The sequence below is a fragment of the Schistocerca nitens genome, chromosome 11 (assembly GCF_023898315.1).
Source record: "Schistocerca nitens isolate TAMUIC-IGC-003100 chromosome 11, iqSchNite1.1, whole genome shotgun sequence".
Classification (NCBI taxonomy): Eukaryota; Metazoa; Arthropoda; class Insecta; order Orthoptera; family Acrididae; genus Schistocerca; species Schistocerca nitens.
Genome location: NC_064624.1, coordinates 190725825 through 190797913, shown reverse-complemented (window position 1 = coordinate 190797913; position 72089 = coordinate 190725825).

Below are 72089 nucleotides of genomic sequence, written 5' to 3'. Positions count from 1 at the left end.
CTACTCCCATAATCAGGCCAATTTCACCTTCTCCCATCTCGACACCCTCGTTTAATTCCCTGTCATGGAGTGACAACACCGTATCTTGTTCAATAACATCCGTTCCCTTCCCACCAACAAGAACCTTTTCCTGCACACCCTTGCAACCCACCGCATGGATGCCTTCCTCCTCAACAAAACCTTTCTTCAGCCCCAACACACTGTACACACCTTGCACTACCTCCTTCACCACTCCGATAATCCCCTCCCGATAGCGCGTGGCAGAGTAGCCATTGGTCACCACCGCCAGATCCCTGTTGGGATTCAATTTCTCCTTCCCGACCCCACAGAACACCTGATCCTTAGTCTCTTCCTCACTGGCCTTACCATCACCTGCGCCACCATCTACGTCCGTCCGAACGCCCCTGTTCCTTTTGACTTCCTCTCCCACATTGACCGTACCTTCTCCTCCTATGTGATCGCCGCCGACCTTAACATCCATAGTCCTTCTGCATCCCAGTTATGGCGGTGGCATCGGTTCCTCTCCTCCCTCCAAGGCGACCTCGTCCCCATTCCCCAGCACACCCGCCCTGAATCCAACTCCACTCCCGATGTCATCCTCTCCTCCCCTAACCTCCTTGGCCGCATAGCGGTGGATGTCCTGGACCCCTCTGGCAGGTACCATCTCTCTGTCCTCCTCACTGTTTCAGACGGTCGTCGACCCCGTCCCGACCCTCGTAATGACCCTCCCCCGAAATATGTCCATGATTATTCCCATGCTGACTGGAATGCCTACCGGGATACCCTCTCTACCCAGGTCGATACCCACCCTCTCACCTACCACCACCCTGATGATATTACCCATGCTGCCTCCTTTCTCCAGCAGACCTTGTCTGAGGCCGTGGAGGCCAACGTCCCTTCCATCACCATCCACCCCCACCATCCTACTTTACAACCAACTGCTGTCCTCCTTCTCCGTGAATCCCGCCATCTCTACCATGCCTTCCTACACACACGTGACCCAGACACACTACGACACCACCAGCAACTATGACGACACATCAGAAACTTGCTCACAGCTAAGAAACTGCAGGACTGGCGACAGACATGCACCTGTCTTAATGCTACACTTCCTATCAACTCGTCCAAGTACTGGTAAGCCTTCCACCGCCTTACCGGGTTAAGCCCCCTCCCTACTACCCCCTCCTTCATGATGATCATCCCTTCCCTGATAAGCTTAGTAAGGCCAGTCACTTTGCCTCGTACCTTTTCAATGTCTTTACCATCCCCGACGATCCCCAGTTCGATTACTCCCTCTTCCCGGATGTCCACAATCGAACTGACACCTCTGTCCCTCCCCTCGCACCTGGTTTCCAGTACTTGGACAACATTGCACATACCGAACTCAAGGCCCCCATCACTACTCAGGATCCCATCACTACACTCTGCACGAAACGCAACACCACTCCTGGTCACAATCGTGTCACCTATCGCCACCTTTGTGGAGCTCCTGCCGCCTTCCTCTCCAGTCTGGCCAGGCTCTATAATGTGGTCCTGTCCACCGGCTACTACCCTGACCTGTGGAAAACCTCCCACATCCCAATGTTCCTTAAACCCGACAAACCGCCGTCCGCTGTCTCCTCCTACCATCCCATCAACCTTACCTCGGTCTTCAGCAAGATCCTGGAATGCATCCTTACCCGACGCATCCACCAGCAACTGCCAGCACTGCCTCCTTCCCATTACCCAGTGTGGCTTTCGGCCGTCCTTCTCTAACGATGACCTTCTCCTTCACCTCACTCATCTCCTTTCCGAACAGATTAATTCCCATCGCTCCGCTATCTTCATCTCCCTCGACCTCGAACGCGCCTATGATCGTGTGTGGCATTTCGGTCTCCTCTTCAAGCTCCAAACCTTCGCCCTTCCTATTAACTACATCCATCTGATCGGGTCCTTTCTCTCCCAAAGTCCTTCCTACATCACCATCCATAACACAGATTCCTACACCTTCTTCCCCTCCGCTGGTGTGCCCCAAAGTTCCGTCCTCCCCCCTCTTGTGTACCTTTTTATACGGCGGACATGCTGCCGCCTCCACCCCTCATCCACCCTCTCCAGTACGCCGATGACACCGTCTTCCTTGCCCTCGCCTCCACCCTGCAGCGCTCCCAACACCTTATCCAGTCCCATCTTGACCGATTCACCACTTGGTGCAACCAGTGGTTGCTTAAGGTCAATCCTTCCAAAACCCAGGCGACCATTGTAGGCAAAACCACCTCTTCCTTCTGCCTCCTCGACTTTTATGTCACCATCTATGGCCGTCCTATCGCCCTCACCCCCACCCTTAAGTACCTTGGCGTCACCCTAGACTGTCGCCTCTCCTGGACCCCCCACCTGTGGACAATCCAAGCCAAGGCATGCTCCCGACTCCATCTCCTCGAGATCCTTTCTGGCCGTACATGGGGTCTGGACCCCTCCACCATCCTCCACTCCTATAAATCCCTCATCTGCCCTATCCTCTGCTACACCCACCCTGCCTGGATCGCCACTCCTCCTACCTTTTACAAATTCCTTCAGATCCTTGAACGCCATGCTCTTCGCCTCCCCTATCGCATCCGTCTCCCCTCCCCCAAGCGGATCCTGTACGACCTTATTTCATTCCCCCACCTCCTCCTTTTACTCGATCAGATACAGATCCTCTACACCTCCTGTAAACTCGATCGCCCTCACCTGCTTGTCTCTCCCGGCCCCGCCCGCCTGTATCTCCACGTCCCGCCTGCTCTCCATCTCTCCACTCTCCTTACCCTCTCCCAAGGTGGCTTCCACCAGCTCCCCCTCCCTGATGATGCCCTCCTCCCCTCCATCTACCCCTCCTTCCAACTTTGATACTCCCCTCCCACTTCCTGTGTTTGTTCCTATGGGCACCCTCTCTCCCTTCTCTCCCCCTTCCCACCCTCCTCCCTTTTTCCCCCTCCTCCCCCGGGCTTCCCTTACCCCCATACTTTCATTCCTCCCACCATCTCCTCTGCCATTGGCATCTTTGCTCACCCATCTCCCCCCCTACCACCACCTTCTTCCCCTCTCAGCAGGTCCCCGGACTCACACACGTTTAAGTGGACATTCGCGTGTGAATGACTACGTGTTATTTGTTTCTCTGTGTCTACTGTTTTTTTCCTCACAATTTGTTCTGTATACTCTGTGTCTCCTTTGTATTTTCTTTGTAAAACTTGTAGCTGAAGATCAGCGTAGTGTGCTGCTGCCAGCCCACCTTCCTGTAAGGTGTTAAATAACGATAAAGAAAAAAATTCAGATTTTCTACATTGTTATTAGCCCAATAATTTATTTATTTCTTGATAAACTTCCACTATTGTGATTTCTTGTTTCTCAATACATTTAATTGTTGTGGAGAAAGGTTTTAGCTGGCTAACAAGAAAATGCAAAAGAACAATAGACACAGGGTTATCAAAGAGTTGTTTATGGATAACAGCACACTTATCAAGGGGAATGAAATATGATTTCAAAGCAGGAAATATCTTTACAATTCTTTCCAATGCTGGTAGCAGAGATAGCCACCTTTTCTTGCTGTGGCCAAGTACAGTTTTGTATTCAGTTTCAGAAAACTTACAGAATGGCTTCAGAGATTCAACCCTTACTGTATATATGTGGAAATGCCGGTAGATTTTGTTCACAATTAATTGGCAGTCGATGGGTAGGCAATCTGAGTCAGTTTGTAAGGAATTGTGCACCACATGTGCTGGACAGCCAACACCTACTATATTATTCACTGTGTTCTGTTGCAGTTTATAGAACAAATTGTTTTATTTTCCTTTCCTCTGCTTCCCACCAAAATTGGTGTTAGTGTTGTCTGCAGAAACTGCAATCACCTTTCCCTCAAGATCATATTTCTTTAAAACCTCCAGCACATATTTCTGAAGTAAATCTGAAGATTCTCCAGGTAAATTAACCAATTCGAGCACTTTCACCGTGATGTCATTTTCAGGGTGAAAATACCCGATAAGAAGAGGAACCAACTTCAAATCCAGATGCCACCATGTATCAATCATTACTGAAATGAATCGAGCACTTTTCAGTTCATTTAAAATCTGCTGACATGCATACGGTGCAATACCATTTGAAATGATTGCATTACATTTTGTGTGTCCACATATGAATTTAGGATTGAAAAGTTTTTAACAACTGCTGTAGTACAGTCCATTGACTTAAAGCTACGGTTATGCATTGCACTGTGCTATGCAAACGTAGCTTCTTGTGCTGCCAACTGCCTATCCATTTCTGTTACTGATTTTAAGTTTACATAGTAGTCACTCACACATTTATTTGCTCTTTTCGTTTGATCACTCATGCAATGTTTCTTCTTCTTAACGTGATTCACAATGTCAGACCTTCCACCATGACCAATAGCAAATTTTGATCTGCACAACGTACATTCTACAGTTTCTCCACCACCAGTGATAAAAGGAAACTCGCTTTTTATATTGCTGTTTAAATTGCACTTTCGTTTTGGCATAATGAAACAGTGATTGCACAGTGCAAAGCATTAACAGTGTGGTGACGAAAGCCAGAGAGCATGTGTCAGTGGTGTAGAGTATCTCTGGACCGAAAGGACGGATTCAGTGGATCGATTTAGAAAAGAAGAAACTTCGTTGTTATTTGTAACCTATAGTGCGTTTAAAATTACTTGCGATTTTTGACAGTTCGGAACATGTTTGGGGTATGATGAAAGTTATCACATGCTTCCTAGCGTAAATAATTTCGCAGTTAATAGGAAGTCAAACAACCAGTAGCGTAAAATACTCTCGCCAAGCGGAATCAAAAAAAAACGGGGCATTTGAGCGTCCCCAAAAAAACTTTCGGGACAGCGGGACATTTTGGTAAAAAACGGGACTGTCCCGGGAAAACCGGGACGAATGGACACCCTACTGTACCCCGGAGCAAACACTAAAGGTTCAAATGGTTCTAAGCATTATGGGACTTAACATCTGAGGTCATCAATACCCCAGACTTAGAACTACACTACTGGCCATTAAAATTGCTACACCACGAAGATGACGTGCTACAGACGCGAAATTTAACCGACAGGAACAAGATGCTGTGATATGTAAATGATTAGCTTTTCAGAGCATTCGCACAAGGTTGGCGCCGGTGGCGACACCTACAACGTGCTGACATGAGGAAAGTTTCCAACCGATTTCTCATACACAAACACCAGTTGACCGGCATTGCCTGGTGAAACGTTGTTGTGATGCCTCGTGTAAGGAGGAGAAATGCTTACCATCACGTTTCCGACTTTGATAAAGGTCGGATTGTAGCCTATCGCGACATTGCTGCTCGCATTGGTCGAGATCCAAAGACTGTTAGCAGAATATGGAATCGGTGCGTTCAGGAGGGTAATATGGAACGCCGTGCTGGATCCCGACGGCCTTGTATCAGTAGCAGTTGAGAAGACAGGCATCTTATCCGCATGGCTCTAACGGATCGTGCAGCCACGTCTCGGTCCCTGAGTCAACAGATGGGGGCGTTTGCATGACAACAACCATCTGCACCAACAGTTCGACGACGTTTGCAGCAGCACGGACTATCAGCTCGGAGACTGTGGATGCGGTTAACCTTGACACTGCATCAGAGACAGGAGCGCCTGCGATGGTGTACTCGACGACGAACCTGGGTGCACGAATGGCAAAACTTCATTTTTTCGGATGAATCCAGGTTCTATTTACAGCATCACGATGGTCGCATCCGTGTTTGGCGACATCGCGGTGAACACACATTGAAAGCGTGTATTTGTCATCACCATTCTGGCGTACCACCCAGCGTGATGGTATGGGGTGCCATTGGTTACACGTCTCGGTCCCCTCTTGTTCGTATTGACGGATGTTACATTTCAGATGTGTTATGACCCGTGGCTCTACCCTTCATTCGATCCCTGCAAAATCCTACATTACAGCAGGATAATGCACAACCGCATGTTGCAGGTCCTCTACGGGCCTTTCTGCATAAAGAAAATGTTCGACTGCTGCCCTGGCCAGCACGTTCTCCAGATCTCTCACCAATTGAAAACGTCTGGTCAATGGTGGCCGAGCAACTGGCTCATCACAATACGCCAGTCACTACTCTTGATGAACTATGGTATCGTGTTGAAGCTGCATGGGCAGCTGTGCCTGTACACGCTATCCAAGTTCTGTTAAACTGAATGCCCAGGCATATATAGGCCGTTATTACGGCCAGAGGTGGTTGTACTGGTACTGATTTCTCAGGATCTGTGCACCCAAATTGCGTGGAAATGTAATCATATGTCAGTTCTAATATAATATATTTGTCCAATGAATACCGGTTTATCATCTGCATTTCTTCTTGGTGTAGCAATTTTAATGGCCAGTACTGTATGTACCAGTTTGTTGCCCTTCATAACAAGCCATCCTCGGCTTACATTTCAGCAAGGTAATCTGCCCGTACATCTTGAGATTTTCTACTGCTTGTCTTCATGGTTGCCAATCCGTACCTTGGCCACCAATGTCGCTGGATATTTTCCCAATTGAGAATGTTTGGAGCATTATGGGTAGACCAGGGCCATCCAACCAGCTCAGGATTTTGATGATGTAGGTTGCCAGTTTAGCAGAATTTGGCATGGGTCCCTCCAACAACTATATCAATTGATGCCAAGCCACATAACTGCTTGCATAAATGGCAGAGGTGGACTAACGTGTTATTGACTTGCTCAATTTGTGAAGCCGCTTCTCTTGAAAAAATCATCAAGTTTTTTCTGAAACTGTAATCATTTGCATGTGCGTACACGTATAATATGCATTATGCTTACTGCCTGAGCCCCCATCTTACTCTGTTACTCGCTCCTGCGAACGGGAATGCGTTATGCAGATCTTGGTGCCTCTCACGTCCATCTAGAAAAGATAACCTGAATATGCCTAAATAAGGCGAAACGCGTCGTTGAAAAATAAAAAACTAAAATTGTAACCAGAACTGTTTTTAACCAATACTGTTAAGCACTGGTTTGCTGTATGCCACATATGGATTGGAAGAATTTCTATAATACATCTATTGATTTCTGTCTCATTTGAGTAATCCAAGCATAGTATTTCTTTCAGGGTTTGTTATACCGTCATTTTTGCCAGTTGAGGAATAGATACATCATTGATTTTTCCAATTTGTGTTTATACAGTGTCTGTAGCATCACAGTACATTCCTTCAGACATCCATACATCTCTGAGAGAGCAGGCACATCACTGGCCATTACAGCAGTTCTAAACATTACAAAACAGGTTTGCATACTGCAACTATACATTGATGTCAGCTGTTTGCGACACGTGAAAATTTGTTCTTGTCAGGGTCTTAAACCCGTAATGTTCACCTCTGCTATAATTGTCAGTGACAGTGCCTGTTCCTTCTTATATGGATGCAGTTCGAAGGACATAGTATTGTGAAGATACAGATAATGTATAAACACTTTTGAAGTGCCTTATTTTAGTGCCATAAATGGCTTTGGGAATTTGTGCCCATTTTTACATGGTTGAATTTCCAGCTACATTTATGTTTTCATCAACAGCATGTTGTCAACTACCGTGCAATGTTCCAGTAGACTATGCTTTGTCTTCTTTGAGTCCATATGCTTTTGTGGGACCTTAGCAAGACAAAGTGTTGTATGCATTGGAACATATAAGACAATTGACATCATCAGAGTTGGGTTCCCAAGTGGAGTACAAGTTAAAAAAAGAAAGTGCAAGAATAAATGCATTACATAAGCAAAGGGTTCGATAGCATAAAAAGTGGCAGGTAATGCGTCATCTAAAAATACATTGAACAATCTGCAGCAAAAAGCGACTCAAATGCAGAATAACGAAACTAAAAAGTTTTAAAAACTGACATCAGGATGTCAAAATAATTCCGATTCTTTCTAAACAGCCGATCGTTAAGGAGATGGTAATTAACTGTTCAGGCACGCTTGTGAGTTTCCAATTCAACCAGAAGGTCACGTTTCTTGCCTGTTTTTGGCATAATGCAGAGTCTGGAGACCATCCAGCACGGGTGGTCGATGCCCTGTTCTCTTAAAATGCTCGAAAGTGACTGAATGATGCTTCATCTGGCCATTCTTGGTTAACAGGTCTTCACTGAATTAAGCCTTAAAGCTTCCTACCAGTCGGGTGTACTTAAAATGTTTGGCAGACATTACACTGCAGTTTATGGGCCGGGGGGAGGGGGGGAGGGGGAGGGGGTGTAGCACTTCTATCTTTATGAGGCTATTCATTAGGAATATAATTATACTCGATTTGGTTTTGGGCTTCTGGAAGAATTGTAAATTCTCAATCATGCATGTGCAGTTAATGATCATCTGCTTAATGATCAGCCGATTAGTAAGCATCACAACTACCTTGACACCACGATGTCAATTATTAAAATATTTATTTACCTAACTGTGTGTAAATTGATTTTTTTTTTTTTTTTTTTTTTTTGCCGAGTATTAGTTTACGTATTTTAGATGATGCATTTGCAGCCACATTTTATGCTGCAGCTACCTCCATTTATGTTAATTGTTTGATCATATATTTTGGGTATTTAAGTGTAACTCCCCTTAGATATCCGTTTTCTATAAGTGTCAATTCTTTTATGTTTTTATCCAGTAGATATATACATGCAATATTTGTATTTTTCTAAATTTACAAATGTACTTTTTAAAGTTTAAGTGCCACACAGGGTTTTTGTCTTCGTAATTCACGTTTAGGTGGTAATGCTTGCATATGTTGCTACACTTTCTCCTCGTTGTGGATCGTGTCGCTTGCAATCTTGTGCACTACACATGTGGCGTTATTAATTTGTAATGTGTATCCTGTCACACTCATTTTTTCACTATTGTTGTTTGTTTTTCCCTAGTGTTTCTGCTAGTGACAGCTTCCCAACATTTTGACAACTTCTGAATACCGGATAGAGCGCCTTCATTGTTGAGCTGTCTTTACATTCGGGTTACCTCACTGAAACCCTTCGTATTCTTACGGCTTTATGGAGAGCTCAGCAGGATTCCTGGTGTCAATTACTTTGAGAACTACTTCACACATGAGTTGAGTCCATGCTACGTCGTATTACGGCACTTCTGCATGTTCTCGAGGGCCCCGCACGGTATTAAGGAGCTACACCAGTTTCTTTGCCTCTTCAATGTGTAACAGTAACATGTACTTTCATAACGTAAATTAAATATTATCTACTCATAACCTCATAGGAAAAACTTTACAGACCGAAGTCGTACATTCTGGCACTGTAGCATAATAAATCACATTCTGAACAATGCGTTTTGGAGAGATCATTAGGACAGTGTATCACTGAAACTACATATTTTCGTAAGACGCGCATATAAAAATCGAAAAAAAAATCATTAACGGCCTGTTCTTTTCTAAGACGGTGGTCCCTTCTGACGGTAACCCCTGGTGAGAATAGACAAGTGGCTTCACAAAGTAAAAGCGCATTATAACTTCTATGGTACAGTGTTTATTTTTCATCCCGTATGTATGTGAAACTTGTCTGGCAATTACAGTAACTGAAGACAGAGTGTTCTGCATTCGACACGTACGTTTCGACACAGATACATCTCATTTATGAGCATGTTATGACAGCAAAAGCCGCGCTGCAACTCTCGTCTTCAAGCACAGAGGCGTCGTCGTATCCACGCCATCCTAGGAGGTTAGAATATAGCCCACTTCATACGTAAAACAGGTTCTAACCTAACCTAACCTAACCTCCTCGATCTCGTAAATAACTTCCAGTGCATCAGAAGTGGTATCAAGAACTCCTCATCAGGAGTGCCTGTTTCAAACTTAATACTGAACAAGCTGAATTCAGTAATCGTGCACAGACATACACGTAAAATTTCGACACAGGCCTCATAAAGTCGGGAGCTGTTAATTCAATGACTCGTGCACTACCGCCACATATTTGTGAGCTTGTGCAAAAATTCAGACGCCCTTATTTTTCTTTTCCTTCGCTGCGTTGCTTTCTGCATCACCAACAGCAGAGCTGAGATACACTACAATTCTCTCTGGGTATCACTGCTTTTCATTGCAACTACACTCCTGGAAATGGAAAAAAGAACACATTGACACCGGTGTGTCAGACCCACCATACTTGCTCCGGACACTGCGAGAGGGCTGTACAAGCAATGATCACACGCACGGCACAGCGGACACACCAGGAACCGCGGTGTTGGCCGTCGAATGGCCCAAGCTGCGCAGCATTTGTGCACCGCCGCCGTCAGTGTCAGCCAGTTTGCCGTGGCATACGGAGCTCCGTCGCAGTCTTTAACACTGGTAGCATGCCGCGACAGCGTGGACGTGAACCGTATGTGCAGTTGACGGACTTTGAGCGAGGGCGTATAGTGGGCATGCGGGAGGCCGGGTGGACGTACCGCCGAATTGCTCAACACGTGGGGCGTGAGGTCTCCACAGTACATCGATGTTGTCGCCAGTGGTCGGCGGAAGGTGCACGTGCCCGTCGACCTGGGACCGGACCGCAGCGACGCACGGATGCACGCCAAGACCGTAGGATCCTACGCAGTGCCGTAGGGGACCGCACCGCCACTTCCCAGCAAATTAGGGACACTGTTGCTCCTGGGGTATCGGCGAGGACCATTCGCAACCGTCTCCATGAAGCTGGGCTATGGTCCCGCACACCGTTAGGCCGTCTTCCGCTCACGCCCCAACATCGTGCAGCCCGCCTCCAGTGGTGTCGCGACAGGCGTGAATGGATGGACGAATGGAGACGTGTCGTCTTCAGCGATGAGAGTCGCTTCTGCCTCGGTGCCAATGATGGTCGTATGCGTGTTTGGCGCCGTGCAGGTGAGCGCCACAATCAGGACTGCATACGACCGAGGCACACAGGGCCAACACCCGGCATCATGGTGTGGGGAACGATCTCCTACACTGGCCGTACACCACTGGTGATCGTCGAGGGGACACTGAATAGTGCACGGTACATCCAAACCGTCATCGAACCCATCCTTCTACCATTCCTAGACCGGCAAGGGAACTTGCTGTTCCAACAGGACAATGCACGTCCGCATGTATCCCGTGCCACCCAAAGTGCTCTAGAAGGTGTAAGTCAACTACCCTGGCCAGCAAGATCTCCGGATCTGTCCCCCATTGAGCATGTTTGGGACTGGATGAAGCGTCGTCTCACGCGGTCTGCACGTCCAGCACGAACGCTGGTCCAACGGAGGCGCCAAGTGGAAATGGCATGGCAAGCCGTTCCACAGGACTACATCCAGCATCTCTACGATCGTCTCCATGGGAGAATAGCAGCCTGCATTGCTGCGAAAGGTGGATATACACTGTACTAGTGCCGACATTGTGCATGCTCTGTTGCCTGTGTCTATGTGCCTGTGGTTCTGTCAGTGTGATCATGTGATGTATCTGACCCCAGGAATGTGTCAATAAAGTTTCCCCTTCCTGGGACAATGAATTCACGGTCTTCTTATTTCAATTTCCAGGAGTGTATTTGTGAGCTTGTGCAAAAATTCAGACGCCCATATTTTTCTTTTCCTTCGCTGCGTTGCTTTCTGCATCACCAACAGCAGAGCTGAGACACACTACAATTCTGTCTGGGTATCACTGCTTTTCATTGCTACTATTTCGCTACAGTAGTGTACTATAGTATATATGTGTTTGTGAATTAAGCGCCAAAGAAACAGATTCGCTTGTGTTCACTCGCGCATTACTCGTTCGACAGTGCTGTGCTGTCTTTTACTCGTATTGCGTAACAGCTCGTTCGTAAGTACAGGCAAATTGCAGAGAACGCTATCGTTGTGGACTGATCGTTCGCCTGTGTTTGCTCCACGCCTGCCGCTGTGTCCGAACGGTTCTAGGCGCTTCAGGCCGGAACCGCGCTGCAGCTACGGTCGCAGGTTCGAATCCTGCCTCGGTCATGGATGTGTGTAATGTCCTTAGGTTAGTTATATTTACGTACACTACTCGACCCGTACCATCACGCCGGGTAGCGCTGCGTCGAATGAAGGGAGATGAATGGTCTTACGTGTTTCGCTTTGTAAACAATTCCGTATTGTTGACATAACAAAACAATTGACCCCACACTGTCACCACAATCAATGTTTCTAATTTTTTTTTATACTGCTCAGTTAACCCCTACCTGACCATCAGTAACAATTAACTACTAGTTTTACCGGTAATTCCCAACAGTCACGTGACATGTCCAAAAGTGACGGGTGGTATCCACATCTGCAGTTGAACCGTTTGATGTGTTCTCTTTTTCCATATTTTGTCCTCCTTTTTGAAGCTGTTTGTCCTCCTTTCTAAACAATTGCATCTGGTCACCCTAAGCATGTGGAGACTCTGAACCCCATTGTGCCTATTTACCATTCCACTGACATGAAAGGTGGATTCATCGGTAAAGCATATGCGATTTCAGTAATCGTTAGCGCCATCAATCCTGATGAGAATCGCAGTTGCAAATTCAGCACGTGTCAGCAAATCATTCGGTTGCAAGGCCTGCACGACTTGCACTTTGCACGCGTGCAACCTAAACCTTTCACGAAGAAGCTTCACAACACTTGCTTGCGGTAGTTGAAGTTCACGTGATGCTTGACGAGTTGATTTAGACAGACTCCGCTGAAACGACTGGCGAACACGATCAACAGTTGCATCAGTCATACCAGGCCTGCCTCTTCGATGACGATCTTCAACGCTGCCTGTTTCGTTAAGCTTTGCATCCTATCGCTTTTTTTATTTAACTTCAGGAGGGCTGCGTCAATAAGAAGCCCGAAATTTACGCTGAACGCTGATGAGCGATTTCGTATCGTGAAAACAAAGCAAACATTGCACTTTCACCTGCTTCGACGCCATTTCGCCAGCAACTAACGTGATCTAACAGCCCGCGTCGGTGTTGTGGAGCACTAGCGCCATCTATTGGTCACACAACTAGTAACACTAACTTATGGCCGCGCGGGATTAGCCGAGCGGTCTCAGGCGCTGCAGTCATGGACTGTGCGGCTGGTCCCGGCGGAGGTTCGAGTCCTCCCTCGGGCATGGGTGTGTGTATTTGTCCGTCGGATAATTTAGGTTAAGTAGTGTGTAAGCTTAGGGACTTTAGCAGTTAAGACGCATAAGATTTCACACACATTTGAACTAACTTATGTAACGGCATCAAATGAAACTTGTAATCAGGGCATGACTTTGTGCTCACCCGGTACAATTTCATGGCATTCATCTGGAACTTGACATCGTAACGCAAAAGTCACAGAAGCTCTGCAGTTTGATATTTATGGTGAATGAGGTTGACGATAGGATGGACAGGGAAAGAAATGAACAGTATAGTAAAAGTTATCTGGCCTACTGTTCTGTAAACTCGATAGGGCTTAGAAAACTACGCAGAAACGTCCGATCTTTCCGAATGGGAAAATTTGGAAATACTACAGCTCGCGACTATCATTTTTTGTTGCGAGAACTGTTCAGGAATGAGGTTTGGTCTAAGAGGAATGAGGAGCTGCGCTTGTGAATTACTGGAGGAGACAGCAAAATACATACTGTTAAATGGGCCAGGGAGCAGACCGTAGTGGCAGGCGCTGCTATGACCGTAAAGGAACTGAACTGTAAGTGGTCGAGACACGTAGCAAGGCGAATGCAAGGTCCATGGTAGCTAAGGGAATGGAGAAATTCTCTAGTGCATTCGATTAAATAAGAAAAGAAAGCGAAGTACCCCGTTACTTGTACCTAACGTCGTACAATTGGCGACTCGTGGATATGTAATTGGCGACTCGTGGATATGTAATAACCCACAACACATTCACGTTCATAATTCACTGTGTGGTAGACTTGGCCACTGTTTCTACGTTTCGATACAGTGTATCGATACGCAGAACTGTTTCACTGTTTCGGAACGGCTATGGTTTAGCCGGCCGCTGGTGGCCGAGCGGTTCTGGCGCTACAGTCTGGAACCGCGCGACCGCTACGGTCGCAGGTTCGAATCCTGCCTCGGGCATGGATGTGTGTGTTGTCCTTAGGTTAGTTAGGTTTAAGTAGTTCTAAGTTCTAGGGGACTTATGACCTCAGCAGTTGAGTCCCATAGTGCTCAGAGCCATTTGAACCATTTTTGAACGGCTATGGTTTATTGTTTCGAAACAATGGTGTTTCATTCCGCCCCTGTCTCGGATAACCGGACCAGATTCGATCTCGAGCCAGACACGGAAACTGTATCGTTGTTTCAAAATAAGGCTGCTTCAGTCCACCTGCGCTTGGAACGGACTAATTGTATCGAAACAGTGATGTTTCATTCCGCTCTGTGTCGGACGAGATTCGGGCTTGTCACAGGTACTGAAACACATTTAACATACCACTTCATGAAACACTTTCAAGAGTGTCGAAATCTTTTTGACAAGCAATAGCATGAAGCTTAAGATTTCCAAAAATAAAGCTTCGTTTCTAGCTGCCTGCCCTATTCCGAAATGGCGTAACATCCGCTTTATAAACATTAACCAAACAATAAAATAACGCATTCACATTCAAAATAATAAATGTGTGAAAATCATTCAGTTAAATTTCACATTTTTTTAACATACGATTCTCTGTTCATGAACAGTAATCATATTAAGAAACGCAAGTAAGCCTACAACATTTTGAATAAAAAAAGGCGTAGAGTGACAGTTATTAGACATATACATAAATTTAATGTAAATGAATTGCTAGCAGTCTGTTTGGCACATCACTGATAGTGTAATGGTGAACGGGAAGGGCTGGCAGGCATGCTGAATTTATAGCAATGGTTCGAAACACCTTGAAAGACAAAAATTTTATCTGTTATATTTTGTTATTTATTCGAATTACTTGGCGTTATTTGTGAGTCTATAGTCACTGTGCCTATTATCCACAATGATTCCTTTTGTGTGCATGGAAATAGGCAGGATGGGTGTATTCCCCATACTAATGGAATGTGGGAATCGCAGTGGCGTATCTGTTGTTTCTGCAGTTTGCTCCCACCACCAGTTCCTTTCGTGGTGGTTCTTCTGTCTTCAGCTATGGCGTTACGAAGAACGGTGTGGGATTATTTTATGAAGGTGAATCCTGAGGAAATTAAGTGTAACTTGTGTTCGGCAGCGTTGTCGACTAAAATTAGTTCAACCTCTTGCTTAAACAGACATTTGCGACATAAGCATCCAACAGTTAATTTAAGTGAAACTCGTTCGAAACCAGTTTTTTATGAATCTGGGCAGTGACGAAGTCAGTTCAACTTCCACAGCACCTGTTCAGGAATCTGCCAGTTCAGTTCTGGATAGGTGTGGTAGACAAACAAAGATTACTGGATTTGCACCAAGACTGGTGCCTTCATCCAAGCGAGCCATAATAGACGAACAGATTTTAAGACTTGTTGTTAAAGAATATCTTCCGTTTAATGTAGTTGAGAGTGCAAAGTTTAGAAAAATGACTTATTTATTAAATGAAAACTGTGTACCCCCAGTAGCAAAACCGTCTCCAAAAGCTTACTCTCTCAAGTGTTCGACAACACACTAATGTGAGTAAGACCTGCAGTGCAAGCTGCACCCCCCATCTGCATTACGACTGCTTGATGGACATCTGTGAAAAATGAGAATTATATTTCAGTGACTGCTCACTTCAATGACGAAAACTGCAATCTGAAGTCATATTTGTTACCTATTTTTAAATTCGATAACAAGCATACAGCTGAAAACATTTCCAGTGAATTACAAAATGTGGCTTCCACTTGGGGTATCACCAATAAAATTGTAGCTTGCACTACAGATAATACTCCTAATATGGTGAAGGCAGTGATGATGTGCAAATGGTGGCATATACCTTGTTTTGCACATACACTGAATTTAACTGTGCAAGTGAGCCTTGAACCAATTACACAGACAAGGACAAAAGTGAAGTCAGTAGTGGAATTTTGAGCAAGTCACAACAGAAATTAGCAGCAAAAGAAATGGAACCTCGTCAAAAGTTGTCTTATTAAGCAAAGGTTTACAAAAGCAATGTCTGAGACTGAAAAACTCAGATTACAGCAATGAAGCCATTAATACAGTAATTACTAAACTTTAGGATGGAATCTGTACCCATCCCGTTCAAAAGTTTGCAGATAAAGCAATTTCTTGGGGAGCAACATTACTGGATCCTCGCTTCATGGAGCATGGATGTCCAAAAACTGGGCATCGATTAAAGCGAACAAAAGATTCCATAATTAACAAGTGCTGTTTAATACGACAGAAACCCACAAGGTGTTCTACAGACAATCCACAACCATCCAAGCCATTTGAGGTGAGGACATTCAACTCTAGTAGTGGCAATATTTGGCAAGATTTTGACCAAGCTGTAGGACAGTAGATCCAAAGTGTAGAAAATCCACGTGCTGCAAGTATAGTCGAGCTTGATAAATATATGAAGATGCCAGATCACAATATCCACTGCTGTGGTAGAAAGAAAATCATGTGTTGTTTCCTCCACTGTTTGAAATAATTAAACGACGTCTTGGTATTATGGCCACCTCTGTTCTATGTGAGCGCATATTTTCAAAGCAGGAGCAAACAATAACAGATAGACGATCCCATCCTTCAAGCGAAAAAGTATCAAAAATGATATTTCTAAACTAATAATAGGTACAGTAGATCTACTCAGAAATGAAACAGTAAAATTTCAATTTATTTTGTTCTTTTCTGGACAATGTGCACTGAATTTGTATCCGACTGTATTTCTCAAATTTGTTGCACACAGAAGACCTGTTTTTGTTCACCAGTACGTTTATTTATGTGTTTGAGAATAATTATCTGATTTATGTATGTATATGTTTGTGTGTTTATTTTTGTAAATGTGCTGTGTTTGGTTATTACACAATATAAGCGTCTTAATACTTGTGTATCATAAATAATTCTCAGGCAGTTCAACACTGGCACTTTGATACTTTTGTTTTAGTCGTCGGATACTGTGATAAAATTTGCATTCCAACAGCAACTTAACTTCATCTCTGATTTCCTAGGGACGTTTACAATAAAATGAAAATACATATGCTTGCTGTAAGTACTTGAGTGATCTCGACATGACTTTACATCAAACAAACTTCTTTAGCAAGAATTATAAGTGGTGTACAGCCAGATCTGCCATAATGTAGGTATCAAAGGCGCATTGCACTGTATGAATTGTTTTAAATTTTAGTCTGGATTCTATACTTCAAGGAAACATACCGACCTCTGCATTTCAGTTACCTTGAAGTATTTTAACATGTTTTCCAGTTCTATCAAGTGTACATATTAAGAGCTGTATCCAACTGACTTGTAAATGTTTGATGAAAAACTGTCATACTTGACCATTGCGTTATATGCTCCAGTCTCTAATGGTAATTTTTTGATCTGCATGCATGAGTCACTTTGAGGGCCCCTGTGTGACAAACAACAAAAAATTTAACTGTAAGGAAAGTCTGAGTGGCACACTCATAAATGCTAATTCACTGCCTCGCTTCCCAGAATGCTATCTCAATAAATTATGATATTCCTTTTCAAGAGCACATACAGACTTTCACTCATAAAACCTATCAAAATTAGGAGCTAGAATACAGGGAAACGAGTTTGGCAAAATCTATTATGTCAAACATACCAACTCTGTTCTCAGCCAATTGAAAAGAATGAAAATCACACGACATGAAAGCAGCGCATTTGCTGCAGGAAATACGAAACTACCAAGACACCTAAAAGAAAGTTTCATACTTTCTGCGATATTATTCGCGCTCTCGCACCTCACTTGTGTTTATATGGACATACTTATACAGTAGACATTCAAGATGATAAAATCTATAGGTATATTCGATTACAAAACACGAACTGTTTCGTAACAGCGTAACAAAACATTACATCATAGATGAAATTGTTTCGAAACAGTAACATGTACAAATTTAGCTTCTCTACAGTATGACGGCTCGCATCATATGATGCAAGCCTTGCAAATATTTACGTAATTATTAAGTTTAAATACTCAGGATACTGTACAGATTTTTTTTTTTTTTTCTTTATTGTGATTTCATTCCCCTGCCCCATGCGGGCAGGGGAGGGCTGTCAGCAGCACAATCCGCCGCTCTTCAGCCGAGTGATATGACAATTAAAACAAGAATAAAATAATACATACATAAGGAGGTAAAAAGGGGGAACATAAAACAGAGTAAGGGGAGAAAATGGAGGGAAAAATACACTGATATGTAGACGTTCATTGGGGACAGTTAAAAAAGTCACCAGAAAGTTAAAAAACACAATTGGTGATTCTTAAAACACATGTAAGTCACTAGATGCACAGGCACAGGTGAAAAGTCGGCCACAGTATTAAAAACACTCCGAAACAACACACTTAAAACCCACTCGGAGCACACACGACGAAGAATAAAACTACCAGGTGGGACCTGCCGAGGGAAAGGGCAGAGAGGATGGAAAAGGAGGGGAGAGCATGGGGCAGCTGGGGAAGCGGCGGGAGGAAGGGAGGAGGGGAACCGTGGGTTCACGAAGAGGCAGGAGACACATGGGGCGGGAGAGGAAAAGGGAAGACAGGGCAGGAGGGAGCGCAGAGACACTGAAAGAAGGCACAAGAGAAGGAGGGGGAGGGGAAATCCGCTCAGAATGAGGGAGGGGGAGGAGAGGGAGCCCTGAGGAGGAGGCAGGAAGAGGGGGTTAGAGTTGGTAGGAAGGGTAGATGTCAGGGCGAAGCTCATCATCCGGGAGCGGTAGACGGTGGAAGTTGTGGTGGGAAAGGAGATGGAGGGTGTGGAGATGGAGAGAGGGAGGGACACAACGGTAAAGGCGCGGCAACTGGTCGGGAGTGGAGAGGAAGGGAGACACCAGGGGGTGGGGGGGATCAAGGCGACGGACAACATAGAGTGTGCGGATGTGTTCAAGGAAAAGGAGAAGGTGGGGGAAGGGGATGAGGTCATAGAGGATGCGCGTGGGGGACGGAAGGCGGATGCGGAAGGCGAGGCGGAGCGCATGGCGTTCGAGGATTTGGAGGGCGTTATAGAACCGGGGAGGGGCGGAAATCCAAGCGATGCTGGCATAACAAAGGATGGGGCGGATCATGGATTTGTAGGTGTGGAGGATGGTAGAAGGATGCAGACCCCATGTCCGGCCGGACAGGAGTTTCAGGAGGCGGAGGCGGTTGTGAGCTTTGTTTTGGATGGTAAGGAGATGGGGAGTCCAGGTGAGGTGGCGGTCGAGGGTGAGGCCAAGGTATTTGAGGGTAGGAGTGAGGTGGATAGGACGGCCATAAATGGTGAGGTAGAAATCATGGAGGCGGAAGGAACGGGTGGTGCGGCCTATGATGATCGCCTGGGTCTTGGAGGGATTAACACGGAGGAACCACTGGTTGCACCAAGCGGTGAATTGGTCAAGGTGGGTTTGGAGAGTACGTTGGGACCGTTGAAGAGTAGGATAAAGGGCTAGGAAGGCGGTGTCATCAGCGAACTGGAGAAGATGAACAGGAGGGGGAGGTTTGGGCATAGCAGCAGTGTACAGGAGATAGAGGAGAGGGGAAAGGACAGAACCTTGGGGCACGCCGGCAGAGGGGTAGAAAGTACGGGAGTTGGAATTGTGGATAGTCACATAGGAGGGACGATGGGAGAGGAAGGAAGCAACGAGACGGACGAAGTTGATGGGGAGAGCATAGGTCTGGAGTTTGAAAAGGAGCCCGGGATGCCAGACACGGTCATAGGCGTTCTGGAGGTCAAGGGAAACAAAGATAGCAGAGCGACGGGAGTTAAGTTGGAGGGAAAGAAGATGGGTAAGGTTAAGGAGCTGGTCATCAGCAGAGAAGGAAGGCCGGAAGCCACATTGGGTAAGAGGAAGGAGGCGGTGCTGGTTAAGGTGGCAGTGGATACGGCGAGAGAGGATGGCCTCAAAGACCTTACTGAACACGGAGGTGAGGCAGATGGGACGATAGGAAGAGGTAGCAGAGGGGGGTTTGTTAGGCTTAGGGAACAGCAGGACACGGGAAGTCTTCCACAGGTCAGGGTAAAAGCCAGTGGAGAGGAGGACATTGTACAGGGTAGCAAGGACAGACAGGAAGGATGGAGGGGATTCCTTGAGGTGACGGTAGGTGACGCCATCATGACCAGGGGCGGTGTTGCGTTTGGAGCGGAGGACGAGTGTGATGTCTTGCATGGTGATGGGAGTGTTGATGTCGGAGGGGGGTAGCCGATCCAAGTACTGGAAGCTAGGGGCGAGCGGGGGGACCGAGGTGTCAGTGCGGTCAAGGACAGTGGGGAAGAGGGAGTAATCAAAATGGGGATCGTCAGGAATGGAGAAGACCTCGGATAGGTGGGAAGCAAAATGGTTAGCCTTACTGAGGTTGTCAGGAAAAGGGCGATCGTCATGGAGGATGGGGTAATGCGGGGTGGGATGGCTACCAGTAAGGCGGTGGAAGGCTGACCAGTACTTGGAGGAGTTGACAGGGAGGGTGGAGTTGAGGCGTGTGCATGTCTGACGCCAGTCCCGGCGTTTCTTTGCTGTAAGGAGGTTCCGGATATGTCGCTGTAATTGCCGGTGGCGGGTGAGAGTATCCCGGTCACGAGTGCGGAGGAAGGAGCGGTAGAGCCTGCGGGATTCACGCAGAAGAAGGACGGCCTGCGGAGGAAGCGTAGGGCGGTGAGGGTGGATGAGTTTGGTAGGGACATGAGCCTCCACAGCGTCAGTGATGGTCTTCTGGAGGAAGGAAGAGGCATGGGTGATGTCATCAGGGTGGTGGAAAGTGAGGGGGTGGCTGTCGACCTGTAAGGCAATGGATTCCCGGTAGGCATCCCAATTGGCACGGTGGTAGTCATGGACAGACTTTGGAGGGGCAGGGGGGCGGGTGGCTGCAGTGGCAGGACGGGTAGAGGAGATGGTGAGAAGGACAGGGAGATGGTCACTACCGATGGGATCGAGGACATCAACGGCAATGCGACCAAGGAGGTTGGGGGAAGCGAGGATAACATCGGGGGTGGAGTTACTTTCAGGACGGGTGCGCTGTGGGAGAGGAACAAGGTCACCATGGAGGGTGGCAAGGAACTGATGCCACCGCCGAAGGGTGGCAGGGTCACGGCTGTGGATGTTGAGGTCAGCGGCGATCACATAGGTGGAGAAGGTACGGTCAACATGGGAAATGAAGTCAAAGGGGAGAGGAGCGGCGGGGCGAATATAGATAGTGGCACAGGTGACGGTGAGGGAGGGAAAAAAGAGGCTGAGGAGAAGGTGTTCGGTTGGGTCATTGAGGAGGGGTTGTGGCTGGACAGGGAGATGCCGGAGGTGGCCGATAGCGACCCCGCCTCGAGCTAGGGGAAGGGGATTGTCAGTGCGGTGAAGGAGATAAGGGGAGATGCGGACCACATGGTGGGGTCGGAGGAAGGTTTCATTAAGGATGAAGGAGTCAACCTGGTGCTGGGAGAGGGTATGCATGAAGAGGTATTTGTTTGCAAGGAGGGAGCGAATGTTGAGGTAGAGGAGACGATACTGTTGACGAGCCATGAGAGTGGGTGCGGGAAGGGTGCGGGAAGGGGAGAGGGGCTTAAACGAGGGTGTCTAGACGGGTGAAGGTAAAGTGGGCCTGGTTGTGGGAGTATGTGGCGTAGGTGTTTAAGTGGAAAACAGAGCGGGCAGCGAGGGAAATCTGCTGGAGTGTGTGGGGGCGCTGGAAGGGGTGGATGTTCTGCAGGACGACGGTGAGGAACCGGATGATGTCTTCTGCCGTAGGGGGAGGGCGGAGGGAATTGTTACGGTGGATAGGTGGGTCAATGGGGCGAAGGGGGACAGTGAGTTCAGGGTTGGTGGGAGGGGGCTTGGCTTTGCATTTGGAGGAATAGGTGGGGTGAGGTTCATTGCAGGTGTTGCAGGATGGGGGGGAGGCGAGGTTGGGACACTGTTTGAGGAAGTGGGAGGCTTTACAATGGGGGCAGGTGGGTGGGTTCTTGCAGTTCTGGGTGAGGTGGTCATTGTACAGAAGACAACGCTGGCAGCGGTAAGATTGAGGAGGGGAACGGGACGGGTCAACAGGGTGGCGGCGGTTGAAAATCAGGGCTCCCTGCGTGAGGAGGTGGTCGATGGAGGAGGCGGACTCTGTAAAGATACGCATGAGGAAAGTAGGGCCAGAGGAGTTGTAAATACGGCGGGCAGAGCGGATTTCCAGGGAGGGGTGGGCATTCAGTTCTGCCAACACCTCAGCCTCCGTGACCACAGGGCTGAGTTTTGTGATGACGGCAGTGAGGGTCGGCGGACGACGAGGCGGTTGGGGTTGGCGAGGAGAGGAGGATGTAAGGAATGGGGTGAGGGATGCGTGGGGCCCAAAGGTGATGCGGGGAAGGCGCCGGAGGAGATCAGTATGGAAGGATGGAGAGGGAGACTTGATGAGAACAGAGTCTCTGCGAGGGATAAGTTGGGTGATGGGTGCACTGGGGATGTACTTCCGGATTTCAAGGGTGAGGGTGCGGGCATCCAGGAATTTCGGATCAGGGTTTGCTAGGACAAAGGTATACAGGGAGGGGGCTGGAGAGGAGGGAGGTGGGGTGGTATCCATAGTGGGGTCAGTGGGAGGTGGGGGAGGCGGGGCGGGCAGTGGCCTTTTGGAGGAAGGAGTAGAGGAGAGGTCGCCACTGGGCCGTTTGGAAGATTTTTTGGCGGGTGTTGCCTGGGAGGAGGGATGAGGGACGGGATGGATGGGGAGGTGGTGGGAGGCAGGGCCCTCCTGTGAGGCAGGAGCACCGGATGAGAGGGTAGGGCGCTCTGTGGCGGCGACTGTGGCGCGGCGGGCGGAGACTCCGGTAGGGGAAGCAGCGGTAGTCGCAGGGGGTAGAGGGGGGAAGTCGTCTCGGCGGGTGACAGGAGTGGGAGAGGGGTTGGGAGCAGGGGCAGAGGCAGTAGCAGGGGCAGTAACAGGGGTAGGAGCAGGAGTGACGTACAGGTGGGGATACATCGATGGAGAGGAGATAGATGGGGAGGAGACTGTGAGTAGGGGAGGTGCATGAGACGGGTGAATCCCAGAGGAAGCACTCCATGACGTTACAGTGGGGGCAGGTGAAGGAGAGGTGTAGATGATGGTGGTAGTTGGGGCGTCCATGATCGCAGGCGGCAGCGAACACCGAGAGACGGCGGCAGAAGAAGCGGCGAGCACCAAGAGACGGCGGCAGAAGAAGCGGCGAGCACCAAGAGACGGCGGCAGAAGAAGCGGCGAGCACCAAGAGACGGCGGCAGAAGAAGCGGCGAGCACCAAGAGACGGCGACAGCGGCGGCGGCGGCTGAAGAAGCGGCGACCAGGTGGCGGCGGCAGAAGTGGAAGCGGCGAGCACCGACAGACGGCGACCAAGCGGCGGCGGCGGCGGCGGCGGCGGCGGCGGCGGCGGCAAGCACCGGGCGGCGGCGAACAGAGGACGGCGGCGGCGAGCACCGACAGACGGCGACCAAGCGGCGGCGGCGGCAGCGGCGACGGGCAACAACGCGACAAGCACGAGTCGGGCTCTTCCACGTCGAAGGTACACCCTGAGAGTAGCCCAGGCAGTGCGAGTCCTCGATGAGGAAGTGAGGGAATCCAACCCTCGAATCTCACTGTACAGAGCTTCTTTCGATTTCTTAACGAACACATCACCACAAGTGCTGCCGAGTATGAAGAATTCTCTTCGCAAATAATCAAACATAGGCGGTTATACCAACTTGTTACCAAACTAGAAATACTCAATAGATGCAGATAAGGAGACTTTTGTGTCTTCTACTCGTTTCCTACTAAGCTTTTTATGGCCACACCGAATAAACGGTACTCGTTTGCTGGCACTGTTGCTTGGCGTCGCCGACAGATGTCAGTATGGTACGCTGCCGGGAAAAACATGGCGATTCTTTCACCTCCGTCTCTTGTAGCAGTCTGCTCTGCTGTGCCTTTACATCGGAGCAAAAACACAGGCGAAGGACCAGTTCACAGAATAATGATAGCGTTCACTGCAATTCGCCTGTACTTACGAACAAGCTTTTACGCAAGACGAGTGAAAGACAGCACTGTCGAACAAGTAATGAGCGAGCGAACACAAGCAAACCGCACATTTCTGTTTCTTTGGGGCTAAATTCGCATACACAACATCCGACAGAACGCTACCGTAGTGAAATAGTCGCGTTGAAGAACAGTGATATCCAGCTGTGTACGTCAGGTGCGCTGCGAGTAATGCAGAAAGCAAAGCAGCGAAGGAAGAGAGAAATACGGGTGTCTGAATTTTTGCGGAAGCCTCAAATACGTGGCGGCAGTGCACAAGTCGCTGACTTCCAATCCCCTGCTTCATAAGGCCTGTGACGAAATTTTACGCGTATGCTGGAAGACGATTTTCGATGGTTGCTTACACATATTGAGCGTATAATTAAAACCAGGAACCGACTACAGAGGAGCAATCTCAGCTGAAGAAAGAGTCGTACTTACGCTTCGGTTCTCAGCAACTAGAGACAGTTACACCAGTCTAACAGACTTATTTCGAATTTCAACAACAGCTGTATCAGAGATAGTTCCCCAAGATAATAAACCTCCCCGGATCTCAGCGCACCAAATGGAATTACTCTATTCCAATCCCAAAGAAAGCAGGTGTTGACAGATGTGAAAATTACCGACCTATCAGTTTAGTAAGTCACAGCTGGAAAATACTAACACGAATTCTTTACAGACGAATGGAAAAACTGGTCGAAGCTGACCTCGGGGAGGATTAGTTTGGATTCCGTAGCAATGTTCGAACACGGGAGGCAATACTGACCCTACGACTTATCTTAGAAGCTAGATTAAGGAAAGGCAAACCTACGTTTCTAGCATTTGTAGACATAGAGAAAGATTTTGACAATCTTGACTGGAATACTCTCTTTCAAATTCTAAAGGTAAAATATAGGAAGCGATAGGCTATTTACAATTTGTACAGAAACCAAATGGCAGCTATAATGTCGAGGGGCACGAAAGGGAAGCAGTGGTTGGGAAGGGAGTGAGACAGGGTTGTAGCCTCTCCCCGATGTTATTCAGTCTGTATATTGAGCAAGCAATAAAGGAAACAAAAGAACAATTCAGAGTAGGTATTAAAATCCATGGAGAGGAAATAAAAACTTTGAGGTTCGCTGATGACATTGTAGTTCTGTCAGAGACAGAAAAGGACTTGGAAGAGCAGTTGAACTGAATGGACAGTGTCTTGAAAGGAGGATATAAGATGAACATCAACAAAAGCAAAACGAGGATAATGGATTGTAGTCGAATTAAGTCAGGTGATTCTGAGGGAATTAGACTAGGAAATGAGACACTTAACGTAGTAAAGGAGTTTTGCTATTTGGGGAGCGCAATAACTGATGATGGTCGAAGTAGAGAGGATATAAAATGTAGACTCGAATGGCAAGGAAAGCGTTTCTGACGAAGAGAAATTTGTTAACATCGAGTACAGGTTTAAGTGTCAGGAAGTCGTTTCTGAAAGTATTTGTATGGAAGTGAAACATGGACGATAAATAGTTTGGACAAGAACAGAATAGAAGCTTTCGAAATATGGTGCAACAGAAGAATGCCGAAGATTAGATGGGTAGATCACATAACTAATGAGGAGGTGTTGAATAGAATTAAGGAGAAGAGGAGTTTGTGGCACAACTTGAGTAGAAGAAGTGATCGCTTGGTAGGAAATGTTCTGAGGCATCAAGGGATCACCAATTTAGTACTGGAGTGCAGCGTGGAGGGTAAAAATCGTAGAGGGAAACCAAGAGATGAATACACTAAACAGATTCAGAAGGATGTAGGTTGCACTAGGTACTAGGAGATGAAGAAGCTTGCACAGGATAGAGTAGCATGGAGAGCTGCATCAAACCAGTCTCAGGACTGAAGACCACAACTACAAGATGACAAAATCCATAACTTAATGTACTATATCTCATTCAGAATTCTACAAAATAGGTTTTTCTATCATTATAACTATAATATATACTGATGTATAGTGAGTGAATTCGCATACCTGTGGAGTGTGACAGCGTCTAGCGAGATTTATGCCAAGTTGCAGTGTGTTTACCACCAGGTAGCACTGACGTAACTTGTAGGTGAGTGGTGAGGGCTATACTCAGTACGTCAAGACACAACACTCGGCTCCTTCAGAACGCCGCGTCACTCATTGCAGCATTCCTGTAGGGGCAGCATTCTGCAGCCATTTGACTGCAACAATTTGTTTTGTTGTTATACGGTTCAGATTTCGCTGTATTTCATACCAGTCTGATATCTTTTCACATATAAATAAGTTATTGTACTTGAAAATGGATCGTAAAACAAAAAATAAATAAAAAGTATTACCGTCAAACGGAGGTAACATCATTAAAAAAAATTACCGTGGCTATGGTTGCACCCAAAATAAAAATTGCACACAATCAGATTTTCAACACTAACAAGGTAAAACAAGTTGCACAAATGTTAAGTGTAAAATATCGAATAAGGACATTACCTCTATTTTTCGTGCGGGAGAATGGAAACCCTAAGATCATCGACATGAGATTGGCCATCTCTCATTACGACCACATAGTCTTCGCTATCTTCGCTGCTACTGTCCTCATCGCCCGATAATGAAATTACAATATTATGGACGAATTCTCTTCTCTTACACCTTCTTTCGTGTTTGATCTTGTAATCTCTTTCCACACGTCGTTCAAGACGGTCTCCCGGCGTTATTCGTGTGACAGCCTCATTCACCAGCCCCACTTTGTCTCACAACTTAAAGCTTTTGTTTCGCTCCGCAACATCTGCTTTTATTTGAGCCCAGATGAGTTCAATTGCGTTGCAACGGCAGTGGTACGGTGGAAGACGTGTAACTTTGTGGCCGTAGTTCTCTGCTAATGTATCAATCACATAATGCGTCTTCTGTGGCTTGTATCATTTCACTAATCCCCGAAGTTCCTCTTTCCACATATTCTGTTCGAAGCCTATTTTATTATCTTTCAACCAGCTGACTATTCCGCCTACCCTTGCAGCAGCTGTTGGTGCCTTATTTAACTGTACACAATGGTACGGCGCGTTGTCCATTACAAAAACACTACCAGAACCGACTTCTGCTAGCACAATAGTAACGAGCCAGTCTTTGAATGTATCTAAATTCATCTCCTCATTGTAGCTGACAGATTTTATTGACTGGAACACCACCACAGCACCGGGCACAAAACCGTTCATAGAGCCAGCATGAAGTATAATTACTCGGCATCCCTTACTAGATGACACACGCATAGTTCCGTGGCGCGTGTCGTCTGTCCATGTGACGGAACGTGCATGACGCAAATTGACCCATGTTTTGTCAACCCGTATTACATTTTGCGGATTCACTGCTAGCAACTCGCGCAGGAAACGACATCTCGATGCTATGATGTCCCCGCACTCCGTTAATACCTTTCGTCCTGATAACTTTCTCCAACGGAAGCCAATTTTTCTCAAAACAATGGAGAGACTTGTCATTCTGCCTGCGAACAAACCACTGTCTGATGCCATCAACTTTTTAAGTGTCGAATTCTGCCTCCTGCTGTACTACGCGTATATATGTTGCCTGACAGCACTTTCGGCAAAGTTGTCTGTTTCGGTCAGACGACACGATCTCTTCCTTGAGTTTCCAGGCGTCGCAATAACAGGGCTCATAGCTGAATTGGCGGCCTCTTTATCATTAGTGACTCTCCTAACTGTCGCTGTAGAGATGCTCAATGCTTCTGCCACTCTGTCAACCACTGATTTTAAGGACCCACCACTGTCCTTTTCACTTTCAAAGTGGACACGCAATCTGTATATAAATTCGTGTGCTTGGGATTTCAGCGAAGCTCCTTTCCCAAAAGCCCTCTTCTCTACACTACTGGCAGCCATTTTCCACTTATACACACCGCCGATGACATTGTAATTCTGTCAGAGACAGCAAAGGACTTGGAAGAGCAGTTGAACGGAATGGACAGTGTCTTGAAACGAGGATATAAGATGAACATCAACAAAAGCAAAACGAGGATAATGGAATGTAGTCAAATTAAGTCGGGTGAAGCTGAGGGAATTAGATTAGGAAATGAGACACGTAAAGTAGTAAAGGAGTTTTGCTATTTAGGGAGTAAAATAACCGATGATGGTCGAAGTAGAGAGGATATAAAATGTAGACTGGCAATGGCAACGAAAGCGTTTCTCAAGAAGAGAAATTTGTTAACATCGAGTATAGATTTAGGTGTCAGGAAATCGTTTCTGAAAGTATTTGTATGGAGTGTAGCCATGTATGGAAGTGAGACATGGACGATAACTACTTTGGATAAGCAGAGAATAGAAGCTTTCGAAATGTGGTGCTACAGAAGAATGCTGAAGATTAGATGGGTAGATCACATAACTAATGAGGAGGTATTGAATAGAATTGGGGAGAAGAGCAGTTTGTGGCACAGCTTGACAAGAAGAAGGGACCAGTTGGTAGGACATGTTTTGAGGCATCAAGGGATCACAAATTTAGCATTGGAGGGCAGTGTGGAGGGTAAAAATCGTAGAGGGAGACCAAGAGATGAATACACTAAGCAGATTCAGAAGGATGTAGGTTGCAGTAGGTACTGGGAGATGAAGAAGCTTGCACAGGATAGAGTAGCATGGAGAGCTGCATCAAACCAGTCTCAGGACTGAAGACCACAACAACAACAACAACACACGGCAAGACTCACGGAAGTAGAGAATGCACGGGTCAGCTGAAGAACGGGATACAACCAACACCGACTCAAAGGAAGGTCTCGGCGCTTGTTGGTGACGTCACGTCAGCTAGGCACGGCGAACGCCAGGTCTGTTGCAGGCGTACTCATAATGGTGGTGTCTCCCTCTCTGACACAGGAAAATGTGAAACCATTGGCGGTAGCTGACCAACACACATTGTTCTGAGGGATTTCTGCAATCAATTAATTGTGCAGTTCCTTACACTTCTTAACAAATAGTGTATTCTTGAACTTAAATTTCCACCGGTTTTAAGGATTGACATACAAAAACAACTTCACGGTCCAGCAGCAACAGAATTCGTGCTTCTTTGCCTTATTTGTAAATCTGAGGAAGTTACGTTTGTACTGGGTTGCTTTTACAAGAAACTGTGAACATGTTGGTGCTCTTCTTTAGGTATCTCGGTTGACTATGGGGTGAGGAGCACTGAATGTTAATGAAATATCTCGCGATTGTACCCGTTGGGGGAGGGGGTGGAGGACAGAAGAAGAAACAAAAGAGAGATAGTTGTTTTATCAAATAAATTTTTTTTATCTTATGAAGTTTCTCCTTTCAGTTGCAAGAGGGGAATATTTATGTTTTCTAATGTGCATGTTTAAAAAAGTTTAAGCTCAGCAGTATTTTCGATGTATGAAGCCATTTTGTTTCCTGTTTAGAATTCCCTTCGTTGAAAACGACTGTAATCTAATGACTGGCAACAGTTGGGCATTTACACATGTAAATTAGTTCACATTTCCAGTGACGATGTCAAACGAAATAAATAAATAAATAAAAGAAACGAGTTCATTGTAAGGGGGTTGGGGTAAGATTCGATAGCAAAATTGATCAAGTAAATATAGTTACTTGAATGTAAAACTTCCGAAGCTTGCAATGGGGCAAAGCGTCTTCTCATATTGATCTACGTTTGTTTCGACAGGATTCAGTAATACAGAACTATGATTTTCATTTCTAGCTTTACGATAATAAGAAAATCTTTCATCTAAATGAAACTGCAGAATCCAAAACAATACCAAACATTCTGTCCAAAAATAAGAGATTTATAGTGATAAGCACGCCCAGGCGTGTCTACCTGCAACAGACCTGGCGTTCGCCGTGCCCAGCTGACGTGACGTCACCAACAAGCGGCGAGGCCTTCCTTTGAGTCGGTGTTGATACAACCGTCGGCTTTGACAAATGACGTCATAGGTTGCTCATAAATATTAATGTCTTTACTTTCGAGCCATAGACAACAAATCGGTTGTCTGTTGTGTATAAGCGTCATGGTTGTAAATTGAAATAAATGAATGTGTTTCTAAAAGACGGTGCTAGACACTGCGTAAGACTGATTTCGTTTGCATTGATTTAAATAATTGGTAATTTCCAAGAATGATTGCCTTTCGAAGTTGCCGTGTCCAAATGATACATATCGAACGTGCGATCGTAAATCGATCATGCGACTCTGGTGGCGGACGTTGCGATCAGTTATTTGTGATCGTCATTTTTATCTGTTTCCCGTCGTTCCCGTAGTTGTTCTAAATTACATAGCTCCGCCAATTATTTGTGAGTTGCTAGGGAATCCCAGACGACTTATGTGGTCAGTGAGTGGAATGTCTGGTGTTCTTGACTTTTCTTCGGCGGATTCTCTCACATGGAAAAATCTAATTTGGAAGAATATATTTCAATTTAGAAGAATGTTTAGTTTGGTTTTTTTTTTTTTCGTTTGTAGTTATGGATGTATCTATTCCCATGAATATGGAAGACTTACAGCAGGCTTTGGGCGATGGCCATTTCTTCAAATTGGGAAACAAGCAGTAATCTGAGGGAGTCAAGTCCGGAGAATAGGAGGGGATGTGAAACGAGTTGGAACCCTATTTCCATTAATTTTGCGACCACACCTGCTGAGGTGTGTGCTGGTGCATTGTCAAGATGGAATATGACTTTTTTGTGGTCCAATTGCCGGCGTTTGTCTTGCAGCTCGGATTTCAAACGGTCCAATAACGATGAATAATATGCACCTGTAATAGTTTTACCCTCTTCCAGATAGTTGATGAGGATTATCCATTGAAAATCCTAAAAGACAGTCGTCATAACCTTTCCGGCCGAAGGAATGGTCGTCACCTTTTATGGTAACCCATTCTTTAGATTGTTGTTAGGTCTCAGGAGTATAGTAATGTATCCATGTTTCATCCACAGTGACGAAACGACGCTTAAAGTCCTGCAGATTCTTCGTGAACAGCTGCAAACCATCCTTGCAACACTTCACATGATTCCATTGTTGGTCAAGCGTGAGCAACCGCGAAACCCATCTTGCGAATAGCTTACTCATGTCGATATGTTGATGCAAAATATTATGTACCCGTTCATTCGAGATGCCCACAGCACTAGCAGTCTGACGCACCTTAAATCTTCTGTCATCCATCATCTTATCATGGATTTTATCAGTGATTTCTGGAGTCGTAACCTCCACAGGGCGTCCAGAACGTTCAGCTTGACTTGTGCCCATATGGCCAATCCGAAAATTTTGGAACTACTTATAAACTGATCTAATCGAAGGTGCAGAGTCACCGTAATGTTTATCAAGCTTCTCTTTAGTCTCGTGAGGCGTCTTGCCTTTCATAAAGTAGTGTTTAATCACCACACGAAATTCTTTTTCGTCCATTTTTTGACAATCACTCAACTTCCTTGATTCACACGAATGCCAAACACAACGAAATAGACCAATATGGCTGAAACTTGGTGTGCGTTCTTTCCAAAGATGCTACTAACTAAACGTGACCTCGATACGCGCCGGTGGTGCCATCTCTCGGACTTTGCCCCTCGTAGGTGCGGTACTGAGTCAAATGCTTTTCGGAAATGAAAGAACGCTGCGTCTCCGTGGTTGCCTTGATCCAAAGCTTTCGGTGTGTCATGTGAGAAGAGTAAGAGTAGGGTTTTACTTGATCGATGTCTTCGAAATCCATTTCTGTTGGCATTGAGGTGGTCATTCTGTTCAAGGTACCTCATTGTGTACTGTGGGAAAAGAGAAATAATATTTATAATAACCATTTAATATCGTAGCGTTTTTCGGTGTAAGTTGCCAAAGTAATTGGTACTAGAAAAGAACACATGCAGCACTGTTATCAAGCAGTGTATTTCACATTCTTTCCTTAGGATTTCCTTCAAAAGACAATTTAAAAATTTTCCTTCTTTGCGCCGCTGCTGGCGATAAAGCTTTATACACTGTCCAGTCACAATAACGTGGCCACGTGTCGAAAGCATGAATAAACCATTTTTTTGCATTGCGGGCTGCTGCGAGACGTACAAGAAGAGGGTGGCGAGGTAACTTGTCTTAAATGTTCAAAAACGGCTCTAAGCACTAACATCTGAGGTCATCAGTCCCCTAGACTTAGAACCACTTAAACCTAATTAACCTAAGGACATCACACACATCCATGGCCGAGGCAGGATTCGAACCTGCGACCGCAGCAGCCGCGTAGTTCCGGACTGAAGCTCCTACATCAACATCTACATCTACATACATACTCCGCAATCCACCATACGGTGCGTGGCGGAGGGTACCTCGTACCACAACTAGCATCTTCTCTGCCTGTTCCACTTCCAAACAGAACGAGGGAAAAATGGCTGCCTATATGCCTCTGTACGAGCCCTAATCTCTCTTATCTTATCTTTGTGGTCTTTCGCGAAATGTAAGTTGGCGGCAGTAAAATTGTACTGCAGTCATCCTCAAATGCTGGTTCTTTAAATTTTCTCAGTAGCGATTCACGAAAAGAACGCCTCCTTTCCTCTAGAGACTTCCACTCGAGTTCCTGGAGCATTTCCGTAACACTCGCGTGATGATCAAACCTACCAGTAACAAATCTAGCAGCCCGCCTCTGAATTGCTTCTATGTCAATCTGACCTGATAGGAATCCCAAACGCTCGAGCAGTACTCAAGAATAGGTCGTATTAGTGTTTCAAAAGCGATCTCCTTTACAGATGAACCACATCTTCCCAAACTTCTACCTATGAACCGAAGACGACTATCCGCCTTCCCCACAACTGCCAATACATGCTTGTCCCACTTCATGTCGCTCTGCAATGTTACGCCCAAATATTCAATCGACGTGACTGTGTCGAGCCGTACACTACTAATGGAGTATCCAAACATTACAGGATCCTTTTTCCCATTCATCTGCATTAATTTACATATATCTATATTTAGAGTTAGCTGCCATTCTTTACACCAATCACAAATCCTGTCCAAGTCATCTTGTATCCTCCTACAGTCACCTTCCCGTACACCACAGCATCATCAGCAAACAGCCGCACATTGCTACCCACCCTATCCAAAAGATCATTTATGTAGGTAGAAAACAACAGCGGACCTACCACACTTCCCTGGGGCGCTCCAGATGATACCCTCACCTCCGATGAACACTCACCATCGAGGACAGAACCGCTTGGCCACAGCGGCCGGCTTAAATGTTCAGAAATGTAAAGTTGTGCCCTCCAGCAAACGAAAGAACACAGTATCCTTTGACTGCAACATCATCGAGTCATAGTTTGAATGAACCAACTCGTACAAATACTTGCTTATAATACTTTGTAGGGATGTGAAATGGAATGATCACATAGTCCCAGTCATGGGTAGCCAGGGCAGGGCAGATATAAGACTTCAGTTTATTGTTAGAATGCTGAGCCAATGCAATCAGTACACACAGGCGATTTCTTACAAATCACTCATTTGACCCATCCTAGAATATTGCTCCGCGTGTGTACCACCCATTCCAGATAAGACTATCAGAGAATATTGAATGTATAGAGAGAAGGGCAGGATGAATGACCACAGGTTTGCTTGACCTGGGGGAGAGTGTCACTGAGATGGTGAAAGAAATGAAATGACATAAAGTAACCTGACACAGCTTACTTACAACAACCCGATTTTGACTGATGACTCTAGGAATATGCAACAGCCCCTTACAAATCGCTCTCTTCTAGAACATGTGGACAAGGTTAGACTAATTACAGTCCGCACAGGGGCGTTTGAACAGTCATACACGTGTTTCATTTGACCACACTGCCTGAGTGTGGCCCGTGCATGTTCACCATGCTCACAATGTATCGCGAACAGTTCGAGGAAGTGGACACGTTATTCTGATGTTAGCACATGAAATTCGTTTTGGCACACGAAAGACATTTTTAATGGAGGATTCATGTGTTATGTATCAAGAAACATTGCCTTGGCAAAAGAGAGAAACTACACTCATGCTCATAAATACTGATACATGATGAAACAACGCTCTGGTGGGCGGTTTGCGGGTTTAAATCACCTCGGGGTATGACCATGCAATGCATTTGACCTGCGGTCGTCGTACGGTGACGCTGGCAGCAGTCCACATACGCAGAAGTGTGTTGGTGCGTCACAGAGTCCGGTGCCGCGAGTAAGTGTGCAGACAGACGTGCTAATGGTGACTGTGTTGACAATGGCTCACAGAACACATACTGATGACGTTATGAGGGGTAGAAAGCTAGGGCGACTGGAGGCTGGTCAAACACAGCAGGTCGTAGCACAGGCCCTCCGTGTGCCACAAAGTGTGAACTCAAGATTGTGGCAAACATTCCAGCAGACAGGAAACGTGTCCAGTACGGGATGTCCACAGTGTACAACACCACAAGAAGACCGATATCTCACCGTCAGTGCCCGCAGACGGCCACGGAGTACTGCAGGTAGCCTCGCTCGGGACATTACCGCAGCCACTGGAACAGTTGTCTCCAGACATACAGTCTACAGACGACTGAACAGACACGGTTTACTCGCCCGGAGACCTGCAAGGTGCATTCCACTGACCCATGGACAGTGTCCCGCAAGGCATCCACTTTCTCATAGAGCCGCCGCGTGTTGTTGCGTATGGTCGTCTTTAGGGGGACGATATCCGCTTCCTCGTGGAGAGTGACAATTCTCGTGAGTGGCGGGGCGTGCAGGCTCCACCTGAGCACCTTGTTCTGCAGGCGCTGCAATGTCCACATCCTGGTGACACTAATCGTGGCCCATGCAGCAGATCCATACGTGAGGGCAGGCAGGACAACTGTTCGGTAAATGTGGAGCTTGGTATGCAGGTTAAGTTCCCTACTGCGAAAGAGCGGGTACAAAGCCCTCGTTAGCTTTTGCCCCTTGTTGGTGACATACTCCGCATGACAGTGGAAGAGCAACTTGTGGTCCATCTGGAACCCTAGATAGGTGGTTGCCGGGGACCAGGGCATCTGCACACCTGCAATCGAGATATTGCGGCGGAGGACTGGGCGCCGTTTCGTGAAGTAAACCGCCGTAGTTTTGGCGGCATTGAGAGCTATTTTGTTTATCCGGCACCAGGTGATAGTGGCGTCCACCTGTCGCTGGAGGCGGGCGACGACGGCGTCAGTAATGCGGCCAGTGGTGTATAGCGCTGTGTCGTCAGCGTATTGTGCGAGGTGGCACTCGGGGATGACCGGCATATCATTGACATAGATATTAAATAGGATGGGAGATAGCACCGATCCTTGCGGAGTGCCTGCCGACAATTGGCGAATGCCAGAACGCATTCCCCATTGAGCCACTAGGAAAGTTCTACCACTGATGAAGTCATCCACGATCTTGACATAAATATCCGGTGTACGAGGTTGTCTTGCCAGATCTTGTCATAGGCGTTTTGCAAGTCCAGAAAAACGGCAGCTGTCGGCAGTGTTGAAGCCTTTCCTGATGTGTCCAGTGATACGTAGGACCTGAAGTTCAGCAGAGATGTGCGAAGTGAATCCAAACTGTTCAGGACGGATCGTCCCAGCTGCTACAAGAGGTTGGGAAAGTCGGTGAAGGATCACAGATTCAAGGACCTTCGCCATAGTGTTTAGGAGGCTGATGGGCCTGTTGTTGGTGGGGACTGTAGGGTCTTTGAACCTCTTGGGGATCGCAATCAGCTTGGCTTGTTTCCACTGAGGGGGGGAAAGGCCAGATGTGAGACAACAGTTTAAAATCTTGGTGAACAAGATGAGTGGTGTGCGGGGAAGGTGGCAAAGATGTTCATTTAAAATTCCGTCCAATCCAGGGGCCGACCGGCCACGTTTCCGTCGAAGGATGCGCTGAATTTCTGCCATGGACGTAAGAAGGGGAGCAGACTGGGGTGGGCGGTTGCGGAAAGCTGCAACAGCTATCAGGACTTCATGTTCTTCCTGTAGTTCGATCGGAGAAAGGTCCTGGACCAGAGGGCGGTTTTGGGCCTCGAACGCATCTGCCAGCGTTTCCACAATGTGCAGGGTATCATATGACAAGCCCGCTGCTGTGCGAATAGGATGGACAGTCGCTGGCTTAGAACGCCGCAGGGTGCGAATGACAACCCAGTCAGATTTTTGGTGGAGTAGGAAAGTGGACATCCTGTCCTCCCATCCTGTCCTCCCACTGTTCAGACCTCCATTCGGCGAGCCGGTGGCTGAATTCGCGTTGGAGGCGTCTCATTTGGCGTTTGTCCTGAGGGTCACGAAACTGCTTCCACCTCCGGCGGCAGCGGTTCTTTTGCACCTTCAGCTCTCGTAAGAGAGGGGGCAAGTCGTCCAGTGGTGTTAAATTTCGAGGTGCAGTGGAGGTGGAGAGTTTCACTGATTTCTATATTTTGGCGGTAAGGTAATTCACAGCACGGACTATATTGGCCGGTGTTGTCAAATCGAGGTCGTGTCGAGTGGTGTTATTAAGTACCCTGGCAAACTTGTCCCAGTTGGTGAGGGTCGCAGTGGAACGAGCATCAAACGAAAGGGCAGCATTGGTGAGGTGCAAGAGTACTGGCTCATGGTCAATTATAAAATCGGAAATTTGAAGCATAAGGCACTAGTGATTTGGATACATGTGTGGGAAATTGAACTTCCTCTTAAAATGCAGGTACATGTGCAGTGTGTAACGTATATTGGCAATCAGTAAATCACATCATTTTTGTTCCAGGTATATCTCCAGAAAGCTGCCACCAGCAACAGATGTCACACAGTTACAATATGGGAAATTTAACGAATAAGGTACTAGTGGTATTGATACGCATTTATCAAACTTCACACTTCACTTAAAATATCATTACAGATACAGTTCTTAAGAGTATGCTGGCAATTGGTAAATCACAAATCTTTAGTCTTGTTACAAATCCACAAGTCAGTCAACAGCAGCAGATGTCACACAATTATAAAGTGGGAACCTTGAAGAATAAGGTAGTAGTGGTTTTCATAGACATTTATCAAATTTGACTCTTCACTTAAAATAACAGTACAGATATAGTTTTTAACAGTATGCTGGCAAATGCTAACTCGCATATCTTTAATCTTGTTACAGCTCCACATATCAGTCAGCAGCAGCAGATGTCACACAATTGAAAAACGGGAAACTTGAAAAATAAGGTACTAGTGGTTTGGATACATGTGTGGGAAACTGAACTTAATCTTAAAATGCTGGGACATGTACAGTGTGTAATGTATATTTTCAGACAGTTAATCACAACACTTTGTTACAGGTATAGCTTGAGAAAACTGCACCGACAGCAGATGTTGCACAGTTGCAATATGGGAAAATTGAAGAATATGGTAGTAGTGATTTGATATGTGTGTGGGAAACTGAATTTCCTCTTCAAATGCTGGTACATGTGAAGTGTGTAACGCATATTAGCAGTCAGTAACTCACAGCACTTTCTTCCAATTATAGCTGGAGAAAACAGCCACCAGCAACAAATGTCGCACAGTTACAATATGGGAAACTTCAATAATAGTATTGGTTTTGATACACATTTGTTAAATCTCACTCTTCACTTAAAATATAAGTACAGATATAGTTCTTAAGGGTATGCTGGCAAATGGTAACTCACAAATCTTTGTTCCTGTCACAGCTCCACAAGTCAGTCACCAACAGCATATGTCATACAATTATAAAAAGGGAAAATTGAAGAATAAGGTACTAGAGGTTCGGATACATGAGTGTTAAATTGAAATTGCTCATAAAATGCAGGTACATATGCAGTGTGTAATGTATATTGGCAGTCAGTAACTCACAGACCTTTGATCCAGGCATAGCTCCAGAAAATTGTAACCGGCGACTGATGTCACACAGTTACAATATGAGAAACTTGAAGAACGAGGAAGTAGTGGTTTTGATAGATATTTATCAAAGTTCACTCTTAACATAAACTATCAGTACAGATATAGTCCTTAACAGTATGCTGGCTAATGGTAACTAACAAGTCTTTGTTCCTGTTACAGCTCTACAAGTCTGTCACCACCAGCAGATGTCACACAATTATAAAATGGGAAACTTGAAGAATAAGGTACTTGCGGTTTGGATACATGTGAGGGAAATTGAAGTTCCTCTTAAATTGCTGGTACATGCGCACTGTGTAATGTATATGTACACTCCTGGAAATTGAAATAAGAACACCGTGAATTCATTGTCCCAGGAAGGGGAAACTTTATTGACACATTCCTGGGGTCAGATACATCACATGATCACACTGACAGAACCACAGGCACATAGACACAGGCAACAGAGCAAGCACAATGTCGGCACTAGTACAGTGTATATCCACCTTTCGCAGCAATGCAGGCTGCCATTCTCCCATTGAGACGATCGTAGAGATGCTGGATGTAGTCCTGTGGAACGGCTTGCCATGCCATTTCCACCTGGTGCCTCAGTTGGACCAGCGTTCGTGCTGGACGTGCAGACCGCGTGAGACGACGCTTCATCCAGTCCCAAACATGCTCAATGGGGGACAGATCCGGAGATATTGCTGGCCAGGGTAGTTGACTTACACCTTCTAGAGCACGTTGGGTGGCACGGGATACATGCGGACGTGCATTGTCCTGTTGGAACAGCAAGTTCCCTTGCCGGTCTAGGAATGGTAGAACGATGGGTTCGATGACTGTTTGGATGTACCGTGCACTATTCAGTGTCCCCTCGACGATCACCAGTGGTGTACGGCCAGTGTAGGAGATCGCTCCCCACACCATGATGCCGGGTGTTGGCCCTGTGTGCCTCGGTCGTATGCAGTCCTGATTGTGGCGCTCACCTGCACGGCGCCAAACACGCATACGACCATCATTGGCACCAAGGCAGAAGCGACTCTCATCGCTGAAGACGACACGTCTCCATTCGTCCCTCCATTCACGCCTGTCGCGACACCACTGGAGGCGGGCTGCACGATGTTGGGGCGTGAGCGGAAGACGGCCTAACGGTGTGCGGGACCGTAGCCCAGCTTTATGGAGACGGTTGCGAATGGTCCTCGCCGATACCCCAGGAGCAACAGTGTCCCTAAGTTGCTGGGAAGTGGCGGTGCGGTCCCCTACGGCACTGCGTAGGATCCTACGGTCTTGGCGTGCATCTGTGCGTCGCTGTGGTCCGGTCCCAGGTCGCCGGGCACGTGCACCTTCCACCGACCACTGGCGACAACATCGATGTACTGTGGAGACCTCACGCCCCACGTGTTGAGCAATTCGGCGGTACGTCCACCCGGCCTCCCGCATGCCCACTATACGCCCTCGCTCAAAGTCCGTCAACTGCACATATGGTTCACATCCACGCTGTCGCGGCATGCTACCAGTGTTAAAGACTGCGATGGAGCTCCGTATGCCACGGCAAACTGGCTGACACTGACGGTGGCGGTGCACAAATGCTGCGCAGCTAGCGCCATTCGACGGCCAACACCGCGGTTCCTGGTGTGTCCGCTGTGCCGTGCGTGTGATCATTGCTTGTACAGCCCTCTCGCAGTGTCCGGAGAAAGTATGGTGGGTCTGACACACCGGTGTCAATGTGTTCTTTTTTCCATTTCCAGGAGTGTATATTAACAGGAACAGAAAAAGTCGGTTTACAAGGGTCCATGAAGCAAGCCATCAATCTTTTGAAAGCTAGAGTACCTGGTTCAGTACAACACATGAAGGTAAAAACAGTCACTGTTCAAGAAATTGAAAGAGTTATTAAACCCCTGAAAAGTAAAACCTCTGCTGGAATTGACTACATTTCTAACAAATTATTAAAATACTGCTGCAGCCATGTAAGTGAAGTCCTTTGCCACATTTTTGATGCATCACTTAAGTAAGTAATAGTTCCTGAGAGGCTTAAGTATGCAGTTGTAAAACTGCTGTATAAGAAGGGGGATAAGATGGATACTGATAACTATAGGCCAATATCACTACTGAATTTTCAATGGTTTTAGAGAAACTAATGCATGCCAGCATCTCAGTGAACATAATAGCTTCAGCAAAAGTCAGTTTGGATTTCAGAAAGGAATGTCAACGGAAGATGCAATATTTACATTTACTGGAAAACACTTGGAATCTATCAACAAAAAACTGGAAGTGATTGGCATATTTTATGACCTAACAAAATCATTTGACTATATAAATCACCAAATTCTTTTACAAAAAGATGCACATCTCGGTATAAGTGGTGCAGCATGGAAATGGCTCAACTCATATCTGTCAAACAGGAAACAAAAAGTTGTAGCAGATAGTCAAGATGGTGTCGCAGTATCTTCAGAATGGGGTACCATCACATGTGGAGTGCCGCAGGGCTCAGTTCTGGGCCCTCTACTTTTTATTATATTTATAAATGATCTTCCTCTCTCTACGGAATATTGTAGATTCACCGTTTTCACGGATGACACTACACTACTTATTAATAATTCAGTAGATAAACTTGAGGTAACGGCAAATAAGGTTTTAAATGAAACGGTGAACTGGTTCAACATTAATGGTACTATTTTAAATTACTGTAAAACAAACTACATTCAAACTTCCTGGCAGATTAGAACTGTGTGCCCGACCGAGACTCGAACTTGGGACCTTTGCCTTTCGTGGGCAAGTGCTCTACCAACTGAGCTACCGAAGCACGACTCACGCCCGGTACTCTCAGCTTTACTTCTGCCAGTACCTCGTCTCCTACCTTCCAAACTTTACAGAAGCTCTCCTGCAGAATGAAAATCTCATTCTGGAAACTACATTCAGTTCCACAAAAATCCAAAGATGAGGAAATATTTGTAAAGATATGTGAGCAGACAATAACCAGTGTAGATTCCTCAAAATACCTAGGCTTGCATATTGATAGCAAACTGAATTGGTCAAACCACATCGCGGATCTGTGCAAAAGACTAAGTTCAGCAACATACGCATTGTGCATTGTTTCTTCTTATAGAAATATGGAAACCATGAAGTATGTGAATTGTGGTTACATTCATGCAATTATGGCATTTGGAATTATATTTTGGGGAAATCAGCCACTGGCTAAAAAAGTACTGTGTGTATAAAAAAGAGCCATAAGGATCATGTGTAGAGTCCATCATAGAGCCACATGCAGGAATCTTTTTAAGAAGCTTGAAATACTTACATCCACTGTGAAATATATATTCTCATTGATGTGCTTCATAAGGAAAGAAAAATCCATCTTTAAGCTGAATAGTGCATATCACAGTCACAATACTATAAGTAAACATGATATCCACTATGAACAGCCAAATCTAAGTATGGTGCAGAAAGGAGTCCATTGCAGTGGCTGTATGATTTTTAATGTCCTCCCTTCAAGAATTAAGTGTTTGGTAGATGATGATCTCCTGTTTAAAAAATCCTTAAGACAGTTCCTATTGCAAGGATCATTTTATACATTAGAAGAGTTCCTGAACTACGGTGTTTAACATTTCTTGTTCGTAAATTGGAAATGCATGACAAATTTGTATTTGTAATACTGAAAATTTTTATTGTAAACATATATTTTGCAATATTATTATTTTGTAATCTTTATCCATTGGTAAATTTTTTTTTTGTAATGGGACCTAAATTACTGTTTACTGTTTTTTCTTTTGTAATGTATATCTATCTCTAAATTGTATTTTTTTGTAGTGGGACCTAAGTTAGTGTTTACTGTTTTTGTTTTGCTTTATGTATTACCATAAATTCTGGCCAAAAGCTTGTAAAATTGACAATTTCCATAACCTGTGATAGTGTCACAACATAAATCACCGGAACAAGAGATAAATAAATAAATAATAAATAAATAACTAGTCAGAAACTTGCAGCACTTTGCTCCAGGTATAGATGAAGAAAATGGCCACCAGCAACAGACGTCGCACAGTTACAATATGGAAAACTTGAAGAATAAGGTAGTAATGGTTTTGATAGACATTCATCAAATTTAACTCTTCACATAAAATAACAATACAGATATAGTTCTTAAGAGTATGCTGGCAGATGGTAACTCACAAATCATTAGTTTTGTTACAGCACCACAAGTCAGTCACCAGCAGCAGGTGTCACTCAATTATAAATTGGAAAAGTTGAAGAATAAGGTACTAGTCATTTGGATACATGTGTGGAAAACTGAACTTAATCTTAAAGTGCTAGTATATGTGCAGTGTGTGATGTATATCGGTAGTCAGTAACTCACAGCACTTTTTTCCAGGTATAGCTCCAGAAACTGCCACCAGCAATAGATGTCGCACAGTAACAACATGGGAACCTTCAAGGATAGTAGTAGTTTTGATACATGTTTATTAAATTTCACTCTTCACTTGAAATATCAATACAGATATAGTTCTTAAGGGTTTGCTGTGGATTGGTAACTTACAAATCTATGTTCGTGTGACAGCTCCACAAGTCAGTCCCCAGCAGCAGAGGTCACACAAGTATAAAATGATAAACTTGAGTACTAAGGTACTAGTGGTTTGGATACATGTGTGGGAAATTGAACCTCCTCTTAAAATGCTGCTACATGTGTAGTGTGTAATGCATATTCACAGTCAGTAACTCACAGCACTTTGGTCCAAGTATAACTGGTGAAAACTGCCACCAGCAACAAATGTCACACAGTTACAATATGGCAAACTTGAAGAATAATAGTGGTTTTGATACACATTCATTAAATTTCTCTCTTCACTTAAAATATCAGTACAGATATAAACCTGAAGTGTAAGCATTTGATCTAATAGACCATGAAATTCTCCTAAGAAAGTTAGAGTGGTATGGTGTAAGAGGCCTGCAACACGAGTGGCTGAAATCCTACCTAGAAAATCGCTCTCAGATAACAGGTAAAACACAGGGGAAAAAACGAACTCCAAGCTTATCAATCGAAACCTTCCACGTTAACCCACGGTGTACCACAAGGCTCAATTTTAGGTCCCTTTCTCTTCATAATTTTCATAAACGACTTCCCCCTACACGTTCAACACTCCGAACCAGTGCTATTTGCAGATGACACAAGCATATTAATTGAAGGTGAAAATGAAATGGCTCTAAGTTTAAATGCTAAAGTCACAAGCGAAAATGTCTCAGAGTGGTTTATGAGGAATAAATTACTGATAAACCCTCGAAAAACAGTCGTCTTACACTTCCATACACAACAAAATAAAAACCCATTAAAACCAAACATGTCAATGGAAAACCAAAGTATTAACAGTGTCACTGAAGCAAAATTCCTTGGCATCTACTTACAAGACAATCTTAAATGGAATTCCCACATCACTTCATTAAATTCTAAACTATCCAAAATGACTTATGCGATGAGGATTATATGGAACAACACAAGTCCTGAAACAGTTAGAGCAGTGTATTACGCTTGCATACACTCCCTATTAAGATATGGCATCATATTCTGGGGAAATTCTCCTCATTGCATAACCACATTCCGGAAACAAAAAAAGATTGTGAGGGTAATGAAAAATGCCAACAGCCGAAAATCATGCAAACCATTCTTTAAAGAACTGGGGATTCTACCCCTACCATGTATCTATATGCTAGAAGTTGTAATGTTCCTAAAAAAAAGCATGCTAAAAAATGGAAATGTATTTATTCAAAATAAATCTGTACATGAACACCATACAAGGGCAAATAGTGACATACACAGACATCATTGTTATACCACACTGTGCAAGAAAGGTGTATATCACTCAGGTTCACATTTGTTTAATAAGCTGCCAAGTAATCTAAAGGCCATAAACAAAATCCATAGCTTTAAAAAATCTGTAACATCATATCTCTTGGAAAACTGTTTTTACTCAGTAGCACAGTATCTTGAAAAATAAGTTGGTTGTAACAATATACAAATGTAATGTAACAATACAGCAATATAAAAATGTAACAATTTATAAATGTAATGTGTACACCAATGTAACAGTATATTAATGTAATATCATTTTGTCCAACATCTAAGGTATGGTATATGTACCACAAAGATTCAGGACGTAAATAAATAACTAAAAATAAATTTAAAAAAAATGCTGGCAAATGGTAACTCACAAATCATTAGCCTTGTCAAAGCTCTACAAGTCAGTCACCAGCAGCAGGTGTCACACAATTATAAAATGGGAAAGGAAGAATAAGGTACTAGTGGTTTCGATACATGTGTGGGAAATTGAACTTCCTCTTAAAATGATGGTACATGTGCAGTGCATAATGTATATTGATGGTCAGTCACTCACAGCACTTTGTTCTAGCTTTACCTGGAGTAAACTACCACAAGCAACAGATGTCACACAGTTACTTATGGGAAACTTGAAGAATAAGGTATTAGTGGTTTTGATAACATTTATCACATTTCACTCTTCATTTAAAATATTTGTACACAAATAGTTCTTACGAGTATGCTGGCAAGTGGTACCTCACTAATCTCTAGTCTTGTTACAGCTCCACAAGTCAGTCACTAGCAGCAGTTGTCAAACAGTTATAAAATGGGAAACTTGAAGAATAGGATACTAGTGGTTTGGATACATGAGTGGGAAGTTGGAGTTCCTCTTAAAATGCTGGTACATGAGAAATGTGTAATGCATATTGGCAGTTAGTAACTCACAGCACTTTGTTCCAGGTACAGTTGGAGAAAACTGCCACTATCAACAAATGTAGCATAGTTACAATATGGGAAACTTGAAGAATAAGCTAGTAGTGGTTTTGATACACATTCATCAATTTTCACACTTCACTTAAAATATCAGTATAGATATAGTTCTTAAGAGTATGCTGGCAAATGATATATCACAAACCTTTGTTCTCATTACAGCTCCACAAGTCAGTCACCAGCAGCGGATGTGACACAAGTATAAAATGGCAAACTTGAAAAATAAGGTACTAGTGGTTTGGATACATGTGTGGGAAAGTGTACTTCCTCTTAAAATGGTGGTACATATTCAACGTGTAGTGCATATTGGCAGTCAGTAACCCACAGCACTTTGTTCCAGGTATAGCTCCAGAAAAGTGCCACCAGCAACACATGTCACACAGTTACAATATGAGAAACTTGAAGAATAAGGTATTAATGATTTTGATACACGTTTATCAAATTTAACTCTTCATTTAAAATATCCATACAGATACAGTGATTAAGAGTATGCTGGGAAAGAGTATCTGACAAATCTTTGTTGTTGTTACAGCTCCACAAGTCAGTAACCAGCAGCAGATTTCACACATTAATTATATCTCATGATATGCCCTTTCAAAAGCACATACAGACTTTCACTCATAAAACCTATCAAAATTAGGAGCTAGAATACAGGGAAACTACTCTGGCAAAATCGATTATGTCAAACATACCAACTCTGTTCTCAGCCAATTGAAAAGTATGAAAATCACACGACATGAAAGCAGCGCATTTGCTGCAGGAAATACGAAACTACCAAGACACCTAACAAGGGAACCTCCCCATCGCACCCCCCTCAGATTTAATTACTAGTTGGCACAGTGGATAGGCCTTGAAAAACTGAACACAGATCAATCGAGAAAACAGGAAGAAGTTGTGTGGAACTATGAAAAAAATAAGCAAAATATACAAACTGAGTAGTCCATGGGCAAGATAGGCAGCATCTAGGACCCAGTGAACTCTGAAGCGCCGTGGTCCCTTGGTTAGCGTGAGCAGCTGCGAAATGGAAGGTCTTTGGTTCAAACCTGCCTCGAGTAAAAAATTTTTTATTTTCAGACTATTATCAAAGTTAAGGCACTCAAACATAATCAACTTCGCTCTCCAAAATTCCAGGACATGTTCAGATTTGCTTGGACAGATGCAGAATTTGACGGTCTACACACGGAAAAATTTGAAAGCGTTAAAAACATATGTTTTGACAGAGCACAGGGAAAACTGTGCGACTGTGAAACTGTTGCAGCCATTTGTTGCAGTTCATGTGACAAACATGTTTTCATCACTTTTTTGGGAGTGATTGGCACATCCACAAGAAAACCTAAATCGGCAAGGTAGAAGAATCTTTTTACCCATTCGCCAAGTGTACAAGTTAGATGGGTCGACAACATATTCCTGTCAGGTGACGCACATGCCGTCACCAGTGTCGTATAGAATATATCAGACGTGTTGTCCTGTGGAGGAATCGGTTGACCTATGACCTTGCGAGCAAATGTTTTCGGTTCCCATTGGAGAGGCACGTCCTTTCGTCTACTAATCGCACGGTTTTGCGGTGCGGTCGCAAAACACAGACACTAAACTTATTACAGTGAACAGAGACGTCAATGTACGAACGGACAGATCATAACTTTGCGAAAATAAAGAAAATAAATAAATTTTTCATTCGAAGGGAAGAAATGAACCAAGGACCTCTCACTCCGGAGCTGCTCACGCTAACCACGGGACCACGGCGCTCCTGAGTTCACAATATCCTTAATGTTGCTTATGTTGCGCATGGACTACTCAGTTCGTATATTTTTCTTATTTTTTTCGTAGTTCCACACATCTTCTTCCTGTTTTCTCGATTGATCTGTGTCCAGTTTTTCAAGGCCTATCCACTGTGCCAACTTATAACAAAATCTGAGGGGGGTGCGATGGGGAGGTTCTCTTGTAAGAGAAAGTTTCATACTTTCTGCGATATTATTCGCGCTCTCGCACCTCACTTGTGTTTATATGGACATACTTATACAGTAGACATTCAAGATGATAAAATCTATAGGTCTATTCGATTACAAAACACAAATTGTTTCGTAACTGCGTAACAAATCATTAAATTATGGATTGAATTGTTTCGAAACAGTAACGTGTACCGACTTATCTTCTCTACAGTTTGACGGCTCGCATCATATGATACAAGCCTTCCAAAAATTCAATAATAATCTGATTTGAAAGCAATTTTTAAGTAAAGAATTCTTTCGATTTCTTAACGAACACATCACCACAAGTGTTGCCGAGTATGAAGAATTCTCTTCGCAAATAATCAAACATGGGCGGTTATACCAACTTGTTACCAAACTAGAAATACTCAATAGATGCAGATAAGGAGACTTTTGTGTCTTCTACTCGTTTCCTACTAAGCTTTTTGTTGCGACACCGAATAAACGGTACTCGATTGCTGGCACTGTTGCTTGGCGTCGCCGACAGATGTCAGTACGGTACGCTGCCGGGAAAAACATGGCGATTCACCTCCGTCTCTCGTCGTAGTCTGCTCTGCAGTGCCTGTACATCGGAGCAAAAACACAGGCGAAGGACCAGTTCACAGAATAATGATAGCGTTCACTGCAATTCGCCTGTACTTACGAACAAGCTTTTACGCAAGACGAGTGAAAGACAGCACTGTCGAACGAGTAATGAGCGAACGAACACAAGCAAACGGCACATTTCTTTTTCTTTGGCGCTAAATTCGCATACACAGACAACCGACAGAACGCTACCGTAGTGAAATAGTCGCGTTGAAGAACAGTGATATCCAGCTGTGTACGTCAGGTGCGCTGCGAGTAAAGCAGAAAGCAAAGCAGCGAAGGAAGAGAGAAATACGGGTGTCTGAATTTTTGCGGAAGCCTCAAATACGTGGCGGCAGTGCACAAGTCGCTGACTTCCAATCCCCTGCTGCATAAGGCCTGTGACGAAATTTGACGCGTATGCTGGAGGACGATTTTCGCTTGTTCGTGACGTCACGTCAGCTAGGCACGGCGAACGCCAGGTCTGTTGCAGGCATACTCATAATGGTGGTGTCTCCCTCTCTGACACAGGAAAATGTGAAACTATTGGCGTTAGCTGACCAACACACATTGTTCTGAGGGATTTCTGCAATCAATTAATTGTGCAGTTCCTTACACTTCTTAACAAATAGTGTATTACTGAACTTAAATTTCCACCGGTTTTAAGGATTGACATACAAAAACAACTTCACGGTCCAGCAGCAACAGAATTCGTGCTTCTTTGCCTTATTTGTAAATCTGAGGAAGTTACGTTTGTACTGGGTTGCTTTTACAAGAAACTGTGAACATATTGGTGCTCTTCTTTAGGTATCTTGGTTGACTGTGGGGTGAGGAGCACTGAATGTAAATGAAATATCTCGCGATTGTACCCGTTGGGGGAGGGGGTTGAGGACAGAAGAAGAAACAAAAGAGAGATAGTTGTTTTATCAAATAAAATTTTTTATATCTTATCAAGTTTCTCCTTTCAGTTGCAAGAGGGGAATGTTTATGTTTTCTAATGTGCATGTTTAAAAAAGTTTAAGCTCAGCAGTATTTTCGATGTATGAAGCTGTTTTGTTTCCTGTTTAGAATTCCTTTCTTTGAAAACGACTGTAATCTAATGACTGGCAACAGTTGGACATTTACACATGTAAATTAGTTCACATTTCCAGTGACGATGTCAAACGAAATAAATAAATAAATAAAAGAAACGAGTTCATTGTAAGGGGGTTGGGGTAAGATTCGATAGCAAAATTGATCAAGTAAATATAGTTACTTGAATGTAAAATTACCGAAGCTTGCAATGGGGCAAAGCGTCTTCTCATATTGATCTACGTTTGTTTCGACAGGATTCAGTAATACAGACCTATGATTTTCATTTGTAGCTTTACGATTGTAAGAAAATCTTTCATCTAAATGAAACTGCAGAATCCAAAACAATACCAAACATTTTGTCCAAAAATAAGAGATTTATAGTGATAAGCACGCCCAGGCGTTTCTGCCTGCAACAGACCTGGCGTTCGCCGTGCCTAGCTGACGTGACATCACCAACAAGCGGCGAGGCCTTCCTTTGAGTCGGTGTTGATACAACCGTCAGCTTTGACCAATGACGTCATAGGTTGCTCATAAATATTAATGTCTTTACTTTCGAGCCATAGATAACAAATCGGTTGTCTGTTGTGTATATGCGTAATCGTTGTAAATTGAAATGAATGAATGTGTTTCTAAAAGACAGTGCTAGACACTGCGTAAGACTGATTTCGTTTGCATTGATTTAAATAATTGGTAATTTCCAAGAATGATTGCCTTTCGAAGTTGCCGTGTCCAAACGATACATATCGAACGTGCGATCGTAAATCGACCATGCGACTCTGGTGGCGGACTTTGCGATCAGTTATTTGTGATCGTCATTTTTATCTGTTTCCAGTCGTTCCCGTAGTTGCTCTAAATTACGTAGCTCCGCGAATTATTTGTGAGTTGCTAGGGAATCCCAGTGTGGTCAGTGAGTGGAATGTCTGGTGTTCTTGACGTTTCTTCGGCGGATTCTCTCACATCGAAAAATCTAATTCCATGTTTATCCAGCGTAGAAAATTGTTCGACTTTTTGTCGCAAATATGGAGTAAAAGTGGACGAGGAAAGAAGGGACTGTGTAGATTGTGGCGGTGCGAAGTGTGTAAAACTTCGTAAGAACAGTTTCGATGTTGAAATAACGTTTACAATTTCATTGTGGACAGTGCGGAAAACGAACGAGTATCAGGAAGAATACATGGTTCGACTCTTCCAAATCATCCATCCAGACCACCGTAATGGACTTTCACATGATTACAACACCGACGATGAGTAAGGTAAGTCGTCTCCTTTGCAATTAAAAGTATTCTTGTAACGCTCTTCTTTTGTCGTTGCTGTAGCAAACGCCGTACGCATAGTCATAACGCCAGCCACTAGAGTCGCATGATCGATTTACGATGGCACGTTCGATATGTATCGTTTGGACCCCGCCACTTCGATAGGCAATCATACTCGGAAATCACCAAATAATTGGTTCTTTACCATTATTTCGGTACTTAATTTCATTCTTAGTGAGTTTGAGATAATTTGGAAGAATATATTTCAATTTAGAAGAATGTTTAGTTTGGTTTTTTTTTTTTCGTTTGTAGTTATGGATGTATCTATTCCCATGAATATGGAAGACTTACAGCAGGCTTTGGGCGATGGCCATTTCTTCAAATTGGGAAACAAGCAGTAATCTGAGGGAGTCAAGTCCGGAGAATAGGAGGGGATGTGAAACGAGTTGGAACCCTATTTCCATTAATTTTGCGACCACACCTACTGAGGTGTGTGCTGGTGCATTGTCAAGATGGAATATGACTTTTTTGTGGTCCAATTGCCGGCGTTTGTCTTGCAGCTCGGATTTCAAACGGTCCAATAACGATGAATAATATGCAGCTGTAATAGTTTCCCCTCTTCCAGATAGTCGATGAGGATTATCCATTGCGAATCCCAAAAGACAGTCGTCATAACCTTCCTGGCCGAAGGAATGGTTGTCACCTTTTTTTCGTGAAGGTTCTCCCTTGGCAACCCGTTCTTCAGATTGTTGTTTGGTCGTCTTTAGGTGGACGATATCCGCTTCCTCGTGGAGAGTGACAATTCTCGTGAGTGGCGGGGCGTGCAGGCTCCAACCGAGCACCTTGTTCTGCAGGCGCTGCAATGTCCACATCCTGGTGACACTAAACGCGGCCCATGCAGCAGATCCATACGTGAGGGCAGGCAGGATAACTGTTCGGTAAATGCGGAGCTTGGTATGCAGGTTAAGTTCCCTACTGCGAAAGAGCGGGTACAAAGCCCTGGTTAGCTTTTGCCCCTTGTTGGTGACATACTCCGCATGACAGTGGAAGAGCAACTTGTGGTCCATCTGGACCCCTAGATAGGTGGTTGCCGGGGACCAGGGCACCTGCACACCTGCAATCGAGATATTGGGGCGGAGGACTGGGCGCCGTTTCGTGAAGTAAACCGCCGTAGTTTTGGCGGCATTGAGAGCTATTTTGTTTGTCCGGCACCAGGTGATAGTGGCGTCCACCTGTCGCTGGAGGCGGGCGACGACGGCGTCAGTAATGCGGCCAGTGGTGTATAGCGCTGTGTCGTCAGCGTATCGTGCAAGGTGGCACTCGGGGATGACCGGCATATCATTGACATAGATATTAAACAGGATGGGAGATAGCACCGATCCTTGTGGAGTGCCTGCCGACAATTGGCGAATGCCAGAACGCATTCCCCGTTGAGCCACTAGGAAAGTCCTACCACGGAGGAAGTCATCCACGATCTTGACATAAATATCCGGTGTACGAGGTTGTCTTGCCAGATCTTGTCGTAGGCGTTTTGCAAGTCCAGAAAAACGGCAGCTGTCGACTTGGCAGTGTTGAAGCCTTTCCTGATGTGTTCAGTGATCCGTAGGACCTGAAGTTCAGCAGAGAGGTGCGAAGTGAATCCAAACTGTTCAGGACGGATCGTCCCAGCTGCTGCAAGAGGTTGGGAAAGTCGGTGAAGGATCACAGATTCGAGGACCTTCGCCATAGTGTTTAGGAGGCTGATGGGCCTGTTGTTGGTGGGGACTGTAGGGTCTTTGAACCTCTTGGGGATCGCAATCAGCTTGGCTTGTTTCCACTGAGGGGGGGAAAGGCCAGATGTGAAACAACAGTTTAAAATCTTGGTGAACAAGATGAGTGGTGTGCGGGGAAGGTGGCAAAGATGTTCATTTAAAATTCCGTCCAATCCAGGGGCCGACCGGCCACGTTTCCGTCGAAGGACGAGCTGAATTTCTGCCATGGACGTAAGAAGGGGAGCAGACTGGGGTGGGCGGTTGCGGAAAGCAGCAACAGCTGTCAAGACTTCATGTTCTTCCTGTAGTTCGATCGGAGAAACGTCCTGGACCAGAGGGCGGTTTTGGGCCTCGAACGCATCTGCTAGGGTTTCCACAATTTGCAGGGTATCATATGACAAGCCCACTGCTGTGCGAATAGGATGGGCAGTCGCTGGCTTAGAACGCCGCAGGGTGCGAATGACAGCCCAGTCAGATTTTTGGTGGAGTAGGAAAGTGGACATCCTCCCACTGTTCAGACCTCCATTCGGTGAGCCAGTGGCTGAATTCGAGTTGGAGGCGTCTCATTTGGCGTTTGTCCTGAGGGTCACGAAACTGCTTCCACCTCCGGCGGTAGCGGTTCTTTTGCACCTTCAGCTCTCGTAAGAGAGGGGGCAAGTCGTCCACGGGTGTTAAATTTCGAGGTGCAGTGGACGTGGAGACTTTCACTGCTTTCTGTATTTTGGCGGTAAGGTAATCCACAGCACGGACTGTATTGGCCGGTGTTGTCAAATCGAGGTCGTGTCGAGTGGTGTTATTAAGTACCCTGGCAAACTTGTCCCAGTTGGTGAGGGTCGCAGTGGAACGAGCATCAAACGAAAGGGCAGCATTGGTGAGGTGCAAGAGTACTGGCTCATGGTCAATTATAAAATGGGAAATTTGAAGCATAAGGCACTAGTGATTTGGATACATGTGTGGGAAATTGAACTTCCTCTTAAAATGCAGGTACATGTGCAGTGTGTAATGTATATTGGCATTCAGTAACTCACAGCACTTTGTTCCAGGTATAGCTCCAGAACACTACGACCGGCAACAGATGTCACACAGTTACGATATGGGAAAACTGAAGAACAGTAGTGGCTTTGAAACATATTTATTATATTTCACAATTCACTGAAAATATCAGTACAGATATAGTTCTTTAGAGTATGCTGGCAAATGTTATCTCACAAATCTATATTGGCAATCAGTAAATCACATCATTTTTGTTCCAGGTATAGCTCCAGAAAACTGCCACCAGCAACAGATGTCACACAGTTACAATATGGGAAACTTGACGAATAAGGTAGTAGTGGTATTGATACACGTTTATCAAATTTCACACTTCACTTAAAATATCATTACAGATATAGTTCTTAAGAGTATGCTGGCAATTGGTAAATCACAAATCTTTAGTCTTGTTACAGATCCACAAGTCAGTCGCCAGCAGCAGATGTCACACAATTATAAAATGGAAAACTTGAAGAATAAGGTACAAGAGGTTTGGACACATGTGTGGCCAACTGAACTTAAACTTAAACTGTTAGTACATGAGCAGTATGTTATGTATATTGGCAGTCAGTAACTCACAGCACTTCATTCCAGGTATAGCTGCAGAAAACTGCTCCCAGCAACAAATGTCGCACATTTACAATATGGGAAACTTGAAGGATGGTAGTGGTTTTGATACATATTTATTATATTTCACTATTCACTTAAATATCAGTACAGATATAGTTCTTAAGAGTATGCTGTCAATTGGCAACTCACAAATCTTTGTTCGTGTTACAGCTGCAGATTATAGCCACCAGCAGCAGATGTCACACAAGTTTATAATGATAAACTTGAAGAATAAGGTACTAGTGGTTTGCATACATGTGTGGGAATTTGAACTTCCTTTTAAAATGCTGGTACATGCGAAGTGTGTAATGTATATTGACAGTCACTATCTCAAAGCACTTTGTTGCAGGTAAAGCTCCACAAAACTGAAACCAGCAACATATGTCGCACAGTTACAATATGGGAAACTTGGAGAATAAGGTAGTAGTGGTTCTGGTAGACATTTATCAAATTTCATTCCCCACTTAAAATATGAGTACAGATATATGTTTTAGGAGTATACTGACAAACGGTAACTCACAAATCTTTTGTCTTGTTACTTCTTCCCAAGTCAATCACCGGCAGCAGAAGTCACACAGTTATAAAATGGGAAACTTGAATAATAATGTACTAGTTGTTTGGATACATGTATGGTACATTGAACTTCCTCTTAAAATGCTGGTCCATGTTAAGCGTGTAATGCATATTGGCAGTTAGTCACAGACAGCCCATTGTTCCTGGTAAAGCTGGAGTAAACTGCCACCAGCAACAGATGTCACACAATTATAAAGTGAGAATATTGACGAATAAGGTACTAGTGGTTTGGATACATTTGTGGGAAACTGAGCTTAGTCTTAACATGCTGGTACATGTGCAGTGTGTAATCTATATTGTCAGAAAGTAAATCACAACACTTTGTTACAGATATAGGTGGAGAAAACGGCAGCAGGCAACAGATGTTGCACAGTTACAATTTGGGAAACTTGAAGAATAAGATAGTAGTGGTTTTGATAGACATTTATCAAATTTCAGTCTTCACTTAAAATATCAGTACGGATATAGTTCTTAAGGATCTGCAGGCAAATGGTAACTCACAAATCTTTAGTCTTGATACATCTCAACAACTCAGTCAGCAGCAGCAGATATCAAACAATTATAAAGTGGGAAGCTTGAACAATAAGTTACTAGTGGTTTGGATACATGAGTGTTAACTTGAACTTACTCATAAATTGCTGGTACATGTGCAGTGTGTAATGTACATTGGCATTCAGTACTTCACAGCACTTTGTTCCAGGTATAGCTCCAGATAACTGTGACCGGCAACAGATGTCACACACTTACAACATGGGAACCTTGATGAATAAGGTAGTAGTGGTTTTCATAGACATTTATCAAATTTGATTCTGCACTTAAAATAACAGTACAGATATAGTTTTTAACAGTATGCTGGCAAATGCTAACTCGCATATCTTTAATCTTGTTACAGTGCCACATATCAGTCAGCAGCAGCAGATGTCACACAATTGAAAAACGGGAAACTTGAAAAACAAAATACTAGTGGTTTGGATACATGTGTGGGAAACTGAACTTAATCTTAAAATGCTGGGACATGTGCAGTGTGTAATGTATATTTTCAGACAGTTAATCACAACACTTTGTTACAGGTATAGCTTGAGAAAACTGCACCAACAGCAGATGTTGCAAAATTGCAATATGGGAAAATTGAAGAGTATGGTAGTAGTGATTTGATATGTGTGTGGGAAACTGAATTTCCTCTTCAAATGCTGGTACATGTGAAGTGTGTAACGCATATTAGCAGTCAGTAACTCACAGCAATTTCTTCCAATTATATCTGCAGAAAACAGCCACCAGCAACAAATGTCGCACAGTTACAATATGGGAAACTTCAAGAATAGTAGTGGTTTTGATACACATTTGTTAAATTTCACTCTTCACTTAAAATATCAGTACAGATATAGTTCTTAAGGGTATGTTGGCAAATGGTAACTCACAAATCTTTGTTCCTGTCACAGCTCCACAAGTCAGTCACCAACAGCATATGTCATACAATTATAAAAAGGGAAAATTGAATAATAAGGTACTAGCGGCTTGGATACATGGGTGTTCAATTGAAATTGCTCATAAAATGCAGGTACATGTGCAGTGTGTAATGTATATTGGCAGTCAGTAACTCACAGACCTTTGATCCAGGTATAGCTCCACAAAATTGTAACTGGCGACTGATGTCACACAGTTACAATATGAGAAACTTGAAGAACGAGGAAGTAGTGGTTTTGATAGATATTTATCAAAGTTCACTCTTAACTTAAAATACCGGTACAGATATAGATAGTCCTTAACAGTATGCTGGCTAATGGTAACTAACAACTTTTTGTTCCTGTTACAGTTCTACAAGTCTGTCACCACCAGCAGATGTCACACAATTATAAAATGGGAAACTGAAGAATAAGGTACTAGTGGTTTGGATACATGTGAGGAAAATTGAAGTTCCTCTTAAATTGCTGGTACATGTGCACTGTGTAATGTATATGTATATTAACAGGAACAGAAAAAGTCGGTTTACAAGGGTCCATGAAGCAAGCCATCAATCTTTTGAAAGCTACAGTACCTGGTTCAGTACAACACATGAAGGTAAAAACAGTCACTGTTCAAGAAATTGAAAGAGTTATTAAATCCCTGAAAAGTAAAACCTCTGCTGGAATTGACTACATTTCTAACAAATTATTAAAATACTGCTGCAGCCATGTAAGTGAAGTCCTTTGCCACATTTTTGATGCATCACTTAAGTAAGTAATAGTTCCTGAGAGGCTTAAGTATGCAGTTGTAAAACTGCTGTATAAGAAGGGGGATAGGACGGATACTGCTAACTATAGGCCAATATCACTACTGACAAGCTTTTCAATGGTTTTAGAGAAACTAATGCGTGCCAGCATCTCAGTGAACACAATAGCTTCAGCAAAAGTCAGTTTGGATTTGAGAAAGGGATGTCAACGGAAGATGCAATATTTACATTTACTGGAAAACACTTGGAATCTATCAACAAAAAACTGGAAGTGATTGGCATATTTTGTGACCCAACAAAATCATTTGACTGTGTAAATCACCAAATTCTTTTACCAAAAGATGCACATCTCGGTATAAGTGGTGCAGCACGGAAATGGCTCAACTCATATCTGTCAAACAGTAAACAAAAAAGTTGTAGCAGATAGTCAAGATGGTGTCGCAGTATCTTCAGAATGGGGTACCATCACATGTGGAGTGCCACAGGGCTCAGTTCTGGGCCCTCTACTTTTTATTATATTTATAAATGATCTTCCTCTCTCTACGGAATATTGTAGGTTCACCGTTTTCGCGGATTACACTACACTACTTATTGATAATTCAGTAGAAAAAAACTTGAGGTAACGGCAAATAAGGTTTTAAATGAAACGGTGAACTGGTTCAACATTAATGGTACTATTTTAAATTACTGTAAAACAAACTACATTCAGTTCCACAAAAATCCAAAGATGAGGAAATATTTGTAAAGATATGTGAGCAGACAATAACCAGTGTAGATTCCTCAAAATACCTAGGTTTGCATATTGATAGCAAACTGAATTGGTCAAACCATATCGTGGATCTGTGCAAAAGACTAAGTTCAGCAACATACGCATTGTGCATTGTTTCTTTTTATAGAAATATGGAAACCATGAAGTCAGCATATTCTGGTTACTTTCATGCAATTATGGTATTTGGAATTATATTTTGGGGAAATCAGCCACTGGCTAAAAAAGTACTGTGTGTACAAAAAAGAGCCATAAGGATCATGTGCGGAGTCCATCATAGAGCCACATGCAGGAATCTTTTTAAGAAGCTTGAAATACTTACATCCACTGTGCAATACATATTCTCGTTGATGTGCTTCATAACGAAAGAAAAATCCATCTTTAAGCTGCATAGTGCATATCACAGACACAATAACAGAAGGAAACATGATATCCACTATGAAGAGCCAACTCTAAGTATGGTGCAGAAAGGAGTCCATTTCAATGGCTGTATGATTTTTAATGCCCTCCTTTCAAGAATTAAGTGTTTGGTAGATGATGATCTCCTGTTTAAAAAATCCTGAAGGCAGTTCCTATTGCAAGGATCATTTTATAAATTAGAAGAGTTCCTGAACTACAGTGTTTAACATTACTTGTTTGTAAATTGCAAATGGTAACACACAAATCTTTAATCTTGTTACAGCTCCACAAGCCAGTCAACAGCAGCAGTAAATTGCAAATTCATGACAAATTTGTATTTGTAATACTGAAAATTTTTATTGTAAACATATATTTTGCAATATTATTATTTTGTAATCTTTATCTATCGGTAATTTTTTTTTTTTTTTTTTGTAATGGGACCTAAATTACTGTTTACTGTTTTTTCTCTTGTAATGTCTATCCATCTCTAAATTGTATTTTTTTGTAGTTTACTGTTTTTGTTTTACTTTATGTATTACCATAAATTCTGGCCAAAAGCTTGTAAAATTGACACTTTTCATAACCTGTGATAGTGTCACAACATGGATCACCGGAACAAGAGATAAATAAATAATAAATAAATAAATAGTCAGTAAATTGCAGCACTTTGCTCCAGGTATAGATGAAGAAAATGGCCACCAGCAACAGATGTCACACAGTTACAATATGGGAAACTTGAAGAATAAGGTAGTAGTGGTTTAGATACATGTGTGGGAAATTGAACTTCCTTTTAAAATGCTGGTAAATGTGAAGTGTGTAACCTCACAGCACTTTGTTCTAGGTAGAGCTTGAGAAAACTGCCACCAGCAACAAATGTCACACAGTTACAATATGGGAAACTTCAAGAATAGTAGTGGTTTTGATACACATTTGTTAAATGTCACTCTTCATATTTATTAAGTTTCATTCTTCACTTAAAATATCAGTACAGATATAGTTCTTAACAGTATGTTGGCAAATGGTAACTCACAAATCATTAGTCTTGTTACAGCTCCACAAGTCAGTCCACAGCAGCAGAGGTCACACAAGTATAAAATGATAAACTTGAATACTAAGGTACTAGTGGTTTGGATACATGTATGGGAAATTGAACCTCCTCTTAAAATGCTGCTGCATGTGAAGTGTGTAATGCATATTCGCAGTCAGTAACTCACAGCACTTTGTTCCAGGTATAGCTCCAGAATGCTGCCACCGGCAAAAGATGCCGCACAGTTAAAATATGAGAAGCTTGAAGAATATGATAGTAGCGGTTTTGATAGACTTAAAATATCAATACGGATATAGTTCTTAAGAGTATTCTGTCAATGTGCAACTCACAAATCTTTGTTCGTGTTACAGCTCCACAAGTCAGTCACCAACAGCAGATGCCACACAAGTATAAACTGATAAACTTGAAGAATAAGTTACCTGTGGCTTGGATATATGTGTGGGAAACTGCAATTAATCTTAAACTCCAGGTACATGTGCAGTGTGTAATGTATATTGGCAGACAGTAAATCACCACACTTTGTTACAGGTATAGCTGGAGAAAACTGCGACCGGCAACAGATCTTGCACAGTTACAATATTTGCCAGCATACGATTAAGAACTATATCTGTAGTGATATTTTAAGTGAAGAGTGAAATTTGATAAATGTGTATCAAAACCACTACTACCATATTCTTCAAGTTTCCCATATTGCAACTTTGTGACATATATTGCTGGTGGCAGTTTTCTGGAGCTATCCCGGGAAAAATGTTTTGTGTGTTACTGACTGTCAATATACATTATGCACTGCACATGCACCAGCATTTTAAGACGAAGTTCAATTTCCCACAAATGTATCGAAAGCACTAGTAACTTATTCTTCTAGTTTATCATTTTACGTTTGTGTGAGATCTGCTGCTGGTGACTGACTTGTGGAGCTGTAACACGAAAAAAGTTTTGTGAGTTTCCATTTGACAGCATACTCTTAAGAACTATATCTCTACTTATACTTTAAGTGAAGGCTGAAATTTAATAAATATGTATCACAACCACTACTACTCTTTACGTTTCCCATATTATAACTGTGCGACTTCTGTTGCTACTGGCAGTTTGCTCCAGCTATACCTGGAACATAGTGCTGTGAGTTACTGACTGTAAATATGCATTACACACTTTGCATGTACCAGCATTTTAAAAGGAAGTTCAATTTCACACACTTGTATCCAAACAACTTGTACCTTATCCTTCATGTTTTACATTTTATAATTGTGTGACATCTGCTGCTGGTGACTTGACTTGTGGAGCTGTAACAAGACTAAAGATTTGTGAGTTACCATTTGCCAGAATAATCTTAAAATCTATATCTGTAGTGATATTTTAAGCGAAGAGTGAAATTTGATAAATACGTATCAAAACCTTTGCTGCCATGTTCTTCAAGTTCCCCACATTGTAACTGTGTGACATCTGTTCCGGGTGGCAGTTTTTTTCAGCTATATGTGAAACAAAGTGCTGATCGTTACTGACTACCAATATATATTACACAATGCACATGTACCAGCATTTTAAGAGGAAGTTCAATTTCCGACACATGTATCCAAACCACTAGTACCTTATTCTTCAAGTTTATCATTTTATAGTTGTGTGACATCTGCTGCTGGTGACTGACTTGTGGAGCTGTAACACGAACAAAGATTTGTGAGTTACCAATTGACAGAATACTCTTAAGTACTATATCTGTAGTGATATTTTCATGTAAAGAGTAAAATTTAATATATGTGTGTGAAAACCACTACTATTCTTTATATTTCTGGTATTGTAATTGTGCGACATCTGTTGTTGGTGGCAGTTTTCTGAAGCTATACCTGGATCAAAGGGCTGTGAGTTACTGACTGCCAATATACATTACACACTGCACATGTAAAAGCAATTTCAGAGGATGTTCAATTTCCCACACATGTTTCCAAACCACTTGTACGATATTCTTCGAATTTCTCATGTTATAATTGTGTGAATGACTGCTGACTGGTGACTGGTGACTGGTGACTGACTTGTTGACCTGTAACATGAACAAAGTTGTGTGACTGACCAATTGACAGAATACTCTTAAGAACTATATCTGTACTGATATTTTAAGTGAAGCATGAGATTTAATAAATATGAATCAAAATCACTAATATTCTTCAAGTGTCCTATATTGTAACTGTGCGACATCTGTTGCCGGTCACAGTTTTCTGGAGCTATACCTGGAAGAAAGAGCTGTGAGATACTGAATGCCAATATACATTACACACTGCACATGTACCAGCAATTTATGAGTAAGTTCAATTTGCCACACATGTATCCAAACCACTAGTACCTTAAAGTTCAAGTTTCCAATTTCATAACTGTGTGACATCTATTGCTGGTGACTGACTTGTGGAGCTGTAACAGGAACAAAGATTTGTGAGTTTCCATTAGTCAGCATACTGTTACGGACTATATCTGTACTGATAATTTAAGTGAAGAGTGAAAATTGATAAATGTGTATCAAGACCACTACTACCTTATTCTTCAAGTTTCCCAAATTGTAACTGTGTGAGATCTATTGCTGGTGGCAGTTTTCTGGAGCTATACCTGGAACAAAGTGCTGTGAGTTACTGACTGCCAATATACATTACACACAGCACACGTACCAGCATTTTAAGTTTAACTTCGATTTCCCACACATGTATCCAAACCACTAGTACCTTATTCTTCAAGATTCCCATTTTTATAATTGTGTGACATATGCTGCTGGTGATTGACTTGTGGAGCTCTAACAAGACTAAAGATTTGTGAGTTACCACTTGCCAGCATACACTTAAGAACTATATCTATAATGATATTTTAAGTGAAGTGTCAAAACTGATAAATGTGTACCAGAACCACTACTACCTTATTCTCCAAGTTTCCCATAAGTAACTGTGTGACATCTGTTGCTTGTGGTAGTTTTCTCGAGCTAAAGGTTGAACAAAGTGCTGTGAGAGACTGACCGTCAATATACATTACGCACTGCACATGTACCAGCGTTTTAAGAGGACGTTCAATTTCCCACACATGTATCGAAACCATTAGTACCTTATTCTTCGTTTCCCATTTTATAATTGTGTGACACCTGCTCTGGTGACTGACATGTGGAGATGTAAGAGGAACAAACAAACATTTATCAATTTTCACTCTTCACTTAAATTATCAGTACAGATATAGTCCTTAACAGTATGCTGGCAAATGATAATTCACAAATCTTTGTTCCTGTTACAGCTCCACAAGTCAGTCACCAGCAGCAGATGTCACACAAGCATAAAATGATAAACTTGAAGAATAAGGTACTAGTGGTTTGGATACATGTGTGGGAAATTGAACTTCCTCTTATAATGCTGGTACATGTGCAGTGCATAATGCATATTGACAGTCAGTCACTCACAGCACTTTGTTCCAGGTATTCCTGAAGAAAACTGCCACAAGCAACAGATGTCACACAGTTGCAATATTGGAAACTTGGAGAATAAGGTAGTAGTGGTTTTGGTACACATTTATCAAATTTCACACTTCATTTAAAATATCATTACAGATACAGTTCTTAAGAATATGCTGGCAATTGATATATCACAAATCTTCAGTCTTGTTACAGCTCCACAAGTCAGTCACCAGCAGCAGATGTCACACAATTATAAAATGGGAAACATGAAGGATAAGGTACTACTTGTTTGGATACATGTGTGGGAAACTGAACCCAAACTTAAAATGCTGATACATGTGTAGTGTGTTATTTATATTTGCAGTCAGTAATTCACAGCACGTTGATCCAGGTATAGCTCCAGGAAACAGCCACCAGAATAGATGTCGCACAGTTACAATACAGGAAATTTGAAGAATAGTAGTCGTTTTGATACACATTTGTTAAATTTCACTCTTCACTCTAAATAATAGTACAGATATAGTTCTTAAGAGTATCCTGGCAAATGGTAACTCACAAATCTTTAGTCTCATTACAGCTGCACAAGTCAGTCATCAGCAGCAGATGTGACACAATTATAAAATGGGAAACTTGAAGAATAAGGTACTAGTTGTTTGGATACATGTGTCGGAAATTCAATTTCCTCTTAAAATGCTGGCACATGTGCAGTGTGTAATGTATATTGGCAGTCAGTAACTCACAGCACTTTGTTCCAGGTACAGCTCCAGAAAACTGCCACCAGCAACAGATGTCATACAGTTACAATATGGGAAGCTTGAAGTATAAGGTAGTAGTGGTTTTGATACATATTTATCAAATATCACACTCCATTCAAAATATCAGTACAGATATAGTTCTTAAGAGTATGCCGGCAAATGGTAACTCACAAATCTTTAGTCTTGTTTCAGCTCCACAAGTCAAGCAACGCCAGCAAGACCTCACTCACCAACATCAACAAGAAAAGAAGGAACAAGGTGCCTCCAACATTCAGGCACGGCAACATCAATGAATGCAGTAACAGCTCTACCTATTGCAGACCCAGCCCTAACACTAGCAGCAATATTATTAACAGTAGGATCAGCAGCTTAACAACTACCAGGGGAGCCAGACAAAGAAGAGAATTCTGCTGCAGATGACAAAAGAAGAATAGGTGCAGTCAGGAAAAGAAAAGCAGTACTTCCAGCACACCTGAATGATTTTTTATTGACAAGGTGAAGGTAAGTGATCAATTAAATATGCCAAAGTCTAACAATATGCCAAAGCCTAACAAATCCTTTATTTTCATGCTGATTCATCAAAATGTCCAATCATTGCTAAACAAATTAAGTGAAGCTGAATTTTATGTACTGATGAGCTAAAAAACGCTTCTGTAATGTGTATAACTGAACAGTGGCTGCCTAAAGATGCAATGTCAGTCACAAAACTTGCAGACTTCAATCGTTCATCATCATTTTCTAGAATTACATCCAGTCATGTATATTTGTTAAAAGTGGCATTGATTATTGTAACAGCAAACCCATTGAACTGTTAGCTGAAGAGAAAGTCTTTGAAGTATCTGCAGTTGAACTCTCTGCATTAAAATTAATAATCATCTGTGTATATAGGAGCCCTGATGGGAACTTAAATGATTTCTGTCATCAGCTACAAGCAGCTTTAAATACTATAAAAAACTTTAACAAATCAGTGATCATATGTGGAGATTTTAATATTGATTTTCAAGAAATCTCAAAAGACCAGCGTAGTTTGATGACCCTACTGGAACATATAACATAAAAGCCACAATAGACTCTCCTACAAGAGTTACACCAACAACTAGCTCAACAATTGATCAGATATTAATAAGCACAAATGTAAATCACAATTTCTGTGCTGGAAATTTTAATACTGACTTCAGTAATCACTATGCACAGTTTATTGCTTTGCACACCTCAAGTGAAACAACTGAGAAAGAGAAACTTGTAAAAGAAGCAAGGAAATTCACTAACATACAAATAAACCTTTTTGTACAGAGACTAAGTGAAGAAACTTGGTATGAAGTGTATACTTGTGAAAACACTAACAAAAAGTTTGAAAAATTCATGGAAATCTTCATGTCATACTTTGAAGCTGCATTTCCGTTAAAAAAAATTCAATCTAACTTCAAAAAGAACAAATGGATTACAACAGGTATTAGACTCTCTTGTGCAGGGAAAGGAAGATTACACGATATAGCAAAGCCACAGAACATGCCTCCTGAATTTCATTTGTACCTGAAGAATTACAAGAGGAGCCTCAAAAATGTTGTAAGGAAAGCTAAAGCAATGACAAATGACAAATACATTGAAAATTCAAATAACAAATGTAAAGCTATATGGGAAGTTATAAAAAATCAAATAACAAGTGAAATTAAACAATATAAAAATGTGAACTTATGTTATGAAGCACAAATGATTTCTTGCCCAACAGAAATTGCAGGGACCTTCAACAAATATTTTGCGAATGTAAGTGAACAGTTGGTGAATGGACTGGAAGACCACAACAAAATATCACCTCCATCATGCAATAGTGTGAGAAATGTGTCTACATCTTTGTTCCTTTCACCCACAAATACTGAAGAAATTTTATCAATTATAAAAACCTTGAAAACATGGCACTCATGTGGAACTGATGGAATACCAGATGAAATTATTAAACAATGCTGTCTTGCCTTAGCTGAACCCTTGACACACTTGTGCAACAGCTCACTGGCATCAGGAACCTTCCTTTCACGCTTAAAAACAGCAAAACTGAAACCACTGTTCAAAAAAGGAAGTCCAGAATGTGTTTCAAATTATAGACCAAAAGCCCTACTGCCTGTATTTTCAAAAATTTTAGAAAAAGTTTTTTTATAAGAGATTGTCTGATTTCCTAAATAAAAATAAAATTCTCTCTCCTTCACAGCATGGCTTCAGGAAAGGCTATTCAACTGAAAGTGCAATATTTGAATTTCTTAATGAAATCTATACTAAACTGGATGCAAGTGAGTTTGTGATAGGCATACGCATTGATTTATCTAAAGCTTTTGACGTCATTGACCATAATGCCCTACTGCAGTAGCTTGACCAATTAGGAATTAGAGGTATATCCAATGACTGGCTCAAGACATACCTATGTGGTTGCAAACAGGTGGCTGAAGTGCAATATACTAACCATAACAAAAATCAGCTACTACTATTCAGGATATGAAAATGTGAAATATGGCGTCCCTCAAGGATCAGTATTAGGACCCATTCTGTTTCTCCTCTATGTCAATGATCTTATGTACAACAAGTATTGCCAAACTACCCTCCAATTTGCAGATGATACAAGCTTCCTTATTAGTGGTAAAACAGAAGAAAAACTTAAAGACTCCACTGTCCAAACAATGAACAGTGTAGAACAGTGGTTCAGCTACAACAAGCTAATTATAAACAAAGAAAAGACAGTAGCACTGAATTTCTATAATGTAAAAGGAAGAAACCACCCAAATATATAAACAGAACATAGGGACAGAGTTCTTGAAAGTGTTGACAGCACTAAATTTCTGGGACTCTGCCTCCAGAACAACACAAAAAGGGAGGTACACATTGAATATTTGCAAAGAAAACTAAGCAAAACGTGTTAGATGATACGGATCTTAAAAACTTGTTGCAGCAAAGCCAGCCTGTTAAACATATACTACTCCTATGTGCATTCTGTAATTAAGTATGGCATAATCTTCTGGGACAGTACAACAACAAATATTAAACTTTTCAGGATGCAAAAGAGAATACTAAGAATTATTGAAGGGGTAAACAATACCAAATCATGCAGACCCATATTCAAAAAAATGTCAGTTCTTCCTCTTCCTTGCATTTTTATCTACGAAACATCAGTTTTCATCAAACAATATATCGATAGACACCCAGATATCTTATTAAAAAATGAAGATATACATGCATAAAATACAAGGCAAAAATGTAACCTTCATATGAAACAGGTGAGAACATCATTGTGCCAAAAAGGCACACTACATACTGGGATAAAGATTTTCAGTAATCTACCAAACCATATTAAATCGATAGGTAGACTCTCTAGTTTTAAGGCTGAAGTAAAGGCATATTTAATTGATCATTGGTTTTACAGTCTGACAGAATATATAAAAGCTAAACAACAAAAATAAAGATGCATTATTAATAATCTACTTCGTATGTTGCCTGTAATGTTTGTTGTATGTATAAATCTTTGCTAAATTACTTCAATATCTAGACCTTAGCTTTGCAATACAAACTGTATTTTATCTTGTAAATACCTAACCGTGTCCAAAATCCTTCTACATATTCTATACATATAGGATTTGAAGGACTAAATAAATAAATAAATATTGGCAGCCACTAACTCACAGCACTTTGTTCCGGGTATAGCTCCAGAAAACTGCAACCAGCAACAGATGTTGCACAGTTACAATATAAGAAGCTTCGTAGTGGTTTTATATATCTAAAAACAAAGATGATGTGACTTACCAAACGAAAGCGCTGGCACGTCGATAGACACACAAACAAACACAAACATACACACAAAATTCAAGCTTTCGCAACAAACTGTTGCCTCATCAGGAAAGAGGGAAGGAGAGGGAAAGACAAAAGGATGTGGGTTTTAAGGGAGAGGGTAAGGAGTCATTCCAATCCCGGGAGCGGAAAGACTTACCTTAGGGGGAAAAAAGGACGGGTATACACTCGCACACACAAACATATCCATCCACACATATACAGACACAAGCAGACATATTTAAAGTGGTGGTTTTCATAAACATATATCAAATTTCACTCTTCACTTAAAATATCAGTACAGATATAGTTCTTAAGAGTATGCTGGCAAATGGTAACTCACAATCTTTAGTCTTGTTACAGCTCAGAAAGTCACTCACCACGAGCAGATGTCACAGAATTATCAAATGGGAAACTTGAAGAATAAGGTAGTAGTGGTTTTGATAACCATTTATCAAATTTCAAACTTCACTTAAAATACCAGTACAGATATAGCTCTTAAGAGTATGCTGGCAGATCCTAACTCACTAATCTTTGTTCCTGTTACTGCTCCACAAGTCAGTCACCGGCAGCAGATGTCACAAACTTATAAAATGGGAAACTTGAAGAAAAAGGCACGAGTGTTTTGGATACATGTGTAGGTAATTGAAATTACTTTTAAAATGGAATTTAAATGTGCAGTGTGTAATGTGTATTGGCAGCCAGTAACACACAGTTACAATATGCGAAACATGAAGAATAAGGTAGTAGTGGTTTTGTGACACCTCTATTACATTTTACTCTTCACTTAAAAAATCTGTACTGATATAGTTCTTTACTGTATGCTGGCAAATGGTAAATCACAAATCTTCAGTCTCTTTACAGCTACACAACTCAGTCACCAGCAGCGGATGTCACACAATGATGAAAAAGGAAACTTGAACAATAAGGTACTAGCGGTTTGGATACATGTGTGAGATTTTAACTTAATCTTAAAATGGTGGTACATGTGCAGTGTGTAACGTATATTATCAGTCAGTAGCTCAGAGCACTTTGTTCCAGGTATAGCTCCAGAAAACTCTAATCAGCAACAGATGTCACACAGTTACAATATGGGAAACTTGAAGAATAACGTAGTGGTTATTTTGATACACATTTATCAAATTTCACTCTTCACTTAAAATATCAGTACACATATAGTTCTTAAGAGTATGGTAGCGAATAGTAACTCACTATTCTTTGTTCCTGTTACAGCTCCACAAGTCAGTCACCGGCAGCAGAAGTCACACAATTATAAAACCGGAAACTTGAAAAATAAGGCAATAGTGGGTTGGATACATGTGTGGGAAACTGAACTTCCTCTTAAAATGCTGCTATACGTCCTGTTTGTAATGTATAATGGCAGTCAGTAACTCACAGCACTTTTTCCAGGTATAGCTGCAGAAACCTGCCACCAGCGACAGATGTCGTACAGATACAATGTGGGAAACTTGAAGAATAAGGTATTAGTCGTTTTGATACACAATTATCAAATTTCACTTTTACTTAAAATGTCAATACAGATATAGTTTTTAAGACTGTGCTGGCAAATGGTAACTCACAAATCTTTGTTCTTGTAACAGCTAAACAAGTCAGTCACCAGCAGCAGATGTCACAGAATAACAAAATGGGAAACTTGAAGAATTAGGTACTAGTGGTTTGGATACATCTGTGGGAAACTGAACTCCAGCTTAAAATACTGGTAGATGTGCAGTGTGTAATGTATAATGGCAGTCAGTAACTCACAGCACTTTTTCCAGGTATAGCTGCAGAAACCTGCCACCAGCAACAGATGTCACACAGATACAGTATGGCAAACTTGAAGAATAAGGTAGTAGTGGTTTTGATACACATTTAACAAATTTCACTCTTCACTTTAAAATATCAGTACACAAATAGTTCTTAAGAGTATGCTGGCAAATGGTATCTCACACATCTTTAGTCTTGTTACAGCTCGACTAGTCAGTCTCCAGCAGCAGATGTCACACAATTATAAAATCGGAAACTTGAAGAATAAGGTACTAGTGGTTTGGATACATGTGTGGGAAACTGAACATCCTCTTAAAATAATGGTACATGTGCAGTGTGTAATGTATATTGGCACTCAGTAACTCACAGCACTTTGTACTAGTTGGTGCTCCGAAAACCTACCAACAGTGGCAATGTCACACAGTTACAAAATGGAAAACTTGAAGAATTAGGTACTACTGGTTTGGATACATGGGTGGGAAATTGAATTTACTCTGAAAATGCAGGTACATGTGCAGTGTGTAATGTATATTGACAATCAGTAACTCACAGCACTTTGTTCCAGGTATAGCTCCAGAAAACTGCCACCAGCAACAGATGTCTCACAGTTACAATATGGGAAAATTGAAGAATAATGTAGTAGTGGTTTTGATACACATTTATCAAATTTCACTCTTCACTTAAAATATCAGTACAGATATAGATCTTAAGAGTATGCTGGCAAATGGTAACTCCCTAATCTTTGTTCCTGTTACAGCTCCACAAGTCAGTCACCGGCAGCAGAGGCTACACAATTATAAAATGGGAAACTTGAAGAATAAGGTACTAGTGGTTTGGATACATGTGTGGGAAACTGAATTTCCTCTTAATAAGCTAGTACATGTGAGTGTTTAATGTATATTGTCAGTCAGTAAATCACAGCACTTTGCTCCCGTTATAGCTCCAGAAATCCGCCACTAGCAACAGTTGTCACACATTTACTATATGGGAAACTTGAAGATTTAGGTATTAATGGTTTGGATACACATTTATCAAATTTCACTTTTCACTTAAAATATCGGTAGAGTTATAATTCTTAAGAGTATGTTGGCAAATGGTAAATCATTGCTCTTTGTTCCTGTTATAGCTCCAGAAGTCAGTCACCAGCAGCAGACGTCGCACAGTTATAATGCAAGAACCTTGAATAATAAGGTGGTAGTGGTTTGAATACATATGACATATTTCACCTTCAGTTTGAAGTTGAGTTAGTGTTTATATTCGCAGGTGGTATCTCTGAGCTCTTTGTTCCAGTTATGGCTCTGATAATCTTCCAGCAGCAGCAAATGTTATGCAGTCTTATAGGGGACAGCTTGAGATATAATGTAATAGTGTTTTGCATACAACTGCAAACTTGACATTTCACTTAAAATGGTTGTACATGTGCAGTGAGTTTAATGTTATGACATGTGAATGGAGTTCCAGTGATGTATATGTAAATATTGGAATTTGTAACATAGAACTTAGTTTCAGCATCAGCTGAATTTGTTTAATGCATACAGCTATAATCTCTTTAATGGTGATAGCAGCAGTCATCAGATTGCAATGCAGTTAAGCACCTGTGAGGCATGAGATGTCAAATGTACTTGTGGGTAATTGGTAGCCTGTGTCGAGGCATGTGGCACCTCAAGGTGTATAAGTACAGTAGTAATTTGATTTCTGCTTTACTTAAAAATTGTTAGCTGTAGCATCCATTCTGAATTTCAAGTATCTTGAAATGATACTGACTTCAGTTTCATGTGTATTAACACTAATCTGTACAATATTGTTAATATATGCACATATTTTCCTCAGATGTCAACTTCAATTATGTTTTATTGTAATGATAAGAACACTTAAGCCTCTGCAAACTTGCAGTATGGGCTGCCTGCTGAGAAATATTTACTGGAAAAAATCAGAAGAAATGGTTGCTCGAATAGGACAAAAAGGAATACCACTGAAAATGCCAAACATGAATTAGTGAAACATCTTGTGCTTAATATTAAATTTCATTTGCAGAACATGGAAGTTTTCCTGTCTTTGTGGTAGAACACAACAAATTCTCATAATTTTGCTAGTTTATATTCTAGAAAGGGTGCCAGAAATGGAAGAGAGTAATTTTTATTAAATCAGGCATTAAATGTAAGTAGGGTTGGAGTACACATAGGAGGCAACTGGCCTTCCCCACTTTAGCCTGAGGTGCTCCAACACGCATTTCTACTGATGTGCCGGTGGTTATAACACTGGTATCAAACTGCATGGTACCTGCTACTAATGTGACCTACCCTTTCATGATCTGTTGCAGACAGCAAGAAATCCGCTACTGATCTTACTACCTGTCCAGCAGTTGTGGAGAATTTTTTCCCTCGGTGTTTGCCATCACATATTTTGCCCTCTGCCCTAAAAATTGCAATTCTTGTTATATTTTTCATCCATTCTCTATCTGCCGATGGACCTGTATTAGCAGGTAATTGCATCCAGACGTGCGGACACCATCACAGTCCTGCATCCTGTGATACACTGATTAAAAAACTAACCAGAGCAGAGGTGATTGTAGAACGTTTGTTATGGTCACTAAGCTAGTGGCAGTGTGGAGGGGCCCCACTCTTTAAAAAACACAATTCTCTTGTAGGATTTATTTATCTATTTATTTGGTGGGTAATATAGGACAAGTCAATTGATGCAATTACAGTAGTACATTAACATTTATCAGTATTAAGGCCGGCATTATGCCAAAATCAGTTTAAGTGACTGTTTAAAATAGTAGAATAAGCGAAAGTGCATATTTTTGTGCTACTTACTCATATAAGCAAGTAAATTTTCTTCGTGGTCATGGTTTGAATTGAATACAAATTTTAACTGCGTTCCTTGAGAAGAGGTTTAAGTGAAAGTCAAGAGAGTGGAATACATGGGAGTTCACATTTTCTCATAATGAAACAAATAAATTTACATTTTATCACCACAATTTCAGTTAAACTACAAGTAGCATCATCACTCTTTATAACTCTAAGTATTCATTCATTTTATAGAAAGTTTGTTCAATGAGGAGTAATCTTAGTTTCCTTTTGGAAACCTGTACATTATTTATTTCCTTTTTTATATTGATGGGGAGCTTATCAAAGACCTTTATACCTGACTCAGTAACTCCCCTATGTACTTAAGTGAGAGTTGCAGAGCCTTGGTGAAAATTATTCACCTGTCTTGTGTCATGGTTGTGGATGTCACAATTTTTCTGAAACAATTCCCTGTTGTTGGCTGCAAATAACATCAGTGAGTATATATACTGACCTGTGATGGTAAGTATCCTGAGAGATTTGAAGAGACCTCTGCAAGATGCCCCATTTGGAACCCAACATATTAGCCTCACTGCTCGTTTTTGTATTCTGAAAACTTTTTCAACACCTGCAGCATTTCCCCAGACGATTATGCCATAGGAGAGAACAGAATGGATATATGTAAAATATGACAACAACACTACTTCTCTGTCTACTAACTGATGGAGAGCTCTTAGTGCAAAGCACGATGAGCTAAGTTTCTTGACCAGTTGATCAATTTGTTCTTTCCATCTTAGGTGACTGTCTATCTGGATAGCTAGGAATTTTATATGCGTGGTTTCATTAATTTTGTGATTGTTAACATGTATTTCAGGAGCTTTATTTTTTATTTTTTGTCAGAAACTGTATCATATTGGTTTTTGAAAGATTTAAGGTTAGGCTGTTCGCAGTGAACCATTTGTGCACTTGAGTAGAGACTGTCATGGCTGTATCCTGCATTGGGGACATGGAATTATTTATTATTAGCGACTTGCATGGACATTTTGTTTACTGAAAAAGTCAGTCATTATCTGGGGTATTTAAATGTTAACTTCAAATCTAAAACTGCATCAAAAGATAAATTTCAGTAAGTCTTAAACAAGTTTCAGTATCTTGGTTCACATGCTGGACTCTCCAACAGTAAAAAACAGTGTTTCGCAGAGAACAGCTATTCAGATGTTAAAATCCCAGAATTTGTGTAGAAGATATCCCTTACATTGTTAGTTTCTTCTGGGATGTAAGCCACATTGCGGTCACACTCTAAGCATATATAGAGAAGTTTGAAGAACATATTAAATTCATTGCTAGAGACATGCCTTAAGTGAATATGTTTACTACTAATGTGAGTCAGCTAAGTAGTTGCTGCAAGTTTTTATGTTGTTTCTAAAGTGTCTTTAGACAAGGATATTTCTGCTGTTTGTTTCATGCTCTTCTGTTTCAGATAACTATTCATAAATGCAGCAGCTGCTGAAGCAGCCTGTGGCAGTTTATTGATGTTCCGTGAACAAAGCGTTGTTTGGTCTGTTTGTGTGAAGTGATAAAGAAAAATGTTGCAGTGTAATTGCATACGTAATTGTTTATATATTTCATCATTATTTTTGCTAGTTGTAAGATCTATTTTCATGTAAATCAGAGAACACTGTATAATAGGGACCAACCGAATGAGGCAGTGCAGCCATTAACAGCACTGACCTCATATTCGGGAGGATGGGGTTCACTCTGCCTGGCCATCCTCATTCTGGTTTTCCG